The 62,723-nt window shown below is 31.9% G+C and overlaps 5 protein-coding genes and 1 long non-coding RNA gene across 10 annotated transcripts; 4 read left to right on the forward strand and 2 right to left on the reverse strand.

The window, feature by feature from the left end:
- Window positions 1–15,913: 15,913 nt before the first annotated feature.
- LOC133701698 (autophagy-related protein 8f-like) lies at window positions 15,914–18,740 on the forward strand. Of its 2 annotated transcripts, none has more exons than XM_062125736.1 (6): window positions 15,914–16,143; window positions 16,706–16,747; window positions 16,847–16,902; window positions 17,659–17,711; window positions 18,263–18,381; window positions 18,482–18,740. In XM_062125736.1, exons 2-6 carry the CDS (start codon window positions 16,711–16,713, stop codon window positions 18,583–18,585), a joined length of 369 nt encoding a protein of 122 aa, XP_061981720.1. In that variant the 5' UTR covers window positions 15,914–16,143; window positions 16,706–16,710; the 3' UTR covers window positions 18,586–18,740. The 2 variants fall into 2 exon arrangements, with proteins under 2 accessions (XP_061981720.1, XP_061981710.1); XM_062125726.1 differs by having other exon boundaries at window positions 15,916–16,091.
- A 2,979-nt stretch (window positions 18,741–21,719) lies between these two features.
- On the forward strand, window positions 21,720–23,304 carry LOC133684791 (uncharacterized). The gene is made up of 4 exons (XM_062106859.1): window positions 21,720–21,870; window positions 22,001–22,226; window positions 22,658–22,719; window positions 23,063–23,304. The coding sequence occupies exons 1-4, from the start codon at window positions 21,763–21,765 to the stop codon at window positions 23,216–23,218; spliced, it is 552 nt and encodes a 183-aa protein (XP_061962843.1). The 5' UTR covers window positions 21,720–21,762; the 3' UTR covers window positions 23,219–23,304.
- Window positions 23,305–24,417: 1,113 nt separating this feature from the next.
- LOC133676295 (uncharacterized) lies at window positions 24,418–30,631 on the reverse strand. 3 transcript variants are annotated; one of them, XR_009835574.1, is made up of 5 exons: window positions 30,212–30,630; window positions 28,841–28,918; window positions 25,742–28,751; window positions 25,326–25,665; window positions 24,418–24,733 (listed from the first exon to the last, which is right to left on the reverse strand). It is a non-coding gene; the product is annotated as an uncharacterized LOC133676295 (long non-coding RNA). The 3 variants fall into 3 exon arrangements; XR_009835573.1 differs by having other exon boundaries at window positions 24,418–25,665; window positions 25,742–25,887; window positions 28,667–28,751; window positions 30,212–30,626; XR_009835571.1 differs by having other exon boundaries at window positions 24,418–25,665; window positions 30,212–30,631.
- A 14,178-nt stretch (window positions 30,632–44,809) lies between these two features.
- Window positions 44,810–47,207, forward strand: LOC133679509 (L-lactate dehydrogenase B-like). Of its 2 annotated transcripts, none has more exons than XM_062102132.1 (3): window positions 44,810–45,553; window positions 46,255–46,699; window positions 47,030–47,207. In XM_062102132.1, the coding sequence occupies exons 1-2, from the start codon at window positions 44,945–44,947 to the stop codon at window positions 46,696–46,698; spliced, it is 1,053 nt and encodes a 350-aa protein (XP_061958116.1). In that variant the 5' UTR covers window positions 44,810–44,944; the 3' UTR covers window position 46,699; window positions 47,030–47,207. The 2 variants fall into 2 exon arrangements, with proteins under 2 accessions (XP_061958116.1, XP_061958107.1); XM_062102123.1 differs by having other exon boundaries at window positions 44,811–45,553; window positions 46,255–46,736.
- A 3,261-nt stretch (window positions 47,208–50,468) lies between these two features.
- LOC133680494 (NADH dehydrogenase [ubiquinone] 1 beta subcomplex subunit 8, mitochondrial) lies at window positions 50,469–54,181 on the forward strand. Its single transcript, XM_062103487.1, has 4 exons — window positions 50,469–50,748; window positions 50,835–50,921; window positions 51,013–51,108; window positions 53,789–54,181. Exons 1-4 carry the CDS (start codon window positions 50,611–50,613, stop codon window positions 53,843–53,845), a joined length of 378 nt encoding a protein of 125 aa, XP_061959471.1. The 5' UTR covers window positions 50,469–50,610; the 3' UTR covers window positions 53,846–54,181.
- Window positions 54,182–57,486: 3,305 nt separating this feature from the next.
- Window positions 57,487–58,483, reverse strand: LOC133696610 (glycine-rich protein 23-like). Its single transcript, XM_062118839.1, has one exon. It carries the CDS (start codon window positions 58,395–58,397, stop codon window positions 57,585–57,587), a length of 813 nt encoding a protein of 270 aa, XP_061974823.1. The 5' UTR covers window positions 58,398–58,483; the 3' UTR covers window positions 57,487–57,584.
- Between the last annotated feature and the right edge of the window lie 4,240 nt (window positions 58,484–62,723).

The following is a 62,723-nucleotide window of genomic DNA, read 5'->3' on the forward strand; positions in this document are numbered from 1 at the left end:
ATTCTGATTTGATGGTTAGATAAACATTCAACAATAAAAATAAATTAGTTAATACAATTAAATAATAACATATTATATATTTGGTAAAATTATGATGACACGAGGAGGAATATATTTACTAGTTATTCGAACCAATTAGAGACTTATTGAGATCAAGGTTGTCAATTCCATTCTGTTTTGCCCAGAATGGCCGAAACATTCCATACCAATTCAAAAAACAGAACAATTTTCATCTCATTTTAAATCTCGGTCCATTCTGGATTTTTCGGCTAAATTTCAGCCGGAACCTTCCAGATTCATTCCACATGTTCCGTTCCGCTCTTGAAAAGCCATTGAATCAAATTGAATCTTGTTCAATTTAATTAATTAAACCATCCAAGTATAAAAAGCTCTTTTTCATTACTATTTTCAATAACAATGATATTAATAATAATATTGAAAATTATTATTACTATTTTCATTAAAAATGATATTAATTTTTTAAAATTATATTTATCACTAATATATATGGTTTATATTCATGTTATTTTTTTCATGTTTATACTTTGTAGGAATTTGAGCAAAATAAGGGATGTTTTAGATTCCATTAGCCTTGATAACATTGACCTAACTTTATATTTAAAATATTTGTGTTAAAACATTTTACTTTCATAATATTTTGATATTTTGTTTAAGTTGAATTTCTTTAAGTTAAAGATTTATTTAATCTTGACTATTTAAAAATATTTTAAATTTTAAAATTATATTTGTTTGATATTGTGTTTGTATTGCATAATTTATAATTAATTTATCTTGAATTTGAATTATGTTTGTTGAATATATATATATATATATATATATATATATATATATATATATATATATATAGTATTTGGGTGTTTCTACTTGTTCTGTACAGGATAAAATTCTCTTGGAAGGGGAGTTTTCCTAATTTACCTATCTCAATCATGTTGTAATTCTATTTTGATAGATGTTTTATTTTTTTAATTGAAATAAAATATTTTAGTTTTGAAATGTTTTGACATGCCGTTTCGGAGTTATAATGTTCATATATATATATATATATATATATATATATATATATATATATATATATATATATATAGAGGTACCTTTTAAAATGATTTTTCGGTCTATGTGAATGTAATCAAGAGAGCTGCCAGTAAAATAAATAGACCAGTTCACGTAAAACTTAATGACAACAACACATTAGCAGGCAAAATTAAATGGCATTGCATGTCGAACATGTTCATTAGTCTTTTCACTGATTATGACCAAGATCAGACTAAATTCATGCTTAAGTATTTGGTGGGGTGTGCGAGTAGGTCGGGAGGGATTTTCATGGGGAAGTAAATTCGTCCTGGCATTTTTTCTTTTTCCGTCTTTCACTTTCTTTATGTTGGAAAATGTTACAATTAGCAGGATCCACACCACAATAATTGTTAACTAAGTCGTAATTTTGATGAGATTATTATCATCACCAAGTGCTTTGTTGTTTTAACCTTTAATTAATCCGTACCTCACGTCTACTAATGACACACGCTATAAATATTTAAAGGGGTAGATTGTATCGCTTTATCAGAAATTGAAAGACCAGCAGATCACACAGAACGTTAAATTCTTAATGTTATGACGTCGTAATTTTTTTATCAATCTACCTTGATCATTTATATGAAGAAGAAAAAAACAACACAGTCAGGACTCCCATGGAAAATTGAGGGATTATCGTGCCACCATGGAAGACGGGCCCTTTTGTTTGCCCCCGTCTTCTTGAGAGACGGCTATTTATCATCATCATATGCATCTGCGTTCCACTATTTATTACCCACGATGATGCCTATAAAACGACATTGTACATGTCATTGTCCAGGCCACTGCTCTGTAGAATGTTTTCTCTTTTGTTTTGTTTTGTTTTGTTTTTTGTTCAAACTGAGATGGATGATTATTAAAGACGATCGAGCCACATATATACCGAGTTTCAACATTCAACAAGATCACATGTACCAGGCTGAGGATTTTTTTCTTCGCTAGATTTCGTCAGCTTCTAAGTATGACAGATTACATGATTACATTAATCCCTCCCTCCAATGTTGCTGTCGCTCCCTTCTGTTTCTCACTGGGGGCCAACCGAGGGCTATAACGATAGGTTGAATGCATTAATGAGGACCCGTTGCAGGCTTTGTAGTTATCTGCGCCTGGTCTTTCAGTCGTTCTCAAGGTGGCTTCCTTCATCATGCGCAGAGAAAGCGAGCTCCAATTGCATGGTAGCAGGTTTTTAGTTGGTGGTAGGAATTCCGGTCAAACTATATCTCTTAAAAATTAATTAATTTTCTTTTAATTTTTAATTTTTTATTATTCTGAGTTGCGTTGTTAAAAATAAATTAAAAAAATACAAATGTTATTTTAAGACAATTCAAACAAAAAATATTTTGAAAAAAATACCTCTAACACAATAAAAAAAAAACCTTGCTGCTTGTACTGTTATTGTGTTTTTGTCATTATTGTTATTAATTCCATGGAAGCAAATTAGAATTACTAGAACTTAAGAAGACCGTAGAAGTTTCCTTGTGATAATAAATAGTTGAAAGGACCATACAACCTCCGCCAAATGCAAAATCTACAAATGTAAGAGATGCATAAATGCCCAGATATGTGTACTGCAGGCATGCATATAATCGATGTTTTCAAGTGTTTCCCACTGAAAAATCGGACATCAACTTCGAAGGTACAATCCTAGTTTGATTGCACTTGTCTTTAACGTACATCCACACTGTCTCTTTTCCTTTTATCACTGTAGAAGTGAAGAAACAATAACAGGAGGCATAGTTTTGATACTAACCGGGCCGAGCCAGAAACTCGATTAATTTAAAATTGAAATTGTACCGGGTTAAAAAAAATAAAAAACTTGGTGTGACCCGACTAATATGACAGGTTAACCCGATAAAACTCGGTTACAACTCGTTAACTTTTATTTTTTACTAAAACAATATCGTTTTTTTTAATAATTGACCCAATCAAAACCCGGAACTCGGGCCTTGAACCGGGCTGTGTCTAAAAACTATGCTAGAAGAAACCCCAAGGGCTCACCTTTTTTATTTTATTTTTATTTTTCTGGGCTCAATTTTGTATGAAATGTTTAGAAAATTCATGATTAGAACATGTCAGGGATGAAAGATTAGATTGTTTTTTAAAGAAAAATATGATTATTTTTTTATTATTTATTAAGAATAGAATAATTTTTTTTTTAATTTTCTTTGTTTAATTTATATATAGTCTCTTTGTATTTAGGTTAAACTTATTACTTTTAATTATTTTAATTATGTTATGCAATATCAATGGAACCCTAACTTTTTTCTTTTTAATTTTTGTGTTTCACCTTTTTTTTTATTATTTAATATGATATCAAAGCCAGATTTTATAGAACAAGACTTAATGTCAAACACAACTTTCATGATTCTAACTCCTTTATAAGTTGGTTGGGGGTTTGCAAGGGCAGTGCGCTAGTGGGCTGGGGGTTTCGCTTTTAGTTTTCTTTTTTTTGAGTGACCGTATAATTTTAAGAGAGTATAAGTTCAATTTCTGCAATCTAGTATTTTTTTTTTTTTTGCATTTTGGTTTTCTTTATTTGTTGATTATGACTACTGAAAGAGAAGATTCACTTTAGTCTATGAGTGTGAGGTTGGATGTAAAGAATTATTCGTATTGGAGTTATATAATGAGAAATTTTCTTAAAGGTAAAAGGATGTGGGCATATGTTAGTGGAACTTCTATGAGACCTATGAATATTGATAAGGGTTATACTGCTTTGATAGATATTTGGAAAGCAAACAATGCAAAAATTATTAGTTGGATTAACAATTTTATTAAGCATTCTATAGGTACACGGTTGGTGAAATATGAGACAACAAACGATATTTGAAATCATCTGCAAATGTTATTTACTCAATCAAATCTTGCAAAGTAATGTCAATTAGAGAATGACATGCAAGCTTTTCACTAAAAGAATATGAGTATTCAAGAGTTTTATTCTGCTGTGACAATTTTTTTAGATCAATTGGCTCTTACAGAATCAGCAGAATTAAAGGTATGTGATGCCTATATTATTTGTAGAGAGCATTAATGATTGATACAATTTTTAATGGCACTTCTTAGTGATTTTGAAGGACTAGGAGGTTTAATTTTGCATTGTTCTCTAGTTCCTTTTATTGACTCAGTTGTTAGTGAGTTGTTGGCTAAAGAAATACGTCTTCAATCTTATTCTAAAAAGAAAATTATTTTTACTTCTAATTATTCTGTGCTAGCAATACTTCCTAAACCACTATCTAATAATCATAATAAGCATTACACAAGGGTTGCCTTCAATTAGTGCAGTTTCTGTAAGCAAAAAGGTCATTGGAATAGTAGAACCAATCACAACAGCAATCTTAAGCTTTGAAGCATGACAACCAGTCACAATCTAATGCTCATAATCCATTTCAGGGTTACAAACCACTACAGTTTAATAATGCAGTAGTAGTTTCATCAGGTCCTTTCACCAATCCTAGTACTTTGACTGGGAAATTTCAGAAGTTTCTCTCCTCACAACTATAAGCTATGTCTGCTTCTTCTTTCGTATGTTAGTTGCCTCATAGTTCTTCAGGTATGTCATATTTTGAATAAGTCTTGGATTTTGGTGCTTCATATCATGTCTCTGGATTCTTCATCTTTTGCTTATATGTCTTATTTTTCTTCTATTCCTATCATGATTGTTGACGACACTCTTATACATTTAACAAGTGTTGATTCTGTTATCACATCTCACATGTCTCTTCCTAATATTTATCTTATTCTAAAACTCACATTGAATCTTGCTTTTATTTGCTAGTTATGTGATTCTAATAATTATTTAGTCATTTTTTCCTTTTTTTAATTATATGCAGGATATACAGTCTCAGAAGCTGATTAGGACAGGCCATAGGAAGGGGGGGACTATATGTTTTAGATCAGTTAAAAGTGCTAGCTTTTTCTACTACTAGTGTGTCAGTTGTTGCTACTACTTGCATTAAATTGTCTTCTTTTTGTTTAAGTCCTTCTTCTTTTAGTTTTTATTTATCGCATTCTCATATAGGTCATGTTTCATCTTCTCGTTTGGGATTTTTAGCATCCACGTGAGCTTTAGAAAATTTACAAACTTGTGATATTTTTTATTATAGTGGATATAAACTAGCAAAATTTTTCATTTTACCTTTTAATCAAAGTATTTTTGTTTCTTCTTCTCCATTTAATTTGATTCATTCTAATGTATAAGGACTTTCTCTTGTTGCCACACAAAAAAGTGTTTTGATATTATATTTCTTTTATCAATGATCATACGCATTATTATTAGATTTATTTAATGAAACATCATTTTGAATTTTTTAAGATGTACACAGTTTTTCGTACTCTTATTAAAACTCAACATTCTACTGTTATTAAATGTTTGAGGTGTGATTTGAGTGGGAAATACACCTCTAATAAATTTTATGGGTTGTTTGTCCTAGATAGAATTATTCATCAAACTTTGTGTACAAATACTCCTAAGTAAAATGGCATTGCTAAAAGAAAATATGGGCACATTGTTGAAACTGTTTGTTCTCTCTTGTTATCTATTTCTGTTCCTAATGTGTTTTAGGGTGAAGTTGTTCTTACTGCAATGAGTTTGATTAATACAATTTTAGGTTTTTCTCCTTTCAAAAAGTTATATGGGTATACCCCTGATTATTTTTTCTTTAGAGTTTTTTGTTATACTTGTTTCATTCTTCTTCCTCATATAGAATGTAGTAAGTTATCCTCTCGATCTAATATTTATATATTTCTTGGTTATGGTGAAGGTAAAAAGAAGTATCGTTATTTTGATCCAATAACTTGAAAACTTTATGAGTCTCAGTATTATAAGAAAACATAGTTTGACTAGATCTGATTTTATTCGTATAGCTCTATTTTTTTAGAATTCTGATAGTTTATCATCTCAAATTCCTAGCACTTTAAATCTTCATTCTCATGTCCTTACCCCGTTACTTTTACATTCTACTCGACCAATTCATACTGATCATTATGCAGGTATTGACACTTTAGTCTCCGTTACACCTGAAACTCCGTTTTTTTTTATGGCCCCTCAAGCTCCGTCTAAGATTGTGAATCACCTCTATGTCAATCCATATGCATTCATAAGTTCACAAAGTTGCCAGATTTTGCTTATTCTTGTTATTCTTCATTTTTTATTTTTTTTTTAACTTTTATTCATTATCTCTCTAGGCCCTCTTTCTATAAAGAGACTATTCTTATTTTTCTTTGTCAGCAAGCTATAAATAAGGAACTTTTAGCTTTGCATAAAACAGATACTTGAGATTTGGTTCCTCTACCTCCTGGTAAGAGTGTTGTTGGTTGTCGTTGGGTGTGTAAAATCAAGACTAATTCTGATGGATCTATTAAGTGATACAAAGCTAAAATGGTTGCAAAATGATACTCTCATCAGTATGGTATGAATTATGATGAGATATTTGCTCATGTTGCAAAAATAACTATTATTTATACTCTCATTGCAGTAGCTTCGATTCATCAATGACATATCTTTCAACTTGATGTTAAAAATATCTTATTGAATGAAGATCTTCAAGAAGAAATTTATATGGCACCTCCTTCTTAGTGTTTCGCATGATTTTGGGTATGTTTGCAAGCTCAAAAAAGTATTATACAATCTTAAACAATCACTCCATGCTTGGTTTGAGAATTTTTTTTTGTTGTGATCTCCTCTTGAATTTATTTTTAATAATTATAATTCTGTTATTTTTAATAAGTACATTAATGCAAGTCTAAATTCCACCAAGGTTGTATATTGATATCCCTTGATAAATAGATCGACGGGGAGCTCTTTGCTTTCATGACCTGTCCTGCTCACAGATGTTTACATCTTCGTAAAAGAAAATAAAAAAAGAAGGGGCGGAAAGGAAATAAAAAACAAGTCAAAGTTTGAACGGTCCAAATTATGTGACTCACGTTTTCCTTTATATTTATGATAATCATCTGGTTGGCTCATAGCCTTGCGTCCGGGAAGGATACTCCATGTTCTTTCCTCCACCTCCAAGAAACTATAGCTCAAAAACAACTGTGAGGTATATTAATTGCTTCTTGCAATAGGAATCACATTCCTTAATTATTTTTCGATCTCAAGCATAAACGGGGATTAGTCCCACATTGTGAGCTTGAAATGATACCAAACTAAGCTAACTATCCACAAACGAAAATAATGTATAAATAAACTCTTAATTCTAAATTCTTTGATGTGGTAATCTATGAGTAGCTAGTAAAGTGAGTTTTATGAATTTTAATTAATTGATTGGTTTGCTATGAAAAAAGCAACCGCAGCCTATATTTATATAAAAAGTTTGTTTGTATAGTATTGTATGAAATAATATTGCATATTATATAATTAAATGAAAACAACTATCGCAATAATTGAACGGAGAAAGTGAGAACGGAGGGAAATGAATGAGCAGCACAATCACGACACAAACAGTCAAAACTCTCAATTTTCAAGCTTTTAGAGAAAAGAAAAGGCAAAAGGTTGGTTTCATTCATCCGCATCATTTGTATCAAGCGAATGGAACATTCCTACAGCATACAAACGACGAGAAAAATGTGGAGATTATGATAAACATGAATACAAAAACCACTTAGGAAGAACATACATGCACGGAGGATGGAAAATTTCAGACCGGATCTATCTTGTAGGACACGATCAGATTTCTAGACTGAATCGAACGTATTGGTCAGAATAATTTATTATATATATATATATATATATATCCTTCCCATCCCCAGTCCAATCCTATGAAAATGAGGTTTGTTCAAACATACAGTGGTAATGACTCCTCTAATTCTGATTGGAGGGAAGACGTGAGAATTAAGACAAGGCCGAGAAGAACAGGAAATAAAAGGTGGCTGGTGGTTTCCATATCATGTGGGCATGGCTATATATGGATACTAGCGTGTTTGTTGAAATGATGGCCTACAGACATGTCGTCTGACAACTGGGGAAGCTGTTCACTTTAGTTGATTGGGCAGGGTTGTTCTGTATCTCATCGCTGTTGCCTGTTGGGGGCGTTATCAGTCTTCGGTGATTTTAGAAATTCACTCTGGTACGCGTCTCATCCTTTTTGGAGATTTTGTAGCATGGTTCTTAAACCGCGTTAGGTTGAACCGGTAAAAAATTAGAGAAAAAAATATGATTATTTGATAAAAAATTTAGGTTCATCTGATGACTTATTTGAACTAATAATATTTGGTTAAAAACTTAATTATAATTTATTGATTATTTATTATTTATTTTAAAAAAGAATATCATTTTGATATATAAGAAAACAATGTTGTTGATCTGGGTGATCCAGTTAAAAATTTATAACCTAAATTTTGGATTAAATTCATCGAGTCGGGTTTAAAAACTATGTTTTGTATGTCCTGTTTTTGTGCTGTCATATTTGTTTCTTTACCCTTTGTTATCACCATTAAAAAAAAAAAACTCATATTGCATTCGTCCTTCATTACAACAAATAAATAAATGATCTTTTCATGGGATAAATTGATTCATTTGATATTATGAAATAAAAAAAGAAAAGAAAAAAAGACTAAACCCCTCCATTCTTTAACTGCAGGGCAAGGCATGCTGTAGTGTGGATGGTTGTAGTGCAATAATATCTTTACCCTTCATTACAGCAAATAAATGATCTTTATATGTGGGTAAGATGATCTTTTCTAGGGGATTCATTTTATATTATGAAATTAATTGAGGATATAATGATCTATTTACCTTTTTCACAAAATTAAATTAAATAAATACCCTTAACATGTTAACAAAAAAATTAAAAAATGAGAGGGCTTTTTGCATCATTTTCTTTTTTTTTTTAAAGACAAATACTTTATTGTCCCTCCAGTAAAAAAAAATAAATAAATAAGGGGTGAGAGGATGTTTTAGTATTTTTATCATGGTTTTCCTGTTATAATTTATTCGAATTAGGAGCATATCAATCTTTTAAAATATATTTAAAAAAAAAAAAAAGAGTGTTTAGGGTGTGTGTAATATGCCCTATCGAGTGGCCACTGCCCACACCTTTTAGACGATACATATAACGTCTTTTTGTGGCCAAAAAGATCCAATAACTGTGTCATTCGAAGGGTCCAGTGGTAGCAAGACTGATGGAATGATGCATGTAGTTCAATTCATGGTGGTTTGGGGCTAGGTCCCCTCTTTTTTCTCTTTTCTACTTGAAATTTATGTTGAGTCTGTCAAATTGTAGAGTTGTCCTCCCATCTGGTTTTTCTTTCAATTATGATCCTTTTTTTTATTGTTCTTTATTTGTTTTGGAATTTTTTTTTGATTTTTTTTTTGATTTTTTTCAATTTTTTTTTTAATTTTTATATCAAACATGACACTCATCTTTTTTATTATTGTTTTTTTAATCCTTTTCTTGATTTGTTTATTTTTTCAGTTCTGATCCTCATTCTTTTAGTTTTTTCTTGGTTTTTTTTTTAATTTTATCCCTCAACATTTTATTTCACTTAGTTTTTTTTATCTAATTTTGGTCCTCATTCATTTAGTTGCTTTTTTTTATCATTTTCTTAATTTATTTAATTTTTTAATTTTATCATTGAACATTTTATTTCATTCATTTTTTTATCCAAATGTGGTCCTTTTTTTTCATTTTCTTATTTTATGAGGTTATCCCTAGTTGCAGGTTAGCCAAGTTAGCCTAAGTTGTTTTAGATTTTTTTTTTATTTTTTTTTAAATATTCATTTTCATCCCTTGATATTAGGTCTTGAGCTTTTGTATTTTTTATGTTTTTCCTTTATATGATGTTATCTCGGATCGCATGTTAGTCAGGCTAACCCAAGAAGACTTAAATTTTTTTTTAATTTTTTTTAAATTTAATCCTTTTTCTAGGTCATTTTTTAAAAAATAAATATTTTAATCCTGACCTAATGTCGCATATGGCAGGTTAATAAAGTTAACCCGGTTGACTTTGGTTTTTTCTTCGATGTTTTTTTAAAATTGATTTTTTATTTTAATTTTAGCATTTGAGATTAGGTTATTGAGCCTTGAGTTTTGTAATTTTTTCTGTTTTCTATTCTACATAGTGTCCCAATCTCATATCCCTCATGCTCATCGAATTAATACGAGTTAACTTAGGTTATTATTGTCTGAATATATTTTTTTATGTTAATTTTTTTTAATTCAATCCATTACATAGTACGGGTAAAATAATCTAGTGTTTGCTAAATGAGATGATTGTTATGTGAGTATAAAGAGACTTTTATGGTTTTTGCAATCGAGTATATTGATTTTTTTTTTTCAGTGTAGTGTATTTATTCAATTGATTTTACCAATTGAGTATCAGTATGTGTGTTAAGTGGTTATTAATTTTTTCCACTATCTGATGCCTGACCTTTTGATTTTATATTAACTAATATTATGAAACGATTTTCTTTAAAAAAAAAAACTCCCCCCCTAAATAATACAACAACTAATAGTAAGAGCATTCTTGATAAAAATTAAATGAGCAAATTGTTTTATTATGCATTAAGAAATATTTCTATTAAAGAGTTTTTTTTTTAAAAAAAATATCAAACTAGGTTTAAACAAAGTATGAGTTGACTCACTAAAATGATCACATGAATCTATTTTAAAACTTGGCTCAAGCTTAACGTCGAGTCCTGTATCTCGATCCACTAATTTAAATTGGATTTTATAATTGTATTGCAAAGATACCATGCTATGTTAAATAAAATAAGACCAACATATAAAATTTTATCGGGTAACGTGATTTAATTTATTTCTAAAATGTTTTTCATTATTTAAAAAAATGTTTTTTTAAGACTTTAAAGAACTAAAATTAAAAATATAAAAAAATTATTTTAATACTGAAAAGCATTTATACATTGCATCACAAAATCATTATTACCATAATGCTTTGATTAAATCATATTACCACGAAACACGCACTGTGCTGTATTTATTTGGTAATTGCTTTGATTAAAGGCATTAAACCAAAGCACTGATACTCATATTGGAAAGATTTATCAACTCTAGTCTCTAGCACGAGGAGCTTCCATGTTTAACATATAAGAAGATCTTCTACATGATTGTTAAAATCATAAATCCAAACACAATTTTTCTACAGGGGTAGCTGGCAAGGCCCCCCCGCCCATGCAAGAATTCTTTTTTTTTTTTTCCTGCTTTCCCTAAAATAATTATAAATTTTACCCCTCTCTCTAAATTTTTATTTATAATTTTTACCCCAAACCTCATATCCTGCCAGTGACCATCCTCCAAAATTTGTTCACCTTTTCACTTTTGGGCTATTTAAAGTCTAAGGGACCAGCGTAAGCCTTGGGGCTTGGGGAAAATCACTCTGGATTAAGCCCGGCTCATCAAAATGCAGCAATGGCTTGGACCTTACCTTGCTAGACACGAGCCATTTAGCAGGGATTTATTTCACTTTTCTTAAAGAAAAGCATTCGCTGTACGTAATAAAAGGGTTATTTTGAATTACTAGATAATTTATTGAGATCAAAATTTTTTTTATGTGGTTTTAAGTTTGAATTTTATAGTTGTTAATATGATAGCTACCAGAGATTTATATAATTATTAACTACAGGGTTCATAAAATTAGTCGAGATACGTGCAAATTAGTCCGAATACCCATATTAATAAAATAAAATAAAAAGATTAATTTCATTTTACAAGTATGTGGGTTCTCTATCGATTTCTACACAAATATTTTCTCTCTCTCAGTATTTCAACCATAAGGCCTTTTCGTCCATCTCCGTTAACAAAACTAATAGGAAATAAACTTTTATGAGGTAAATTTCAACCCGCTAAGAATATAAATAGCATTCTTTAAGAAACTTCTCACATGATTGATTTTAAAATACATACACGAAATTTTATTTTATATCAAATCCACTTTGAAATAAAAAAAATCATGGAAATATAATTAATATGAATTGTAATCAATAAGAAAAACAAAATTCATATAAGTTTTTTAAAAAATTTGACCATTGAAATCATTAAAAAATATTCTTCTCTCTGCATGGAACAAATGGCAGAGAAAATGAATTTTACATAAAATAACAAAAAATCCTGAAAACAGTAAAAACAACAAATGCTACACATTAAAAATTTAAAGACCTTTCACCAAATTTGGATTTAAATCATCTCTTAGTTACCAAAATTAGTCTCAAACCTTGTCCGAGCAAATACAACTTCGGTTGTAACATTGGCATGATTAAGAGAAATTAGCAGATGTGTTTTTTAGAGACGTGAAAGAAGCAGAAGGTTGAATAATTTTGCTACATGGGAAAGAGAGAAGGGAAGAGGTTGACGAAGATGCATCACAAATGATTTTAATTTATTTTTATTTTTAAAAAATTATTTTTGATATTAGTATATTAAAATAATTAAAAAAATATTAATTTAAAATAAAAAAATAAAATATTTTTAAAACATAAAGAAAGATGAGTTAAAATGATGTTGCAGAAGAAGAGAGGAGGGTAGGGTCGGCTGATGTGAGAAAGAAGGAAGATTTTGGGTGAAAAGGGGCCCAGGACAATAAATGAGACAAAAAAAAAAGAGGCTGTCACATCATCAGCAAGAGCTAAGCTAAATTAAGTCGTAGAAGCCTGGTGATCTGTGACAGGGAGGGCCAATCACTTGCCAAACTAAATTAATGGTGTCTGGTTGCCCTCGTCCTCGAAGAGGAAGAGGAAGAAGAAGCTTGGCCTGTAGATGAGCTTGCTTGTTGACACTTGTATAGGCTAATTTCTTTTTTAACTTCAGCAAGATGTAAAATTAAAAAAAAAGAAAAAAAAAAAGGAGACCATGCACAGCATAGCCTGAATGGCAAGAACATCCATATATATATATATCCGAAAACCTCATTTAATACCTCGCATTAAAAAGTAATTAATTACCTCACAATTGGACTAATCTAATTTGATGAAACTTTCTAGCAAACTTTAACAGACTCAAGCACTTTAAATGAAAGGAAATCTCAAACAAAAATAAAAAATAATAATATCTTCTTAGTTTTCATGTGTTTATATGAAAAAAATCAAAGAATAATTAATTCATAAAATCCATATAAAAAATAAAAAATTATTTAGTTTCCATTGAACATTTATGTGAATTTTTTACAATTTATAACACACTAAGCTCGGGTATAATTGTTAAAAAAGTTATTGAAAATATAATTAAAAAAAGGGTTTAGTCTCATTAAAAAAGTATGATAAAGTTTTTAAATAGCATAATAATTATTAATTTAAATAATAATTTATTTTAAATTAAAAAGAAAGTTTGAAGGATATTTGAGGCCAAGCTTATATGGTTGGTGTCACGGGGTTAATTTTTCGCTCTCAAAATAGACCTCGCGCGGCAGTCTAGTCTCGCCAGACTCAGCCTTTTCCTCACCGATTCACTCGTGTTTTGCCTATGACTAGTTTGTCCCACAAACCCAAGAAATCCCCACACTCTTTCAACGTCACAAGCAAGCGGAATAACACAAAGGAATCTGAACAAAATATAAAACACAGCATATTACAGGAACAAGTCTCAACCTTTTCATTAACTCAATTAAAGGATTACACAAAGTTCTTCTTGAGTGCTATGCCCATTTTTGTTCTGCATGTTACACATTTACAACCTATCTATTTACAAGATAATGGAAGTTACAAGTATAAACTACCCCTAACTCCCTACACAGTTGGAGCACCCATTATCCCATGTTCTGCCAACTTCTTCCCCACATAAGAAACTGCCGATAACTGCTCCCAAAACTACCGCAACTGCATTGGCATGTTCTCCCACAAGCCAACTGCCCCCTGCCAGCACATATGCTGTCAGCGTAACTACCTCGCATGCCTTGGACCGTCTGCTGTCCAAGTTATCGTCAACCTCTACTGCCGATTTTGTCGATGCTGCCGAATTCCTCGATGTTGCTGAATTCGCCAGTGCTGCCGAATTCCCCACTGTCTCATTGTGTCATCCCAACACTGTTTCGTCAAGCCTTGGACAATCCTCGCCCAAGTCCCAATTCTCGTTAGCTCACTGTTGTCCTAGCTGTTGCGTGCTGCTGCACACGCATGCTGTCGATTTTCGCTACTGCCACGCGGGCTGCCACTTCGTAGCTACTATCCAGCAATGCTTTTCATCAACCTACACCCTGACGGATTTTAACCCTGTGATAGTTGGTCTTCAGAGAGGAAAGGCGTGTTTGCTTGCAACCTATTTACCATTTGTCTACTCAATGTAAAAAAATCTTACAACCACCAGCATCATCTGCTGCAGTAGTTTTCTGACCATCTCCACCAGCTAAAAATCAAGTTCAAGATTTTTGACTCTCAAAGTTCAATTTTTTTTGGAATATAACATATCTTTAAAATATTTAATGTTATTTGATTTCTCTGATAAGATAAGTATTATTGAAGTGTTTTTAAACTTTCATCTAACAAAAAATAAAAGTAGATTGGGGCTTACAAGATGTTTATTTATTTATTTTGTTTTAGTTTTTTAAAGTTGTAAATTGATTTATTAAGATGCTTAGATTGTTTTTTATGTATTTTCTAAAAAGAGTAAAAGGTTAATGTGAGTGTTCTAAGAGTTTATTTTGTGTGTGTGTGTAATGTATAAAACAATTAAGTGTAAGGGATCAAAATTAAAATTATAAAAATAGGACCGAATAAATAGATAGGTTAAATAAGCTTGCGTGTGCAATACACGTGTCAATATGTGAAAGATATTTGCAAGATTCAAGTAGTGCATGAGATATCGTTAGATGATCAAATGTTAGCTTTTGTATCATTGTTGGAAGTGTCACGCTGAGCTTGTGACAATTGGGCTCTAGTGGGTTTTTTTCCTTTCTCCTCACTCTTCTCATCAAGATTCTTGTTGGCTATCAAAATTAAAAGGTGTCACGTTATTTGTTTTTTGTATTAAATTTAGTTTTTAATTTTTTATTGTTATTTCTTATGTTTTGAATCTTTTTTTCTTTGATTTGTTTTTTGAATTTCTTCCCTTAGCATTTAATGTTATTTGTTTCTTTAATAATTTTTTTTTCAAATTTTATCAATCAAAATTTAATTTAATTTTATTTTTATTTTAGACTTGGTCTTTATTCTTGTGATTATTATTTATCTTGTTTTTTATCCTTTTTATTGATTTTTTCTTTTTTCAATTCTATCCATCAATTTTTTGTTAGTTAGAGATTTAGCTTTGTGACTTTTTTGGATCCGCTTTTTACAGAGTTAGTCTTGACCTCGTAACACATGTCATTGATTTTAGGTTGATTTCAGTATTTTAAAAAAATATTTTAAAATTAATTTTTATTTTCAATTAATTCCTTCAATATTCTTTAGTTGAGAATTGAGTTTCATAATTTTCTGAACTTTTTTTTTACAGAGTCATCCCATTTTTATATCCAGGTCACGAGCTTAATGAGTTATCTAGGTTGATTATGATTTTTTTGCAGTTGTTTTTTTGATTGAATTTTTTTACTTTCACTATTAAATATTGTGTTGTTTGGGATTTATGCTTTATTGTTTTATTTAATTGTTTATCATGGTCTCATAATTATGTTACGTATTTAACAGGTTTACTTAAATGAACTCGGGTTAATTTTTTTTATCAATATTTAATTTATTGAGAATTAAATTTATTTTGGATTCATTATCAAATAATATCATTGAAATATTTTAATAATATTAAAAGAATATCTTTCTATAATATTTTAAAAAATTATTTTTTAAATTGATAATTGTATATTTTTTTTAGTTCGAATTGTTTATTATTATTACCTTTTTTATTATTATTATATTAATAAATTAATCAAGTCATGCACCTCCGAGTCTCAAATTTTTCTCCTCAAGAATCTTTTTTTACGTTGGGACGCGCGGGAAGCAATGTGGTAAAAAACCAAACTAAAGCAGCTTTTGCTTTATCTGCAACCAAATCAAACACCCACGAGTTTTTCATCTTCGTTAACAGTAGCAGCTCTTTTTTCTCTTTTGGCTTCGTATTCACAAGGTTAGGTTCGCACCTATGGATTCACTGCACTTGATTTTCCTAACTTAGCATTGTAATTTCTTCGTCTCCTTCTTGAATTATGCAGTTGGGTTTGATTTTTCTTTTATTCTTTTCAAGTGGCGGGTTATTGATGTTGACAAGATGGCTCAGTTAAAAGTTTGTTCTTTTTGTTTCAGTGAAGTCTTAGATTATTGTTGTTTAGGTTTAAACATGGGCTTTTGATGTTTTTGAATAGATGGTTGTTATTGTTGTCTGAAACTATTAGTTTAGGGTTCGTGTTGTTTAATTTTGGGTCTTTTTTTTTAATTTACTTCTGGGGTTTATTTTTGGATAATTCATTTTTGTTAATAGTATGTCATGTACCGTGATCATAGCCCCCCCCCCCCCCCCCCTGTTTTTTTTACTTGGGAAATGAAAGGGGTAAAGTTAAATATTGTGTAAGTTTAGTTATTGATTGAAGCTGATATTCTCATGGATCTTACATTTTGAAGAATTGAAAAAAGGGCTTTAGTTGCTATGTTGTTGATCGGATTAATGGATGCAATTTCTCATTTTCTTAGAGGGGTGATGAGCAAAGATTAAGATTGTTTACTTAATCCTTGTGCTGTTTTCAGGAGGAATGGCGAAGAGTTACTTCAAGCAAGAGCATGGTCTTGGTATATACTTTGAATTTTGTACGATTTTTTTGTTTTGATCATGGCAAATTGACGAAAAGTGTTGACTTTTTTGTTCTTTTATTTTTTTCTTTTCTTCAGAGAAGAGGAGGGCAGAGGCTGCTAGGATCAGGGAGAAGTACCCAGATAGGATTCCCGTGAGTGACCGATGATAATTTCCTCTCTCAATTGTTGGTTATTGATTCTCATGCGTGAAATCTTTTGCATTAGAACTAATAATGAGATTATTATTCTTCTGTTTGTAAATTGGTGTCTTGTATCTCCATTTGTTACCAAGCTTGAATATATGGTGGAAAGTTGACTGCAGAATGGTGCATTACTTTCCATGTGGACAATATATTTGCTGAATTTATTTTAAAAAATCTTTCGGGGTTTATGAATATGATGAAAGCCTTGAACTATCTTTTGTCCAAATGATCTAGCAACAAGCTGCTTCTGCTTTTCTATGGAATCAGGCTGTGCAATGGGTTAATTCTGTTTGCAATTATCATTCATAGGGATGCCTCATGGGTGTTATTTACAATAATTGGTGGGAAAGGTTTAAAAATGAGGAAATGCAGTCGATGATGAATGCATGGTGCATTGCAGAGAAAGTAAAAAAATGGATCTGCTGCATGCTCTGGATACTTCTCTTTTCTCTGGGTTGTATTAAAAAGTGCCTTATATTTATTATCTGGCTTTGTTCTACTATGTAAATAATATTACTAGTCAGTTGGATTGGGTTTCTTTTTTTTGCAGGATACAAAACTTGATTAAAATGTCTCTCACACTTCAGAAAATATTTCATGTTTTTATCTCTGACATTACTTTGTAGTTGCTGTCTACAATTGCATGGGTTGTGTTTGTTTGTTTTTAAGGTGACCTGTCTCTAATTGTGCTTGTTTGTTTTTAAGGTAATCGTGGAGAAGGCAGAAAGAAGTGATATACCAAACATAGACAAGAAAAAGTGAGTAGAGTGGATAGCTTTCTGATTTTCTTCGTATCTCAACTTTGCCACCTTGAGTACGCATGTGGGAACACACACCCATTCCTGCAGTTTGCACAAAGGTAAAATATAACCTAATGCTCGGAAGAACTTAAAGATGATTAGAAAACTGACGATTGTAAAATTGTTTTTGCATGAAAGGGAAACACTATATGTCTATATAACCTACAGTTTCGTTATTTCCATTTCATGATTGTCAGAATATACCAGTGGCATCTCAATAAATTTTGTTCTTGCACTTGATCAACCCCCCCCCCCCCCCCCCCCCGCCCCCCCCCCGCACACCCTTTTTTCCTGAGCACCTTTATATCTTTGTGTCACTGGAATAGTTTATCTTATATCTTGTTTTTATCACTGTGGAATGGTCTACCTTTCCATCTTTTAATTATGGCCTTTTCTTAAGTGGTTTAGCCCTAGAAAATATGTATTTTTTTTATTACTGGGATTTTGATAAGCTGCTATGATTAATGGTATTGAGCTTTCTCCCTATAAGCTGAACCTGAAAAATGCAGGTACCTTGTTCCAGCTGACCTGACTGTAGGACAGTTTGTCTATGTTATCCGCAAAAGAATCAAGTTGAGTGCAGAAAAGGCAATCTTTATATTTGTGGATAATGTCCTCCCACCCACAGGTAAGCTCTTGCATATATATAAATAGTCCTCATGAGATCTTGTCATCAGCCTCTGGATCGGTAAAGGTGCATGACATGGTCATCTGTTTGCTGTTTGCAGGTGCTCTCATGTCTGCAATATATGAGGATAAAAAGGATGAAGACGGGTTTCTCTATGTGACCTACAGCGGAGAGAACACTTTTGGGTCTCAGATTCCACTGTAGACATCTGTGGTTGCCTCGTTTATTTCCTGGTTCCACCAAATTATATATCATAACTATTGTCTTCACCCCCTCGTGTCAATAGTTCTTTATTCTGCCTAATTGTAAAGATATTTACAGTCATGTATATAAGCTTGACGAACCCTTTCATTCCCAAATCATCTTTTAATACTTCACAAAGGGCTTTTTAATCGAGTGGTTTCGATTTCAGCCTTTATCTTGAAAATAAAGCAAATATTAATCAAATTGAAATGTCAAAACGAGGTCAAGTTGGTTGACTCCAGAAGACGGTGAAAATATCGAGGCCTTATAGACAGTCCGATGCCAGGTAATTCAGGAGGGACGGCCTTTCGAAGATGGCTTATGTGCTCACTTGAAAAATCTCTGGTGTGTTGCCGTTCACACTACTGTTTGTGTTGTGGGTCTTGCTAATGGCTCGCACGGTTGTAACAATGGAGTACTGGGCTTCCATTGTCGTGGGATTTTGTCCTCTTGTAAAATCAGTATAGACTATGCAGTGTAGAACAAAAAAAAATTATCCATTGTTATATAAAATAAATCTGTGCAAGGTGATAAAACAAAAAATTATCAACAAATTAAAACCTGAAATTGTTTAAAAAATCATAGAAAATCCTATTTTCCTTGCATTATTTCCCTTCTTTTGACAAAGCCCTTATCATTCTTTATTCAGTGTAGCTTTAATTGTCCTTCCCTCAACTTGCAACCGAATACAGTGTCATTCATCTGTAAGCTGGGAAGAAAAAGAACTAGCCACCATGTAAATTCTATCTTTACTCAATTTAAGAATCGTGGAAAGCAACAGAATGATGAATGTTATACATTAAGAGTGAATTCTTCAACAGTTTTGTTATGAATATTGTCATAAAACGAACTCAGAAATTAGGTTTAGCCGTTTACATGTGGTATTGATCAAGCATAAAGGATTTAACTGTGACCTTCAATATTTTTATTTGTTTTTCAAAACGAAATGGAAAGTGTACGAGCGAGCAACTTGCAACGTTAGGATCATATTCTTCAGAATGCATTGCAGATGTTAAACAGCTCCATTTGCAAAATTGTTTGGCAGGTTTCTCCATGTCAATTGGATGTCCACATCCTTCCCAGTTGTTTAGGTCAGAGCTCCCTCTCCCTGCTCCTAGTTAAATTGACCCTTAAGAAAACCAGGAAACCAAGAGATCACCACAACATGATTAAAACACATTGCCTTGCTTGGGCTACAAATGGGAGGTCCAAGATTCTGACATGGTGATGCCATGTTTATGTGAATAGCACATGGTTTACCTGCCTAGTTGATGCTCGTTGTAGACGGTGAGAGGGGGCTTCCGACCCTTTCATGTCCCAAAGAGGAGGTGCAAGTTATGGTTTAGTCATGCACCTTTGTCTCTCCAATTTTCTGTCCCTACATCCCCACTCTTTTCCATGTCCCCATGTCCCTAGTGTTTCAACTTGCTCTTGAAAAGATTTAAGACACCGCTCTCTGATCAGGCCAGGTTTCACTTGGTTTTATATGTACGTATACCATATCCATATATACTGCATAATTAACTCTTTTTACCATTGCAGTATAGATTAATCTCCAGGAAAAAAAAAGAGAGAAAAAACAATCACTAACACTTAAGCATGGATAATTAATGATATTAAGAATCAGAGCTATATATCAATATTACTGAAAATTAAAGAAATGGATGTGAGCAAAAAAATAAAATAAATAAACCTTAGTCTGATCAAGTCGATCGGTGACAGGACATTGCCAACTTAAATGGTGATATATATGAAACAACATCTGTTACATATATGATGTTTCTGTTTGCTTCTGTGAGTTCCAAACAATGCCATGAGCTGAGTTTTCTTTTATCTAGAAATGTCATGAGAAGTCAGCAGCAATTGTTAAACAAGAACAGAAAGCATATATTTTAAGGACGATCATGTTCCATCGATGCCTCCCCGTCACCGCCCTTCTTCTCCTTCCATTCCTTTCTTTATGTTTTTGTTTTTGGTATTCTAGCAATTGATATGAGGTCTTTGCACATATATCCTTCATGAAATCGTGTTCTGTTTCGTGCATCGGCGCAGAAAATCGTTATATTATGCTTGTTTATCAATTAATTAATTATTATCAGCTAAATTAATTCAGAAATGTTCATGAATAAAATCGAAATGAAAATGAAACTAATGAAAGACCGCTGCATTGTTAATATCATGCAATGTTTGGCCTAATAAAAAGGAGTAATAATTATGCACAGTAAATCGAAATATTGAACATTGACTGGTCACGCCTTTCACAGGTTAGATTAAATTCTCCATGGAAATAATGTCAACAAAGATCAAAAACGTTTGTCTCAACTGACAAGCCCATATGCAGCTAGTAAATCCCATGCACAAACAAAGACAAGGAATGGAAGTCCTCTGTAGAAACACATGGGTCGGACCTATAGATTTTTTTTTATATTGCTGTATAGAGCCTCACGTGTATCATGTACTAGCAGTTCTTAATTTACCATGGTGGATCCTATACATGCTGATAGAAAATAGAATCGCCCAACTTGTTTTCTGGTAAGAAAAAAACAAGAAGAAGAAGACATCTTATAGCTTCAGATGGATGCAAGAAGGCATGCAAAATTAATAACTTGATTGTCTGCAATGTCAACCTGTTTAAATTATTTTCCCTGGAATATTGTTCCTACAGATCAGCAGAAATTAACATTACTCATGTGCTAAGAAACCATTAGACTAGCTAACTGGTTGTCTTTGAGTTACAACATAAAGAGACTGAGAAATACTGTTGGTATATACATTAAACATACATTTTAAAATTCAAATTTCCGATAAACCACCACCACCACCACCATGCACATTTTCATTATGTGGCTCTATAATGATGTTATCTATTTTCTTGGTTCTCCACGGTGGATTTTAAATGAGAGAGAGAGAGAGAGAGTCAAAGGAGGCCCCCGAATATCTTCGATTTCGTTTTCAAGGTTCATCACCCAAACATTTGCATGTTCTCTTGTAGAACGTCTCTCAGACCATACAAAACCTGCATTAAATGCTCTTGCTACTCCAAGCATTACAAATACTTATGAGCCCTGACGGTGAACTCACCAAACAAACCTTAACACATTCATTCTGTGACATCGATTTCCAAGATCATCTCTCGCCATGTCTACTCTCTTTCTTTTGCTTCTCATCTGTCTTTCTTTGCATGCATGCAATGCTCGCTTTCTTCGCCTTACTGATAAGGAAACCAAAAAACAAGTCCTGAACAAGGTTATAGATATAAAAAAATAAAAGTGAATGTATACATTTAAGTAATTCATTTTGCTTTTATAAAACATTTCAGTTTTGGTCTATACTTAATTTTTTACGTCCACGATAATTGATGCACTCTGATTTTCAGGTTTTGGTGCAAGATGTCGATAAACTGAATATCAATAGAACTACTTTAGCTCCATCGGAGATGATGCCTCCAGTTTCAGAGGAGCAAGGAGCACAAGGACAACAAGTAGTTGGAAGAGATGAAACAATTACTCGTAAGATCAGTTTACTTAGTGCAACCACTATGAAAAAGAAAGATGAAGAAGCTTTTATGAAGCAAGAAGAAGGCACAAAAGGAGCAACTTCAGGTAATTTTCCAACTCAGAATGCAACCTACCATAAATAAAACATATACAAACAAACCCTTACTATAACAAACGCGATAACTCGCCCTAGAGGATCCTAAGTTACTCTTCAATATTGAACTAGTACCGCTTGCATTTTCGAAAATCAATCATGCAATTCAACTTCTATAATCTAATTATTCAGCTTATCTAGGGTTCCATATATTTAATACGGTATTGAGTCTCTTCAAGTACCCCTAACTAGATCTTAAGATACCCATGTCTTTGCAAAAAGAAAAACTAAATCTCCTACTCCATAGTCTATGGAAATGGAGAAATCATGATGTCTAGCCTTTGTCTTATAAATATTTGTTCAATGCTTCCATGTTAAAAGAAAGTAATATGCTCTATAAAACTGCTTTCCTATGTGATAGTAATTAATGTTTTACCTGCAGGAAATAAAGTTATCGTATCTTCACAGGCTGATTTGCAACAGTCGTCTAAAATAATAATAGAGGTGAGTTAAATACTCCATGATCATTAATTTATTAAAGGATATTGGTTTTTATGGTTGCTAGGCTGTTATGTTCTTGGTGTGGTACTGACCAAGACTCATGGCCCATCTTCCTCGCCATGTCCTCCATCAGGATGGCAAAGCAGATTGGTTTGCTCATGCATGCACCATACAAGCAATGAGATCATGAGTAGCATATAGTACGAATTTGCTTAATTACATGCCGTAGCTGATCATCAATAAATTTTGTATGAACATGCATTTATATTTACATATAATAAATGTCAAGGATATTCAATTAAATGGATGTTTATAGAGATGTTAATTTGGTTGATTGTTTGCCCAGGGATTGAAGGGGCGAGGACGATCTATGCTAGGATCAACAGCAAATGATACCGAGGAAGCTGTGCGATCTGAGGAAAATGACATTGCCGAGGATGTAGCTGTCATGGATTATGCACAACCCCATCGGAAACCACCCATCCACAATAAAAAACCCTAGACCAGTATATATTGTGATAATACATGTACTTATAAACCCAGCTCCTCCAAATTTCTGTTTAATGGAAGATGATCATATTTCCAAGATTTGCATGCAATAATGTAAAAATGATCAGAAAAGGGTAAAAAAACAATTTTCAAGAACACTTTTTCATATTTTCTGTCAGTAATAAGAGTGATACTTGTGATCGATATTGTTAAGCATTTTCGTTAACAGAATATTCGTCTTCTCTACTGGTTTAAAAGGATCACTAAAGCCTTCATTATACAACGAGCTAGGGGCAGCAAACACTCTCAATTTTAAAACCCTTTCAATATTCATTCCAACCGAGTTCTAAAGCCTTTCAAAACATCGAGATAGGTCTTAGAGACATACCATAATTTCAATTTTTAGACGGTGGCTTCTTCGATCTGTGACTGGACAACAAGGATGCCCTAAAAAGTCTTAATTTCTGACATGCACAATATCAGCTCGCTCCAACAACTTGTGTAATGTTTCAGTGGCTAGCTACTTTAAATGAGGTGGTTAAGTGATAAAAGATGGATGGAGGCCCCATTCACTGTATTTTACGCTTTTGTATTAATGACATTTGTGAATAAAGGGGACAAACTTGACATGAATTTCTCGCCATTGTTGACATTGTGTTGGTTGGTTGGTTGGTGTTTCTAAAATGAAAGCAATCGTATCTGTTGCAGTTTGATTTTTCAGTTATCTCTCTCCGTAGACAGCTGCAATAAGGTGAAAACGATAATACGCAAACATCAAGTGATATCAATTGCACCGAGGCATGGGAACAAAAGGAAATTCAGCTAACCTCTAGGAGATACCATGAAGAATCATGACTGAGAACCCTCACCTCCAGGCTCCATGGATACTGCAAGGACCCGTGCAGTATTGCTCCTCTCATCATTCTTGTAAAACCTATTAGGATTGGTGTTCTACAAATTGTGAAAGATGATGATAATACCTAGAGGGCGAAGTTGCCAGTATTGCTCCATAAAAGATGCCCCTCTATAAAAATAATGCGCTCCATTTACCAAGATTTTAAAGGGATTTAAGCATTCGCATTCAAAACAACATGGGATCATGTTATAGTTCTAGCTTTCCCCTGGATTTAACGGAAGGAGGGGAGAAAAAAAAAACAGAACACTGAACAGGCTCACATACATGGTACCGAGGATTACGCAGCTGCTGTCATATTGGCAAAAGTAGACTTTTCCCTGCCATAACATTAGCTAGAAACAAAAATCAATATATTCGCTACAGATCTAAAGATCTTCCAACAGAATTTCAATCCCAAGAACCAATGAAGTGCACAGCAAAAGTTTCTACTTCAAATGTCATTACTGTCCTAAAAAGAAAAGAATAAATCTCTGTAAAAACTTGATGTAAATGTCTGTTCTTCATGTCCTGAATAAATTCCAAGGTCCTTATCGCCAGCTTCAGAGAAACCTCTCCACCATCCAACAAGAAGAAATCAGGAATGAGTCTTACAATTGCTTCATCCAAAATCACCTGAGATCAAAACTCTTCAATCCAATTAGTAAGACTACAATGATAGGCATAATTCTCTCGCCTCATGTATATATATCCATACGCTTGTGTGTCAATCTTTCAGGATCATCCCCTGCTAATCTCAAATATTTTTGAAAGACTTCATCTTTCCCTGTCACATTTTACGATGTTCCCTATACAAATGTATGTGCAAAATCAGAGACAGATATGCATCTCTACAGCTGTTTGCAGTAAATATTCCCAGCTAGCTCAGGCCTATATCTATGCGAGCAACTCAACGTTAAGTGTCAACCCAAAGTTTATTTTAGTGTCAGTCGACTGGCAGAGAATCATTGATCTTGACCACCATTACAGTGGACCACTACGTTACATCCCAATTTGACAGTATGATGTTTAGAACCATGGACCACTTGAATACTCAATAGCTGGCATAGCAGTTGACGATTTGATTAATGAAAAAATAGTTCCATGTTAGCATTCATGATACGAATAACAAATCAAGAGTACAGTTTACTTTTCTTTTGCCAAAATTTCCATACGTGTATACAAAACAGCCACACCACCAATACGCAAAACAGGGATAAGTATCTACCTCAGCCATTAATCCTTGGGACAAACTGTCTAAGTGTTCATGCTGCATCAAGCAAGACAGAACACTGAAGCGTGTACTGTCTGGGAAACATGTACATGTGCACATCAAGAAGACCTTGGTAAGCTTTACACCACAGGAAGTGAAAAGGCATTCAAGTGAAGAATTTGGATCAAAACCAACAAATCTTGATAGAGATTGATCCTAAATTCTCTAACTCTGGGAATTGCATTAAGCTGACAGCTTAGCAATTAATCTTCCTTCCAAAGATTACCAACATATTTGCAAGCCAGGACGGAGCTTGAAGAGGCATTGAATGCTAAAAGTTGCAATTTGAGATTGGCTATAACCAAAGAAACATCCAAGTCAGAATGAGGTGAAATAAAATACTTAACAGAAGAGAATGTCAAGATACTTACTAAATAGTGAAAGAACAGTTTCCATCTCTTGATTTCATAGAAAAAAGATGAGTATTTATCGGAATGTCTGTTTTCTAGCTAACACGTCACTGCATTATGCTCACATCCCATCAGCTTAGCTGGTGTCTCCTTAGGGGCAAGCCTCACTGCATGTTAAAAATAAGAAAGAAAGAAGACGACATTGCATTGCCTTCTCACTTAAAAATCACATAAAGGTTGATGAAACTGCACTTGTGTTGCAAGCCTACCAGGGGAAAAGAGAAAACAACCAACAAAAATGAAAAAGAAAAGGGGAGTAAAATTTACAGCAAAACTTGCATCTTCTATGGTGCAGAGTCTTACATAAATAAGTATTCATCAAACTTACTAGTTCCCAGATACTTTTAACTATGTCCAAGTCCTACAGATTTATTAGTCAAAGAAACAAAAGGGCATTCAAACATAACACAACATCCATCACTGAAATATTTCTATCGTGAAGACATTATTCAACACTTCTTGGGTAGAGCTCTCAATGACAATTCTTTTAGCATTTCCTGTGGTATCTTATGTTTGTTTTATGTTCCCTGTCCAACAAAGTCTTCATGCAAATGACAATTCTTGTGACAAACATCATTTTCTCAACTTTTCACGATGCTGTATAACTCTTCAAGTATTTTCTTTATAACCATACTTGGTAGTTTTTAATAGTGCAAGCATATAACCACTTAAGCTAGAACTTTTGTATGAATACAAGAGCAGATAAGAAAACGTGTCAATGAAACCCGACATGTCATGTCCATTTTTCAAACAAGCCATGTCCTCCACAAATCTTGTCTATGCGTTCTAATTTTTACTGACAATAGGCAAATCATGACTACTTATGCGTCTATGAAAGGGGACAACATTCTTATCAGTCAAATCAATTGACTTATGATTGTTGTTCACAAGCCATTACTTGGACACACATGCGCACAGAGTCAAATGGGAATCGAGATTCTTCAAACAATGTTTCCACAATCTTGATAATAAAAGAATATTGGAAGGTATATGTAAATTTTAAACAAGAAGAGATATCGGCAACTTAAGTTAATGATGCTGATAAAAGATATTGAAATATTTATGCAATTATGATATCTTTGATAAATTGGGTAATTAATATAAAAAGAAAAGAAATGTCGAATAAATAAAAAAGCAAAACTTTTGGTGAAATAACACAAGCAAAAAATTTCGGTTAACACACTTTTAAATATTACGGTTTTGAACCGCGACATTAATTAAATATCATAGTTAGGAATCACGATAAAATTTTAATTGATATTGTAGTTCATAACTATGACATCAATTAAATTTAGAACAAACTGGTCAATTGGTTCATAAAAAAAATAATAAAATTGCCAAAATCAAGGTGTCGAGACTAAATTTTTAAAATCTAAAAATCTGAAGGTCGAAGTAGCGATTCCATCAGAAAAATAGCCTCTAGAAACTCCCGTTAAAATTTAAACGCAATCAAATGATCAAATAAAAAATTATAGCCCTTTTGAGCCATTATTATGGTATGACACGACCAGACCTTCTCTTGGAATTAGACATGTCCCACTAATCATAAATGCATTTGCTAGGTCATTCACGTAATCTATTTGGGGCAAATATTTATCTAGTTATGATAGACCCACAACTGACTGCTCAAAATTACTCGTTATCACAAGCCCGACTATATTATTGACATTGAAAAACGAAAAACAAAGGACAACTATTGTGTGAACATTTTATCTATTGGTCATAAATGCATTTACTAGGCCATTCACGTAATTTGTTTGGGGCAAATATTTATCTAGTTATGATAGACCCATAACTGACTGCTCAAAATTACCCGTTATCACAAGCCCGACTATATCATTGACATTGAAAAATGAAAAACAAAGGACAACTATTGTGTGAACAATAAATTTTTGAGATTTTAATTGTAATCTGTTTTTGAGTCTCTAGGTTGGAAAGAAAAAAAAATGTATATTTTAATTTATAAAACATATTTAGAATAAAAAATTCATAAAATTATAGTTTTATGTGAAACGATTGACCAGTTCATACAATTGACTGAATTAACCAGCCAATTGGGCCAAAGAATTGATAATAAGACTCTATGTTAAGTTGTCACCACAACGTAAAAATATACTATTTTACTAAATTTTTTTCAAATGGTGTTACACTGTTAAATTTTTTAATTTACTGTGTTAATTTTAAAAATAATCCTGATATCTTCATGTGAGGAAGCATGAGGTGAGTCAGTGACTCAGTGTCCCATCTTGGTACTCCATTCCACGGATATACAAAGGCATGGAAACTCTTTATTTATTTATTGTCAATTAACCATTGGGAGTGATCTTTACCTTTTTCTTCATATTGTTAGGAAACTATAAGAGTATATTCAAGTTATTTATGCATAAGAAGGAAATGGTAATGAAAATAGTAAAACATTAAGAAAGATGTATCACTAGCACAATGGATGTGCCATGGCACAGCTCTGTTGGAAACTATGATATACTAGATCAACAACCCAAAAGCTTTGGGTAGATGGTGATTCCCAAAGATACAAGAGCCATCAATATTATTACTTTGCATCAATTAAATTGAATTAACTATCCAGTCTCCAGTACCAAATGCAACACCCACCCACTTCTAATACATAACCAAATAGTTAATGGAGTGTTTTTAATTGTTACCCACCTCTTATGCGCAATAATAACTATTGAATTGTATTGCAATTGTTACTGACTGCTGAGATTATTTGTTCACAAAGGCATAAGAGAATTCACAGAAAATGTATTCATAATGACTTGAAAAACACTTGCAACCTATATTAATAAACCACTCTTTTCCATCTGAAGAATGATTATTTAAGTTGTTATATGAGCCTTTATGATCATCAAGAGGATAACAACTTACAATTGATTTTCTTTTTAGATATCTTCCCATCGTTGAGTGCAAACAAATAGTTTTTAACCGCTTCAGCATTGAATCAAACAGTGTGCTGAAATAAAGGAGGTGTCCATATGTAAGATGTCCAGGCATCACATAAATGGAAAATTGTAAATATGGATTATGGAAACAGCAATGTACCAGAACAACAACACTGTAATACTTTGAATTATTGTGATCACTGCAGTCAATGATTTTGGATGGGGCCCGTGTATTAACCTGAGGAAATAAATGAACTTAACCCATCATTCAGTAAGTCAAAGGATAAATCTCTTGGTTAGGAACTCATACATTAAGAAAAAGAAGATAGTTCAATAAAGAATTTAGTTACTCCATAGTATGATTCCATTCAAAGTTATACAGTAGGCAAATGATGAATTGTGGCTTATAAGATGAGTTTTACATACAAGAAAATGATAATACTTTGATGCTAATTGCCAAAACATACAGTTCTATTCAGTAACCATCCTAATATCGATGACTGATGAAAAATATTGAATTGACACTATTAGAAGAAGCAGGTTAGTGCTGTTATTGCTAATGGATATTTCCAGATGAGTGCTCGCTTTACAACAACTTTCCAGCAGTCTCAAGCAGAGATTATTGTAAGGATTACACTTTAGCATGAGAGACCAGGTTACATCTAAATTGAGTGATGTCAAACTTTTAAGTTTTTGCAAACTAAAACATAGCTAGTTTTCAGATCCAGAAAATGCCACTTAATTATTGTTAATTGATAAATGCATGCTCCAAATAGATATAGACTATGGAATGCGGGACTTGATATTTGTAATGGAATACCAAGCAAAACCGAATTGTCTGTAATTGTTTTGTACCCAAAACTCAGAACTTTGAACTCCTAACTAGTTACCACCAAGGAATCTAATATCTAACAAAGAATATCCCCATTGAATCTTCAGTTACGATCCCCGCATTCTCCTCTCGCCTGCCCTCTCCTTTCCCATGTTTCCCTAAACCTAAGCCATGTGAACAGTACTAAAAGCACAAAAATAACTACCCATTCCATCATTATCTATAATGAAACAAAAAAACAATCAATAACTTCCAAAGATTGCATTCATTTCTAATTCCAAGCTCCATAAAATCTCATTCCCTCGGTAAAACACACGGGGCATCCTAATTTCATTTGCATAGGAAACAACTTCAACAATGTGTAGATTACTGCAAACAAATTTTTGACATGTCCAATGGAACGAATGCATTTATGCACCATCTTCTTAATCTCTCTTTGATGAATAATCAATCAAATGCATAAAATTTACTCATCAATTCACCCTCAATCCTCACTTAATTCCACGAGGTAACCATATTATAAGCATTTTCGCTGAGTCAAAACTTCCTTTAACTATAAAGGTCAGCGTCCAATTTAATTTACGCCTCAGAAACTTTTTAACATCCAAAAACCTCATTACAGCTTAATAAAGCTATAAATTTGACCAAATTAAGATGGTAAATAAAAAAAAACAGCGAATGTGTTAAATAACAATATACCAAGACGATGCTTTTACAGCGGTGATGAATAGAGGCGGCACCGAGATTGTCGAGTCGGGACTCGATAGACCGGTCGTAGTAATCGGGGGGAGCTTTTACGAAGACGAAGTCAGTGACACCGTTTGATCAGAGAATGGCGGAGAGACGAGCTTAGGTAGCCCCATGTCGTCGTTGGCGGCGGCGGAGAGGTCGTTGTTTGGAGAGGAGAGTGAGATCGAGGTTTGATATTCCATTGAGGATTCCGGTTTGGACTCGCTCGAGCTCTGCTAGCTGCGGTAGTCGCATTTGCGGCTCTCGTCAGACTGTGGCTCTCTCGGTCGAACGGTGACGCTCCGTTTTATGTTGTGATTTTCTTTGAGCTTGACGAGGATGAGAATGCAAGGTATGACAGTTTGTGCAGATCGTGGCCGTTCGTATCTCTCAAGATAATGTAGATATAAAATATGATAATGTATAAAAAAAAATTAAAAAATAGATATAACGAGTTAGAATTTCTAAAACTTAATTAAACTGATGGTATATTATATATATTTTTATTTTTTTATTTGATTGTTTATAGATTAAATATTTATTTTTATTTTATTTAAAAATATTTTGACTTCAAAGTTTTTGTTGGTGACTTCTTATTAAATTTATTTAAGGTAACAAAAAAATATCTTGTTTTTTTTTTTTTTTGTTAGAGGAAAAATTAGGTAACTAAAATTTAATGATGATATAAAATATGAAAATTAGATTTAATATTACAGGTGTTATAGCACCTACAGTCCATGCTATAGGTGTTTGGTTTAGAGGTGTGGTGGTTTTTTGTCAAAAATACAATATTTTTTAAACACACACCACACCTCTAAAAGCTATAAAAACATGCTTTTTACTCAAAAAAGCACAAGCTATCTCCAAGCCAAACACTCTCTTACTTCTAAATACAGACCCATTAAAATAAGGAATATAAATCCAACTCATTGATATATGTTAAATTCATGAAAAAATTAGTTCAGCCCTATATCCAACTCGCTTAGATAAAAATAAATTAAATGTGTTAGGTTTACGATTTGTATACTATTAGAAGTTAGGTTGGATATAATTATGTGTCCAAACCCAACTCAATTATATCCAAGAATAACCCTACCCAAGATGATCGGGCTAAATAATTTCTGATCTAAATCGTAGTTGTAGTTGTTGTTGTTGTAATTCCGTCGATAATTCCTTCGATATAATTTAGCATATTACTGACAGTTAAACCATATATAATTTCATCAATAAAATTACATATCATCGATAGAATACCATCAGTAATTCTGTTGGTGAGTTAACAATAGTAGTGACATTTATAGTAATTCTTTTCCAACTCTCTAAAATGTATTGATAAACTTATTTTGTCAGTAAATTAACATTAGCAATGATATTTGTTGTAATTCTTTTCTAACTTTGTGGAATATACCGACGGACTTGTTCCGCCAGTAATACCATCTTTAATTATTTTAAAAGATATTTTTAAAAAATATATATTGAACAAAAGTAGAAAAATAATTAAAATAATATAAAAAATAAATATATAAAAATAAATTATCTTCATATAAAAATACATATTTTTATTACAAATTTAAATATTTGTGCGTTCAAATACAATGAAACTAAAATAAAGACAGCGTTAGAGGAGGAGAAAGCTAGTCTTCGTTAGGACCATTGGGCCAAATAAAGGGTGCACATGTACCATTCATTTATTATCTCATCTCCATTATCACTTGACAAATTTCTTTATAATCTGCAATTAGTTGTTCATATTTTTCATGAGATGGGTTATCCGATATTGTACTCGCTGGTCCAACATCGCCTTAAATTCTAAAGTTTGAGTGTTCAGGATCGATTGCAAATATCCAATTGTCGAAACATTACAAGACCAATATAGGAGTATTATAATCATATGGTTATTTTTTAAAACCTGGTTTATTTAAGATAAAAGGTGTAATATTTAGAAATATAGTTGCAAAATAAAAAAAATAGAAAACCAAATCTTAGATTACTCAATGTAATTTTTCCTTATTATTATTATTATTATTATTATTATTATTATTATTTAAGTTTTAACGGTCAATAATCTACAACCAACTTTTAGGCACCTAGACTTTCCCTTGATCGGTTTTTAGATAAAATCTTCCACATTACAATAAATAAATAAATAACGATTAGGGATTCATTATGGATTAAGAGTGTTTTTACCTTGGATTCAAGCAATGTTTCTTCTCATAAAATTTGTTTGATCTCACTATAATTTGGTTCAATTTATTCCCCTACTTTGTATATCCTTTCTTTTGTTGAGAGCATGACTATATTAGTTTAACACCTTTCCTCTTTTTTTTCTCCCTTTTATTGAGAGACATGGCTACCTAGAGATCATAGTTTTCCCTTTACTTTTGGACTTTTTGGCAGCTGAAATCTCATCTTTTACTCCATTTCTTCTTCTTTTTTAAATAAACAAATGAAGAAAAACACGTGAAAAAGGTTCCGGTGGAGAAGAAAAGGATGCAGTGGGAAGGCTTTTCTATCGTGCTAATGACAATAAAGATGGTGGTATTGACGATGACGCTTCCAGGATAGGCTGGAGGCTATGAAAAAAGAAAAAAGAAAAAATAGGTATATCCTTTGAAATCTTTATTTTTTTTCTTTTATGGGATTTTATTTCTTCAGATTTGGTGTTATTTCTGAGTTATTGTCATGCATAAATATAGGGTAAGACAAGATTTGATGAAGATTATGAAATGATTTATTGAGAGGAATTAATTATTAAGATTATTGAGCTTTCATTTCTTTCCTTTGCTATTTCAAGGTTATATATGGGGGCATGTTTTGTGCTTTTCTTGGATTTTTTTTTCCATCTATGGTAGGACTGTGCATGTGAGTCTTTCCCTTTTATTTTATTTATACGTGTGTGCTTGATCATAACTCCTTGGTTGGTCATTATTGTCCTGCCAACAGTTCAATGTCTAGTTTTGATTATTGCTCTCCTTTAAACTATTTTGTGTGATTTTCAGGCTAATTAGCAGGTTTTAGGGTTGTTTTATATTCATTGTTGCTTTTATTTATTTATTTATTATGAGCTTTTTTTTTTAACTTTTTAGTGTGTGTGTGTGTGTGTATTGTTGTTGTCATAGTACTTTGCTTGGTCTTATATTTTCTTACTTGTTGTGGCTTTCAAACTTACATGTTGTCGTTACGTTTTGCACCTGTTTTATCTGTCATGTATCGATGTTTCTTTATGTTATATTTTTGTTTCAAACATGGTGGTTTGCATGTTGTTTTCTCTACTGTTATGGTTTGCTTTTTGGTATTTTATTTATTTGTTTTTGCATTTGTATGACTACATTAATCGATCTTTCTTTGTTTTTTATTCCCACCCCTTTTCCGTATAGTTTATGCTTGTAACTTGATGTCATCTGTTATTTTATTTGGTGTGTTTGTGCTCACGATTGCCTTCTTTTTCCTTTTGTATTCATGATGACAATCTATTTTTCTCATCTTAGGAAAAACAACTTATTTATTCTTGATATATATCTCCTCTGTAGCTCTAAAGATTATGGCCCCATATGGCCATTTAATATTTGGTGTTATTACAATGTTTTATTATACGACAGTTTACTATTTTTAGGTTATTATTAAAGAAAATTCTAAGATACTCAATCAATGTTGTTGTTGTTGTTGTGTGAGTGTGTTTATACTTAGGGTTAGTATTCAAACTAGATTTGAAGGAGAGAGTGAAGCTATAGAAATAATGAGCTGATTTTGTCCATTTTTACTGTTGAAACAATCATCATCAAACAACATTCATAACCTGAACTTGACTATGGATATGGCTTGTACATTTACATGGACATTTCTCCCATGGAAAATAATATGCTTAGATTTTTTATTTTTTTATTTTTTTTGTTGACCATTGTTGGAACCCAAAACAGTTTACAATTTGGATCCAATCCAAGACATAGCGCAAGCAACAAATCTAGTAATACACATGTGTTTCAAAAATCTCTCATATATGAATTATTAGGATAGATTTTATATTTAAGTATATAATTTGTATTATAAATAATAATCTCTTATTGTATGTATGCATAGTCCTATACTCCTCTTCAATGAAATACTTATCCTATATATTTCATATTCAAAACTTTTAAAACATAACAAGGTTTAATAAAATATTATATTAGTTTATAGATACTTGAAGAGAAGTTAGGTTACTTTAAAATACTTTAATAAACATTTTGAAACCCACTAACTTCACTATTATAATTTAATTTTTTATTATTATTAAGGAAACTGATCATTCTTTATTAGTTTGTGTATATGTTAATCTTAAACTCCATATAGACAATAACAAATTGGTATTATGGAAAAGAGAGAGAAAATAGTCTTCGTACTTACTATGGGTGTTATTTAAACTAACACACAGTTTTGTTATATTTGTTTAGGCTTTTAAATGCTTGTATATATTCTTAACTCTTAATAAGTGATTGACCTGGTATAATAATTGGGTCACGAGTTTAACAAGTTGACCCAAAAAAAATCCAACGCAACAGTTGGGAGCCAACAACATCAATTCTGCAAATCAAGGAATATCTTACATAAAGAAAGGAAGAAAGATGCAAGGACAGAGGATGTTTACTGTATCGAATAAATTGATATTTAAAAGTATGTACAATTATGTTTTGAATTCAAGAAGCTTTGATTCTCCTATTCTACTGGAAGTTTGAAACGTAATAATTTCTAGTGAAATTATAAAATAAATTAACAAAATCACTTACTTTATAAAACTTGATATTTAAAAGTATGTATAGTAGACTTCTCCGGTGATTGAATTGGTAGAGGGAGAGATTCTAAGAGGGTGGTGCCTTTTAATAGCAACTCGAACGTGGTCGAGTTTCACAGTCTTTTGCTTCAACTGTTCTCGATTGTAGTTTCAGCTGATTCTCAGATAAACAACTCGGTGGAGCTGGAGACGACGAAAAGACCATCTGGATTGACTTTGTTGATGTCTTTGTCAAGATTCTCTTGATCCGACCTACTAGGAATTTGGGTCTGGTTGTTGTTGCTTCTGTGTTGTTCTGAGAAGGTGAATTCAATAGGGAGATGGGAATTGGAAGTGTGTGGATTGTAGATTTAAGAGATTATGTTTTTTCATTTTTGTCTTCTTTGTTTTGGCCTTTTACTGATAAATTGTTTGACTGTAAAAGGATAAAACAATGTCGTTTTATTTATATATATAAAAAAACCAACTGAGTCTTAGCTGGGTTTACCCAGGTCGTCCAGGTTTCGAATCGACCCTTCGGGTCGACCTGGTTTTGCCTAGCCAAATCCCCGACAAGTTTTTTCTTAGACCCGACATGGTTCCTGGCCTGGGATGGCCGAGTCCTGGGTCAACTCGCCGGGCTAGGCCGGGTTTTAAAACTATGCTTAATATTTACTTTTTTTTCTTTCTTTTTTTCCGATAAAGTTGATGTTTAACATCTTTGAAAAGGTAATATAGCACATATAAATTAACAAACACTAGGTGTGTATTATGCTATATGCATTTATGCCTCTTATTAGTTTACTTTTGAACATTCAATAAGTTTTTGTATTGCATGATAGAAAATGATTTACAAATTAATTTCTCATCCTAATTTTATATATAAAATGATATGCCAATCTATAAGTAATAAATTATAGATTCTATGAGTTTTAAATGACTAGTCTCTCATAAAAAATAATTGTTAACATGTGTTTGTGTGTGTGTGTGATTACTCTTACAAAATACACCAATATAATCATTCTTCTTTATGTTACAATTTAGGAAATTATCATTATTACTAAAATTGTATTTTGTGATTTATTATTCGAGCCAACAATATTTTCGAGACATGCTTATTTTCAATTTTTTACATAGTAAATGACTCTTTTTTGTTATATTATTTTTGAAGTAATATGAGAAATATTTTTTAGAGTTTTTGAAATTTTGGAGAAACATATATTTTTAATATCGGGTTAGTTCTTACAGTATAAATTTACAACCTCGATATTAAATGAAAAGGTTGGAAAAATATGCGAGGAACCAACAAATAATTTTAAAATAGTCTCTGAATTTTTTCATAATTTTTTAAAATTATCTGAGAGTTTGTTTGACAAAAAAACAAAAAATGATAATATAAATATTGTTGGAAAATCAGTATGGCGTGTTTTTGACTAAAAGTCAGAGGTTTAAAAAATGTCTTAAGCTTGTGTTTGGCAAACACTCCTTAAAAATAAAATATTGTGTTTTTTCTTTGATAAAAATTGGTCACGCCAAACACTATTTTATTGAAAAATAAGCTCAGCCCAGCCATCTGGGCTGGGCTTCCTAAACCAAAGACCTAAGCCCATAAATACAACTCGAAACCAAAAAGATGAAAATGAAGATCAAAGGGGGAAAAATATTTGAATTTGCTCAAGAACATTAAGAACTCTTGAAGAAACCCAGAAATGAATATTCAAAAATAGACTAGGTCAAATTGAAATGAAGGCACAAAGACATGTAAACAAACTATTCAAACAAGAATTTGAGGCTGAATAATCACGATAATCAAGAAAATATCATGATTATGTGATTTTATGCAAAAAATAAAACAAAAAAAAACAAAGATAAAAAAAACCTCTTAAATCGGTGTTTTTAAGCCATAAAAATCTTAGATTAAAGATCAACATATATGCATGCACATATAAGAACCATCAATTAATTGAAATGACTCAAAAAACAATAATATAAGGCCAAGTACAATGGATGAATGTCAACCTAGAAAAGTTAGCAAACCCAAAATCCCAACAAAAGGTCTAAACCTATAAAAATACAATAAAACTCAGAAAAACAACCTAAACCTAGTATCATAAGCTTACTATGGTTTGTTGGAATAATCAAAATAATAAGAAACAAAAGATTAAAGGTAATAATAGCAAACACGAACCATAATGACAACAAGCAGAAGAAAACCTCTCCCTATCTATAAACATTGTTTCATTGATCATAAACATTGTCTTCATGCTTAAACAACATGCATATAACTTCAACAAAACTAGCAGACCAAACTTAAACAAGATAAACCACAATAAAAATTAAAACCTAAAATATATTGTCAGAACTTCCAACAAGATTAGCCTAACATCAAAGCATGCAAGAACAACATTATATACTAACATTTTCCATTCCATAATCATATTCTAACGAATCAAAACAAAGCAATAAACAAAACTTGAGCATATATAAGTTATATTCAAAGCATATTTAAACATCCTAAAACAATAATCATGGCTTTCAAAGTAATGTATGACTTCAAATGATACATAACAAATAAAATAAACAATAATATAAAAGATATAAATAAAAAGGAAAGAGGTGTGTTTATTAAGCTCCACCTCATCATCAAAGATATGAATGTTTACCTAGCAGTAAAAAAGTTGATTCCATCTCTGGATTTCTTGCTTTTTTCCTTTTGATTTCCAGCTTCTTTTCAATCTCAGATTGATACCCTAAAAATCCTCTTTGTTATCTTTCCTTTTATTCTCAATATTATTCTCTTGACTCTTTTGTATTTTCTTTCTCATTTTTTTTTAGAGATTTTCTCTCCACTTTCTTTTCAGATCCTCCTTCTTTGGTGTCCTCAAGAACAACCTTGTTATAAGCTAAACCAAACTAGAAATGACAAAACCATGGTTGTTTTGCTAAGAGTTTGTTAAAGAAGATTCTTGCTCATTCTCTCATCTAACCTTCCTAGAAAGGTGTATTCTGGTTCTTTTTGTCTTTTTATAAGTCCAAACCTTTCAAGAGAAGGTATCCACAAACTTTAAGCAATCATGATGATTTTCTTCTTCAATCATGAATGATCGAGTGAACTACTTTGGAGAGATCATTGTGACAAACTGGATGTAAATATAGGATAAGAGTAGCTGATCCTTATAGAGAAAATGTATACCTATAATGGGAATCAAATCTCATATGATTCGAAGGTTTAGAACTCGACATTCCTTAATTAAGATGCGGGCTCCTGATCAGCTTAAAACTATCAAATGCAAGAAAAGTTGATCAGGGACAAGCTGTTGTTGAGTTCATTGAGCCAAAGTAGTTATAAACATGTGATGATGATAATTGATCCTTATAGAGGATGTGTTTCTAAGTCCATTAGTGGTGGTTTGAGCCCTTGAGGTGGTCGGCGATATCACGTTCATTTGTCTGAAGTTGGTAACCCAATCAGCCTTCTCGGTTGAAAAAAATGACAAACAAAGACTAAACGACATGTCACTTATTCTCTTTATTAAAGATGAGTGACATGTTGTTCAAATTAAAACCTAGAAATTAAAATTTTATAATTAGGATTTTGCAAACTTCAATTTGGTCCATGTTGTTTCAATTCTAGTATATGCACCCTCAATTGACTATGAAACTTCTAATTTTATGCAATTGCACCCTTGAAAACTTTGATTTGACTCCTCTGATTTGAGTGTCCTTTTTCACATTAGTCATTGGTTTTTAATTTGTTCAATTTGATCCCTATCAACCATCAAACTTTTAATTTTTTTTCAAATTGACCCCTGATTTTGACTAATTTTAGTCCCCATACTTACACATCTTTTGCAACTTCACACCTTATTTCATCCAAATAAGCTTGTAAAAATTAAATCTGACCCTTTAAAATTCTAATCCTATCAATTAAACTCAAATTAACTTTCCAAATTTAATTTTTAAACAATTAAATTCTTGTTAAAATTAATTTGATTCGTTAAAAGTCTAATTAAATCCTTAATTAAGCCCATGATAAAATCAAATTAACACATTAAAAATCCAAATGAGTCCTTAGACTTAATTTTTATGTAAGTTCATCCAAAATTCATTTTGAGCTTGCATTGTCTTTAACATTTGGGTTTTTCAAATATGTATTTGAATTTCCGAAGTTGTCATAAACTCAGTTTGGTCACTCCATCTCTCATTTATGCATGCACATCCTTCTTCAGCTTGTTTTTGCCAATCAAGTTGCTTGTTCATTTATATTTTAGGGGAATTCAAAATTAGATTATGACATTATCATAATCATCGCAAAAATAAAATCTGATGAAGAAACATTATTTTTTGGATTTAACATCAATTTTACTATGAGTATTAGAATCAACATGAACATGAAAATATAATTAAAAAAATAAATTAAAAAAAAACAAAAAGATATAAAAGATATGTTTAGTTAAGATAATGATATCAAAAAATTGAGAACACCTCGGAAAAAAGAAGGATATTCTAAATTGAGGGGTTTCATCCTAGACCGAGGGGTTTTTTTTTTAATTTTTTTAAGTTCTTATTAAAAAAGCTATTTTGTTAATATAAAGGATATGTTTGGTTAAAAAATATATATGTGAATAAAAAAACTAGCTAAAAAATATTTTTTCAGAATTTAAATCGTTGTACTTTTATAAATATTTATTATAATTGTATCGGAATCAAATAAAAAAATTTAAAACACCCCTGGACCAGCAACAGTTTCCAGGTAAACGCCGGTGGTTTTGAAATACTAGAAAATCTTCTGAGCAAGAATATTAATACGGCCCACAGATTTGGCTATTTTTTACACGATTCTGGAAACTCCACCCACAAAAGTATGCACACTGCACAGAATCAATAAGAAACCGCTGCCAACAGATTTGTTTCTCTTTAGACCATTCCATTCCTTCGTTAAATGAAAAGGTACGGACACGTTAACTTGGAGCTGACATCAAGTCTTCAAAATCTCTCGTCTCACGACATGCTTGTATTTTTTAAGGAAAAAGCAGCCACCCCCACGTGATTTGACGATTCTTCGATGTACCTAATTAAAGTAGGGTTTGTTATTGTACATTATTGTTGTGACATAGTTCAAAATATTATTTTTTTAAGATATATTAAAATAATATTTTTTATTTTTAATATCACTTAAAAAGATTTAAAATTATAAAAAAAATTAATTTAAAACATTTTTTTTAAAAAAAAACATATCATGGCTGCATAAACAAACAAGATAATGACATGGTTTAATTTGCCACATCACCGTTTATATGGGCTCAACTTTGTGGGGCCATGAGCATAGTAGTATATAATTTCTTTCGAAAGTGATGACACCTGGCAAGAATTGAACGAAACCTTGAAGTTCCAAGCGCAGTTGAAGCGCGTGATATATGTCCTCTCGAGTAACCCAAGGTGGAGCAAAGGTATTGGTTTTTGCTCATGGCTCGTTTGCCCAAATTCGTGCACTTGCAGCATGTTTGAGACCAATTTCCTATTAAAATTAATTTCATTTATAGTATTTAAATTGCATTCAATACGTTAAAATCATGTATTTAAAAGATATATATTATCATTGAATTTATTTTATTTTTTACAATACCATATCTTTTATTTTATTCATTCAAAAATCTCTTAATTTTTAATCTTTTTTCATATACCATAACCCTCTTTTTTTCTGCATCTAATTCCTCTCTACTATTATCATCTTAAATAATCCATTAAATCAAAATTAAATACCTCATGAAAATAATGTTTTATTGTGATGCATATTTACTCTTGATAATAAAGAGAAGAGTGATACAAAAAAAGATGGGTATTTTGAAAACAAAAAACTAATTTTAAACATACATCTCTCCTATTTATTTCTAATTTATTTTTATATAATTTTCAAATCAAGGATAGTGATGTTATCCATGATGGTTGACATCAAGTGTGATAATTGACTCTCTTTTTTAAAAGTATAAGGTATTATTTTAATTATATCTATTAATTTAATTGTTTCATTATCAAGAATCTTTTTTAAGTCGTGTTTGGTTTTAAATTAAAAAGGTTGTCTTGGGAGTACCTTTTCTTTTATGTGTCATGCTATTTTGTTTGAGCTTTCCTCTACTTATTTTCGTTAGTTTCAAACGACATTTTGTTATGTATCATGCTATTTTGTTTTATTATTTTTTTTTTTTAACTTAGACTATAATATTTTTGTGTTGTCCATAACTTATTGCTTCATTTATCTTTTATGTTATTTTATGTCAACCTTTCCACTTTCTATTTTGTTTTTTTTTTTCTCTTACCTAAGCAACACTTTTTTAATCCATTGTTGTATAATATTAAATTATTTTTTATTCATACTTTCTAAATTTTTTATTCATTCATACTTTCTATATATATATATATATATATATATATAAAAGATCAGTGTTTTACTGTGGACTGCACTGTGCAGTCCACAGTAAAACACTGATCTATTGTCCCTGCTGCTTTACGGTTTTTTTTTTGGCTGTTTTTTTATGCCTTTTGGAAAATTATTTTTTGCTTTTTTTTTGTTTTTTTTAGCAAATTTTTTTTCTTTAATTTAGTTTATTAATTTTTTATAAACCCAGTTAATTCTGGGTTGACCTGTCAATTTTTTTATTTATTTTTATTTTTATAAATTTTTTTGTTTAATTTAGTTTGTTAATGTCAAATTTTTTTATTTAGTTATCAGACTTTCATGACACAAATCCTGCGTTTAACAGGTTAACATGGTTTGACAAGTTAACCCGGATTTGTTTTTTGTTTTTTTCTTTTTAATTAATTTTTTTCGTTTAGTTCAATTTGTTAATGTTCGCTTTTTTTTTTTTATTTAGTTGCCAGACATTCATTACACGGATCCGAGGTTTAACGGATTAACTTGGTTTGACGAGTTAACCTGAATTTTTTTTTTTTGCTTTTTTTTATTTTAAATTAATTTTTTTCATTTAATTTAAATTGTTGATGTTAAATTTTTTTCTATTTAGTTATCAAACTTTTATGACACGGATTCCGGGTTTAACAGGTTAACCTGGTTTAACGAGTTAGCTCAGTTAATTCTGGGTTAACCCATTAATTTGTTTTTTCATTTTTAATTATCAAACTTTCACGATGCGAATTCAAGGTATGACAGGTTAACCCAATTAATTCATATTTTTTTTCTTTTTCTTCATTAGTTTTTTTCTTCCTGTTGGTTTTTTTTCTTTGTTTTTTTTTAACTAATCTATTTAATTATCACACTTTTATGACACGACCTTACAGTCAGACCCACGTCCAATGCTATTGGGTCTGGTATTGCAGTCCAGACACTTTTATGCTAAGGGTTAACCCAAGTTTAATGTTATTATTAATATTATAAATATTACTCTTGGATCAGACGTTGCAACCGAACCTAAGATTCTTAAGTATAACTTTGCAAAAAAACCTAATATTTTTAGATCTTAGCTTTTTTTGAAATACAAAAAATAATTGACCCGCGGCATCGCGCGGGGCATATAACTAGTATATATATATTTGGCATGGGTATTGATTATGATTTAAATGCAATTTAATTCTGAATGGTAGTTTAATTATTCATGTTTTAAGTTTGTTCCTTAATAATCATGAATTTAAATCTTTTCAAGATATTAGAAACTTACATGGTTGTTACCTTTAGAACTAAAATAACTCGAATACTCATATTAATAATAATAAAAAATATTTGAATGCAGTTTATTTTTTATATTATCATTTTGTATTAAAATCAAATAGTTACAATATAAAAAGTTTTAAAAATATACGAATTTTTAGATATTAATGACTCCACAGATATTGTTTCAAGATTTCAACGTTAATAATAAAAAGCTTAGCTTGTCTTTAATGATTAATTACTTTTTTTAATTATATTATTCGAATAATACTTTTTTCTCTCTCTCTTGTTTTGTCCTAGATGTACTTTAATTTTTTTTTGTGTGAGGATATTCTCAAATTAACTTTTAAATATTAAAATTGTATAATTTTCTATTGAATCTAAAACACATATTTAAATGTAATTCCATACATTAATATAAATTATGTTTTGCAACCTGTTATAGCATAGGAACTATTGTCAATAGTTATATGTACTTCACGATTTCTAAATTACACAATACAAGCGGGCATTTTTACGCTTCTAGTTAATAATTTTATTGTACCTGTGACATTAACTATATAATTTTATGGTTAGAAATAAGTTATCATATAAGGAAATAGAAAATTCTTAAAGACAAGATAAAACACACCACGCAAAATTGTAATGAGCCCTAGATACATGCCTCTCATATATATATATATATATATATATATATATAATCTGGGGTATCCGTGCTAGCTTACATACAGCACGATTAATCTTCAGACCTAGTGAACACCTTGCAAGCTCAGTAGACAGATAATACACCGCGAGGATAACAGATGTTTATACAATGGTTCGAATCTAGGGTGCAGAGGCAAGAAATTGCTTGCCAGAACTGCTAGGCCACAAACCTGTATGCCTTATTTATAGTTTTTAAGCATTGGTAATGCCGATTAATTAATAGTTGGTATAGCTCTAGCCTTGTTAATTTGAAAATTATGTTAAATGCCTCATTTATAGTTTTTGAGCATTGGTAATGTCGATTAATTAATAGTTGGTCTAGAGCATAGCTCTGGGCTTGTTAATTTGAAAATTATGTTTGGTGTTTCTTGTTTTTATATAGAATTGTATTGGAGTTATTGATATATCATATATACGTGCGTGCTTGTATATTTGTATAAAATTAAATATTATTTATCAAAAAAAAAAAGATGTGCCGACACAAAATGTAATAGCGACATGTAATTTTAACATGCAATTTATATTTTTTTTGTTTTTTTTTAACGTGGGTGTCCAGGCCAGCTTGTGTGCACCTCGACTAATCTCACGGGCCCTGAAGTTAACGACCATGTAATCCTCTATTAGCCATCATATGAGTAACCATAGGGCTCGAACCTAAGACCACAGAGGGAGCAAACCTCTTGGTTCCAAGCTCTTACAACTGGCCCACCACCTAAATGGTTACAATTTATATTTGTTTGGACTGGATGAGAAGGTAGTGCATATAATACAAAATTTTATCACCATCCCAATCTTCTCCCCAAGGATATTTTTAAATGATATAGTTTTATATTCACAAACTCATAGAAACTAAAAGCCTTCAAGTATAAATTATATTCGTGATGAGATTGCTGCATGTTTAATGGAACTATAAAAGTAAATACAAGCACATTAATGTAAATGCAAAATAATAAATTAACGTGTGTCCTTTTTGGTTAGTTTACTAGTAATGTTAATTTTAGCTACAGTTACAACTAATCACCTTTTATATGTTTTTTTTAGATTTTAATTCTAATCATAATTTTAACCAAACACATATTTTTAATTAAATTGACATCAACTCAAATTTTTTTTTAAATCATTTTTTTTTCAAATTATATCTATGAAAGTTACCAAAATATCTAAAAAAAAAATATTCTAACATGCTCGAGAACTGCTCATAATGCAAAAAGCATATATACCACAAATCAAGATCTCATGGATCTTATGAAAGACTAAGAGGATGTTTGAAAGTGCGGTAAAAGTTGTTTTTCAAAGTATTTTTTATTAAAAAATATATTAAAATAATATGTATATATATATTGAAAAATTATTCTTATAATTAACACATTAAAACAATTTTTTAAAAATAAAATTTAATAAAATGCCGTTTGGAAGCGTTCCAAACGGCCTCTGACTGTTCCCATAAACATCCCCTCCATGACCCCCGCTGCACGCCTCCTCGTCCCTTGCCTCCCAACTTTCCCACCTTAAATACTCTCATCTCACCTCCCTAAAAACAAACCATCTCCAAAAAAAAGAAAGGAACTCTCATCTCTCACTTTCCACTATGCAAAAGAGCGCTTCAGCTTCTTCATTAGGCCCAGGAGGCCTAGACCTGTCTCAGATCTTCTTCAAACCAATTCAAAACACATCTCCGCCATCACCCACCAAACGCCACACCAAAATTTCTGTTATTGGTACCGGCAATGTTGGCATGGCAATAGCCCAAACAATTTTGACGCAAGACTTAGCTGACGAGCTTGCCCTTGTTGATGCCATACCTGACAAGCTCCGCGGAGAAATGCTTGATCTCCAACATGCTGCAGCTTTTTTACCCCGCACCAAAATTCTTGCATCCACTGATTACTCTGTCACTGTTGGATCTGATCTTTGTATTGTTACTGCTGGGGCTCGACAGATTGCCGGGGAGTCGAGGTTGAATTTGTTGCAGAGGAATGTTGCAATGTTTCAGGGGATTATACCTCCACTTGCTCAGTATTCTCCTGACACGATCTTGATGATTGTGTCGAATCCTGTTGATGTGTTGACTTATGTGGCCTGGAAGTTGTCGGGGTTTCCTTCGAATCGGGTTATTGGATCTGGTACCAATTTGGATAGCTCCAGGTTTCGGTTCTTGATTGCTGATCATCTTGATGTCAACGCCCAGGATGTACAGGTGAGGACATCGATTGATCTTGTTTGTTATTTTTTTTTTGAGTAGTTATGCAAAATCACAATTTATCCCACTGCATTTTTTTCGAGCATATGTTCAATTTGATTTCATGTCACTTTGTTTGAAGCTTTGGTGCGTGAAAGGTGGCAGATGATACATTGAAATTGAATTCTACAGAAAAGAAAAAAAAAATTGCTGAATTTCAGTTATGCTCCGTAGAATTTAGAGAAGAGGTAGAAGAACAGTAGATATTTTCTTCATTAGTTTGTGTTGTTGCAGAGTGTTTCTAAGGTAGAAGAATTGCACAACAGATGCCAAGAATCGTGCAGGGAAGTTACAATACAGATTCTGAGAGATTTGATGTAGCTAAACTTTAGGAATCAATCTTCCCCTAAACAATCTCGTAAACAATTATCTCTAGCTGAACATTAGGAATCAGTGATTGTAATTTTCTGATGATATTCTGCAATCTTGTTGTCCTGCTGATATGCTTGATGATTCACGTTTCCATTTCCATCATTTACATGCTTGTGCAAAGTATTTCTGTACATTTTGATTAAAAGAAGAAGAAGAAGGAAGTCTCATGAGCAAATCATGTGGTCAAAATTGAAAATTGACTTTCGCTATCTGCGTTTGAATTTTTTAATTGTTAACATTTCTTTATAGGAAAAAATATTTCTGAATCCTTACTTTTTCTTTGGTAGGCCTACATTGTTGGTGAGCACGGGGATAGTTCTGTGGCATTATGGTCTAGCATAAGTGTAGGAGGAGTGCCCGTATTGAGCTTCTTAGAGAAGCAGCAAATACCCTATGAGAAGGATGCACTGGAGAAAATCCACAAAGCAGTTGTAGAGAGTGCATATGAAGTGATTAGTCTCAAGGGCTACACATCTTGGGCAATTGGGTACTCAGCTGCTAACTTGGCTCGGTCCATTCTCAGAGACCAGAGGAAAATCCACCCTGTTTCCATTCTTGCAAATGGGTTTTATGGCATTGGCGATGGGGACGTGTTCTTGAGCTTGCCTGCACAGCTAGGTAGAGGAGGGGTTTTGGGGGTGACCAATGTGCATTTGACGGATGAGGAGGCACAAAGGCTCAGGAACTCTGCTAAGACCATCTCGGAGGTGCAAAGCCAGTTGGGACTTTGAGGTCAGTGGACATTTGTTCTATTCGTTGCGCTTTGTAGGTAGTATCTTGGCTTGTTTTCACTCGTAACTTTTATGTTTCCAGTTTTCATTCAGTGTTGTCATTTGTCAGTATAGATACATTTTTGTGAAAGGTTTCCCATCCATAACGAACTAAAAATGGCTTTGTTTTGCTGTTGCAACAATTATGTGGAGTGACTGCGATGGTGATATTCGTCCTGTCACTCTTGCAAGAAGAACTTGGACTGTGGGAATTTATGTTGCAAAAGCACGCTGGCTTTAAGACATACTTAGCCAACTGTACTGATTGGAACTCTTTTTGGAAAATCTGCAGCATTCATTTCAAACAAGCCTGGTTAGAGCATCTAGAAGGAGAGATGTTATTTAGAAGATTCAAATATGTAATATAGCTTTATGAATGGGATGTGTGTGTGTTTTGTGTTTTGTGTTGTGTGTTTGTTTAGAAGAGACAGTTATATTTTAATATATTTGATAAGTAACTATTTTAACAACTTGATATGATTTAGTTGGCTCGACAAGTTTAAAAACAACTCGAAATATAATATTTAAGAATGAAATTGAAAAAAATTCAATTAAAAAAATAACAAAAAAAAAATTGAGAAAACCTGAATGAATTAACTAAATTTATAATATGAGTCATAAGATCAAAATAATTTTATAAAAAATAAATTAAAAAAATATAAATTTTTATAAACTTAAAGAAAAAAACTAGTGAAAAAAATTATTCCAATAAATATTGCTTTGCAAGGTTTTAGCAGTTTTATAAGATATGTAGAAATAATATATTTATAAAAGAAATAATATTTTAACATTTTATTTAGTATATTTTTTCCAGACGGAAAGCTGAATTAATTTTTTTTAGTTTTTATTTAGCACATTGGAGATGCCTTTACAATGGCAATTCCCCTCAAAGAGCCATAGCCAATTCATGGTAACTTAATTTTTATTTGTTTATAATTTTTTATGCCCAAATTAATAATAATTTTTTTATAAATTTGTTAAAGAAAGAAATTCAAGAAAAAAGAATTGAATTGTAAAGGAAAAATCTTATAACCAATCTCAAATTAACTAGAAAAAATTCAGTCCATTTACTTTTTTTTTTTTTTTACTTTGCAGTCTTTTTAATTTTTAATATTTTAATTTTAATTTAAAAGTTTGCTTTCGTAACATTTCAATCCTGAGTTTAAGAAGAGAAAGAGAAAGTCGCTTAAAAATAATAAAAAAAGAAAAGTTGGTAAATAAATACTTTTCAACCACAAAATACATATTTCTTTATGCCAACAAGTTTTTTTTTTGACAAGAAACGTTAAATGATTATGACTTTTTTTTTCTAAAAACATGCATGGAAAAATAGATCAAGTTTCATTTAAATGTTTTTATTTGATTGATTTTTATTTTTTTAGTGATTTTAAAGTATTTTTGGGTTGATAAATTATTTATGGAATTTCTTATGATGTATTGGGTCAAAACGACTTAAAAACTAGGTTTTAGGGTCCAAAAACTTGGACCTTGATTTTCTATTAACTGGAGGTGACCAAAAAACATAACAATATACGACTTGTTGCTTGCTTAAAAAAATAAAAACGAATAATGTTTCAGTTGCTCTCAAGAAAAAAAAACATGTGCGGGCTTACGCTTCAAAGCCTAATGCTTTTTTTATTAAGGCCTAGGCCATTCGTGCATGGTTTTTTTTATTTTGTTTTTTAATCTATTTTCATTAATTGTTTCTATCCATTTAACTTTGTATTTTTTTTGTTTTATAAAAAAAAATGATTAATTCTTTTATATTTTTAACTGCATAATATTTTGAAGAGGTTAATTTGATTTGTCTTGAATTTTTTTCCTTGTATACTTTGTATAGATTAGGTGTATATGTATATATTTTTTTTATATATAAAATATTTGTTATTAGTAATAATAATTAGCCGCTACGATAAAATAAATAAAAACACTTAAAATAAAAAAATTATAATGGATATAAAACATTTGCAAATGCATCTATATTTTATTTCTATTATAAAAATTAATTTTGTTATTTTAATATTTAATTAGTTTTAACAAATTTATCTGCTCATAAATTCCTTAATTTATTTTATAAATCATAAATAAAGTATCTTCGCTCTTTGATTAAAAAAATTATATTAATAATAGAATTTTATAATTTTTTTTTACTCTATAGAGTTATCATGGTTTAAAACAAACATTCCAATATTAGATTATTATTCATTTTTTTGAGTATTTTTTTATTATATAATTAAATAATAAATAATTTCACCATAAAAAATGCATGAAAATCTTGATCCCACCCTTATTGCAGCAGAGACCAGTTATCTGATAACGCACGACAACCGCAGTTAAGCGAAGGGTTGTCAAGACTCGAGACCAAGTCCAAAATCCAAAACAGGACAACCTGACCTTTGGTATCTCATGATTGGTGGTCAAAAATTGAAACACCGCGGCTTCTTGGAATTTGGAATTATAAATCAACTCAGGGATAGTTTGGTTTTTTTTCCCTTTCAAATTGCAGTGTAGATAGCTAGTGATTTGGAGCTTCTCAAGCTCCTAAGAGAGTATGGTGGATCATGTTCCAAATCTTATTCTTGGTTTTGAATGATTTGGATTAAGTGAAAAAATAATAATTAACAGTATATTTTTATGATGCATTAAATTCAATTATTTAATTTGAATTTAATGATTTATATTTAATGAATATAACAATCCACTGTATTTCAGTGCAAAAGGTCCAATAAAAATCTAGCTCCAACAGTAACAATCAATATTATAATATTTGAGAGCGTGGTTACAAAACTCTACTCGGTTTGTGAATCAATCTGTTGATCCATGGAACTAAAGCCTAGTCAATGTCATTTTAGAGTGTTTTATATATATATATATATATATATATATATATATATATATATATTATTACTTGGATTAATCAGTTAATATTAAATCTATAACTTCAATTTTAAATCGGTCAATCTTGAGTTTTGTAACTAAATAGCTCAATAGCACAACGGTAGTTGTTTGGCTACGTGGTAGCTTCCACGTTTAGATGCCACTGCAGGTATCAATTGTTTGGTAAATGATAAACTATCGTTTATTGTTAATAAAATTACTAAAATTTACAGACGCGTTTGCGTTCTGTTAAAAGCAACTTCAAACTGCTTTGCCTGCGTCTGCATGGTAACCAGTGAAGTTTTTGTTAGGGAGTGAAAGAGAGGTGAGAGCTCTCTTATATTCTTCAAACTAATCTGATATGAGGTCCACTATAGATGATGATATTTTCAATATCAATGCCAGGGTTTGAGCCAATGAAAGGGTTCAAAGTGCAGTAAATAGTATTCTTAACAAAATAAGTATTTTTAACAATGATCATATTGAAAACAACTAGAAATTATGATTTAAAAATAAAAAATAACAAAAGATCAAATAATTTGTAGTTTTAAGTGTTCAGATTTCTATATAGTTTAATGAATTAATAAAAAATATTTTATATTAAGTATTATTTATTTTATAATGTAATATCAGTTATTAAATTCACAATATTTAAATTAAAAATCATCAAATTATTTTAATATATTTATATAAAAACTTTAAAAATAAAAAAATATTATTTTAATATATTAACAATTTAAAATACCAAATAATCCAGAAAATAGTGAAGCTTACCAAGCTACTGGGCTCCGAGCCCAAAACATTACACCGCACATGTCTGAAACGCTATCGTTTAATAGACTGTCGTAAGCAGAAACAACTTCTTTCGAATTTCTGAAATTCGTCGATTCACAAACACTCGGGAAAATCACCAGATAGGTACTGAAGATTGGCTGACAACAACAATAGTACTTCAGGAAGTTGAAGAAGGAAGATCGAGCTAAATCTAAAGCCGAAATGGCAGGTAGATTGAGCAACGTGGCTTCACGGATCATGGGAGGAAACGGCGTCGTTAGCCGCTCTGTCGCCTCCTCTCTTCGCCTCCGTTCCGGCTTGGGCCTCCCCGTCGGCAAACACATCGTCCCCGATAAACCCGTTAGTATATATTAACTATTTTCAATTTTTTACAAAAAAAATCAAATCCATAAAAGAAAATTCACTTGGGGTTTTTATTCTTTCAGATTCCCGTGAATGATGAGCTGACGTGGGACAATGGGACTGCGTTTCCAGAACCTTGCATAGATCGAATCGCCGATACTGTTGGAAAGGTAACCAGTGACTATTGATTTTATTATTATAACTTGTAAATATCAATTTATTGATTTTCCTTTTCCTTTTGGGATTCTTTGATGGTAATAGTATGAGGCCTTGGCTTGGTTATGTGGAGGTTTGGGATTTTTCGCGAGTCTCGGGTTGTTAGTTGTGTGGAATGATAAAGCTTCTACGATTCCATTTGTAAGTTAAATAACTCATATTTTGGTTATTAGACCCCCCTCCCCCCTCTATCCTTTCATTCGGTTTTAAATATTTGATTTGCTTACTTGAATGGAATCGATATTTGTTGGTATTTTGGTATCAATTGGTGAATATGTTTTTGTTGGTGTGTTTAATTAAGTGGAGAAATAAATTTCCTTTCGAGTCATAACCGATATTCACACTTAATATTATCAAGTTAAGCTGTCGACCTTGTATAATCAATTTAATTTCATGGTACTTAGCTGTAGTGCAAACATTAGTTAAAGAGACAAAACCTTGATCTCTTTGGAAGTGAATTTCGACCTGACTAAATTACAAGTTAGGACATGATATAGTTCTGAACTTATGCTTTCAGTAATGATGCAATATAAATGGCTGATTCCTCTGATAAACGCGAGACTATCTTGCAAAGTAAATGAACATCAAATGAGGGGGGTTGAATTTAAGACCTGCTTGGTTATAGAGCTCTGATTTCTGCCCTAATTCTGTGATTGAAATGTTACTCTAGTGTTCTACAAAGAAAATTGCACATGTCAGGATAGTCATGAATGTTTAAAATGTTAATAAGATTTAGCTTTGGTATTTGAAAGGAATTGGTATCTGTTGCACTTTTGATATCAGTCTAGGAAACTAGTTCTTGTTATTGAGTTTTGTGATGTGAAAATACGTTGTCTTTTGAGTTGAAAAATGCTGTATGATGACATCTACTCCAATTCAACTCTGTTTTGATGCCATGGTAGAGGACATGTTGGTGGTTCTTAGAAGCTCCTGGATGAAGATTTATCAACTTCATGAGGTCATTTTGTTTTAATCAACCCTTTCCTAGTGTATTGCTTTTGGTGAAAGTGGGGAAAGCAGATGTGCTTTCATTTATGACGGCATTTCCATTGTTACATTGGATAAGAGCTATTAGATATGTGCTTAAGAAGTTGGTATTCATGTCAAAACTATTATTAAGTTAAGCTCTTGAACTTGTAATAACCATCGAGTTTCTATAATACTCAGCTTCAGTGCAAAAAATATTGAAAAAGATATAACCTTTGTCTTTCTGGAAGCAAAATTTGAGCTGACTAGATTACAAGTTAGGAAAAAACATGATACTGAACTTAGGATTCAGATGATGACGCATTAGCAAACAACTGATTCCTCTGATTACTCATATGACCTTGCAAAAATTAGTGATGGGAATTGATTTCTTATAACTTTAGGAAGAAAACTCTTGAGTGAGAATGTGATGTCCATGCTCCAAATCTAAAGCCTCACACTTGACAGAGAACCATAGTTTTCCTTCGATGCATCTGTCTTGGGTTTGTCCTTTATCCAATTATAGCCACAGCAGATTACTGCTCGGCTCAGCTTAACTCAACTAAGTCACAGGGGATGGAGTTGAATTTTGAAGTGTGCTACATTTGAACACAGTGAATCTATTTCCTGTTCAGTGCTCAATCACTCCTCCACTTTAGGACAAGTTTTCAATTATCTTTCAAAATTCTGCAGTTTTATACTGATCTGAATTTCCTATGTCTTTAAGTATGGGATACATTAGAACTCGTAAACTTGCAGGAACTGCTTATTCTAACATCTGCTAGTCTTTATATACCCTTTCATATTCATAGTGCTTGATGATACTTGAGTCTGTCTTGTGCTTTTCCTTAGGGAAGCCTTATGTTTGTTTGTTGTCACTGATTCCAAAAGCAAAGGTTTTCCTTTCGAGCCAGTTGATATGCCTCTGGATATATGAAAATTATCCAGTCATTAATATCACATGCTATGTTTGTTGGAGAACAAAGTGGAGCTTTCAGGCAAAAAATGTCTATCCTTCTAGGAATTGTGAATCTAAACTGCCACCGCATCACATGATATAGGTTCTCTGGTGAGATTCATCTCAAAACTTGATTAGAGCATTTGAATATCACTGGTACCGATATACTTAGACTGGGTAATTCAAGGCCATGTATTAGAGTGGAAATTCAACCTGATCATCTCCTTAGAAGGCTAAACCAATTTCCTGATATGTTTTCCCAAATGTACAGTCCTTGAGAATTATAGGGAAAGGCTGGAAAAATTTTTGTGGGAAGCATCCTGTTCCCTTGAATTTTCTTTTGCATTGGCATTATGCAAAATCTAATTATTCTTGAGAGATAACAATTGCAAGTTTAAAGATATTGATCAAGCATAAAAGTGTTTGCAGCAGAATTTTGAAGGTCCTATCCATTTTAAGAGTATTTCATTTTGGCAGTCTGATGTCTTTTATCTTGTCTATCATTAGTGGAGCTATGTAATTTATGGTACTTTTTGGGCACTTCAATAATGATTCTGCATTCATAGTGTATGATGATGTTATGCTTCTGCCTTGTGAATAACCCTGTTATGTTTTGTCAAATATCACTTTATCTCATCAGCTGCATACGTTCCTTTTATAACTTCTTGTTTCAACTTCATATTTTGTTCTATATAGAGTATTTTATGCTTAACATTTTAGACATCCTCTTTTAATGCAATTGCGCTGCTTCTGTGCACTTTAAACATTTTTCTTATTCAGCACTTTACGTTTCTGATGCTTGCGCGTGCACACACTCAACATTTTTCCTGTTCCACATTTAACATTTCTTATGCTGACAACAGCATTTTTCTTTTCTTTTTTTATTCTTTTGATAAGGCACCGAAGGTGTATCCATATGACAACCTGAAGGTGGAGCTTGGTGGAGAACCGTAGGGTTGATCTAGGAGTGGTTGTATCCTTCTTGCTCTTTCTCATGGCTGTCCTCTTTTGTTCATCATTTTGCCTTTGTGAATTGTGATGGTTAGAAATAATGGATGTGGCTGAAATTAACATCAAACAAACAGACTTTTAAGTTTCTCAAAGCTGGTTCTCAAACAAGATGGTGTTCCTTTTTTCAGATTCCTTTTTTATGTTTCTGCCAGTAAATTGGATTATTTAAAATAAGGGTGACCATCTCAGCACTAAGCATGTGGTTTGCGGTTTTTGTAATCTCTAACCTCTTGTTTTATTCCTTATCCCTTGATTATATCGTGGATAATTTTTTGTCGAGCTTCGATTTATTTTTTCGAGAATAAACTATCTCCACTGAGTTCCCCATAGACACGAAAATTGTGTTATTGATGTAGTTACTGATGGCAGGACTTTGGCCACCAATGAGCCTTCTCTCTGCTCTTCTTTTTACCTGACTCTCTCTCTTCTTTCGTAAAAGTCAAGGATTGAAATATAAAACAGAGGGTTGGATAGAGAAAAACATTTCCGTGTTTTTGAAACATTTTGGAGGGTTTTTGGGTTGACAAATGAGTTTTTGGAGGTTCTAAAAATGTTAATTATGTGTTTTTAAATAAAAATGAGTTGAAATTTTTTTTTTTTATTTTAAAAAATCAAACCTGAAATTCTAGCCACAATGGTGTGTGGTCTAGGCATGTGGGTTTAGGCTAGAAGGCCTTTGCACGCCTGAGCCTGGAATTTTTTTCCCTTGAATTGCTTTCTCTTGAATTGTTTCGCTTGAATTTTTTTTAGGGTTTTTAAATTTCTTGTTTTTTATTTCATTTTTAAATTAAGTTCTCTTTTGGTGATATATAAGAGAAAATGTAAATACATAAAGAAGAAGTTTAAAACAATTTCTTAAAAACAATATTTCATTAGATATTTGAATTGCGAAACAAGATTTATTTTTATTTCTTAAAGAAAAACCAGCTATAATAAACTACACATACGGATATCAAGTTTCCCTTGGTAATTTCACATGATTATATTTTTTTTTGATGATTGTAGGCGGTAGATTTGCGGATTAGATGATTGAATTCATAGTTTTTAGGATACAAGGGTCTGTTTGGTTTTTGGTTGTCTTGGAGGTGTTTTTGATTGGAGTTTTAGCTTATTTTAAATATGTGATTCAAAGTCATGTTCCACCACCAATGTTCAAGTCACCGCCGCCACCATCAATGATCAAGTCACTGCGGCCACCACCTCCCTCTATCACTACCAAAAGGCACTTGCCCTAGAGATACCAGCTTGAACTTTCAATCGTCCTGTCTGGTAATAAATAAGATATCTGCAGTAATGCATGCATTTATGGTTCTTTCAGACATTAACTTCCTTCCCAAAGACCATTGACTTGCTATCCACTTCACATGCTTCAGCAACTGCAAGCATATGCCAGCTCCTCTGTTTGGTCACAACCTAGCTTAATGCATTGATCAGTACTGTTGATTTAACAAAACAAATTGACTGTACTAATTTGCTTCTTCAGAGATTAATCCTTCTCCCTGTTTTAATTTTGTCTATGTCGGGGAAGATTAAAGGATAGTTTTTAAGGTTTGAAGTGTTTATTTATTTATTTTTTAATTTTAAATTAAGTTTTCTTCTGGTGACTATATTTATCTATCATATTTTGATAAAACAAAATTTATATTTTTCTTTTGGTGACATATGAGAGAAAATATAAATATATAAAGAAGAAGTTTAAAACAATTTTTTTTTAAAAATTATTTCATTATATATATATATATATATATATATATATATATTATAAGAGATGAGGTGATTTTATATTTATATCAATGTTCGCTAAAAGTCCCTACTTCTCCCTTTTACTCTCCGATGCCTGTTTGCCTTGGTAATTTCACATGATTATATTATTTTTGATGATTGAATTCATAGTTTTTAGGATACAAGGGTCTGTTCGGTTTTTGGTTGTCCTAGAGGTGTTTTTGATTGAAGTTTTAGCTTATTTTAAATATATATGTGATTCAAAGTCATGTTGTAGTTTTTATAATTTTTATATATATATATTTTGTTTATTTTTCTTTGTTTTTATGCTCTATATGTGAATTCTTCTTTCCAAATAACTATGATTTATGGTTTTAATCTCTAAATTTGATTATAATACTTGATTTGACATAGTTACAAAATGTGGGCATGTTTGTATATCACTTTTATTAATTATATTCCCTTTGTTTTATATTATAGCTTCCATAATATATATATATATATAGCAACAAAACAACAATATTTCCAACCAATCCTTTTCTATTAATTTATAAAGTTATTTCTCTACAATTTATTCTCTAAAGATCCCCTAAGAGATTTTGAGGGCCAATATTGATGAAGTCCAATTGGATCCCATTTCTTTTAGAATTACTTTTCATATTTGCAAAATGCGTATTTCAGTTGAGGTAATCGAAACATCGATAAAAGAGCTCTCAGTTTTTTTTTTTTTTAATAGTTTAGTGTTAATGCATTTCTGTCTACACTTCTGATAACTCATTAACTTGACTAACCATGGGTTCCAGAGATCCATGCATTACATAGAAAAAGAAGGTCAAAAACAGATTGCAAAGCTTGCATGCATGGAAGATCTGGGCAGCTTCGATCCATGCATGGAATCTTTCCTGACCAGCCATATTACTCTCGCGGTCTTAGGAATTTAGATCTGGGCAGCGACAGTACTGTGGATGCTATTATGGCGAGGACAAATAAAATATGTTCCTTTTCTTTTCTCATGTCTCCCTAGCTAGGTTGTATACCATTCTCGTGACCAGATTTGAGTTCATTTTTTAAATTTCTCATTTTATATTTCCGTGATTGCAACTTGAATTTCATTATTTATTCAATTATTTATTTGGCTATTTTAATTTTATTTCATGAGAAACAAGCTAGTCAAATTAATTTAGGTTATCTTGAGTTAAATTAAGTTGTTTTGCTTTTTTTTATGCGGTTATTTCTGGTATGATTTTTTTAAAAATTTTTTTATCTGAATCTGTAAGTTAACTGAATTAATCTGAGTTAATTTTTTTTTTTGATATGTTTTTTTGAAAATTATCTTCTATTTATTTTCGTGACTTTGCATTAGATTATGGGGCATAGAACTTTACATTTCGAACTCTGAGCTGATTGGTCTGATACTAAAATTAACTATCAACTACCACAAAGAGACGGAAAAAAAAGCATGGAAAGTCAACTAGAAAATATTCGATCCAGATTTATTACCTCCAATTTTCCCGGCTGCATGCATGCATATGGTTCACGTCTAAGGATTTTTAAAAGCCAACTGGTGCTTATTCTCCACCTATAGAGCGTGTTTGGCAGTGTGGTTACTGGTGCTTTTCAAATAACTTTTCGTGCCAAAATACATGTCAACGATGTTTTTTCATTTTTTAAAAATTATTTTTGACATCAGCACATCAAAACGATCCAAAACGTACAAACCATATTAAATTTTAGTAAAAAAAAAAAACAAAAAATTTTCAAATTTTTTGGGAACGCGGCCGCAGCCGCGTTCCCAAACGGTCCCTAAACGCCTGACCAGCCACTTCTGTATTTCGTACCACCGCCTCTCACATTCTTTCTTAAACCTCGATCACGGTCCTTATAGTATCTCTAAAACATTCTACAGTTTTAGATATATGGCTTCAGGAGCACTAGCCTCCAATGCCCTTCTCCTCTCCCTCTACATCTTATTTTTGGCTTTGCTGAGCTCCGCTGAGTATTGCCCACCATCACCACCCAAGGTCAAGTCACCTCCACCACCCAAGGTCAAGCCACCACCACCACCACCCAAGGTCAAGCCACCTCCACCACCACCCAAGGTCAAGCCTCCACCACCCAAGGTCAAGTCACCTCCACCACCCAAGGTCAAGCCACCACCACCACCACCCAAGGTCAAGCCACCTCCACCACCACCAAAGGTCAAGCCTCCACCACCCAAGGTCAAGCCACCTCCACCACCCAAGGTCAAGCCACCTCCTCCACCACCACCCAAGGTCAAGCCACCACCACCACCACCCAAGGTCAAGCCACCTCCACCACCACCCAAGGTCAAGCCACCACCTCCACGACCCAAGGTCAAGCCACCTCCACCACCCAAGGTCAAGCCACCACCACCACCACCCAAGGTCAAGCCACCTCCACCACCACCCAAGGTCAAGCCTCCACCACCCAAGGTCAAGCCACCACCACCACCGCCACCAATGGTCATGTCACCACCACCACCAATTGTCAAGTCACCACCGCCACCAATGGTCATGTCACCACCACCACCAATTGTCAAGTCACCGCCACCACCAATGGCCAAGTCGCCACCACCAATGGCCAAGTCCCCACCACCACCACCAATTGACAATTCACCACCACCACCACCTCCATCACTACCAAAAGGCACTTGCCCTAGAGATACCTCGAAGTTGCAAGCATGCGCAAATGTGCTGAATTTGTTGAAAATCTTTGTTGGTGAAAAAGAAAAGGCCAAATGCTGCAGCCTCATTGATGGTCTTGTTGATCTTGATGCTGCTGTTTGCCTTTGCACTCGAATCAAAGTTGATCTGTTGGGCCTTATTAAGTTAGATGTTCCTGTTGCCGTGGAGTTGTTGCTCAACGAATGCGACAGGAAGGTCGCGGAAGATTTCAAGTGTCCGCCCTCCTAAGTCCTTCAGTTTAATAAATTGCCGCGTATAATTTAGCTTTCCTTGCTATCCATCCCCACCTCATTTTATTGTTCTTTGGACTTTAGCAAGGCTTTTGCTGGCTCGTGCCTTAAACATTGTTATATCAATAAACGTACGCTGTAATCTGCGATTAGTGTAGTGACTAGCTTGAAAGGCTCCTTTTCCCTTTCTTCCTATATAGCTAGCAGCTCGTAATCTATTTCTATTATGCTGCAATAATACCAAGTTTGATTTATGTATGTTCTCGCGCTTTTTTTTCTTACTTCGATTTTCAAACTTGTAGAATTAACAATATATATAATATTATGTATTCCTGTTATGTTGTTAATTTCCAAGGATCTTAATTGGTTGAGAATAATTGGTGGCACAGTAAATATATAAATTCTAGAATGAAAACAATTAGCTCTTGTTTGATGATGAAATTAAGGAAGATAAATTGATAAATTTATTAGTTTGCTTTTACACTTTCTTGACAAGGCAAAGAGAGGAATTCTGCTCTTATAGACGGAGGCATATATATATATATATATATATATATATATATATATATATATATCCCCACTTTTCCCGCGTTATATTAGAATACAATAAGCACAGTAGTAGCATCTTCGAATTCCAAAAACACAAGCTGACATATATATGCCCTTCGTGCGTTTTAGTTCTGCAATTCACTAGGGGGTGGCATCGGGAGGTAAATTATCATTGACTTACCACTGTTGCATTTAACGTGGAATATCGGATTACTAACTGGGATAAGATCAGAGAGGTTCTGATTTTATGAATTATGCCACAATGGAGCATGGGCCGCATGCAGTCAAAATTATGCACAAGCAAACCATATCTCATACGTGTATGCAGTTGTTTGGGGTGGTGGTTATTCTAGCTAATCTCACTCTGCAATATTGTGATTGAAAGTCGTGAAATACTTCAGAAAAGAATTGAGTTTTTTCAAGCCTGCGGATCGGTGCTGCAAAATACTTGTAAACACATGAAACATTCTGATATTTAAATTAGTAAGACGTAAAAACAGAAAAATAATATACGTTAAATAAAAAATAGCAGGAAAATATAAAAGAAATTGTATGTTTTAGAAAATCTTGAGTGATCGTTTGTAGTTTTAGAAATTATTTTGTGGTTGTTTGTAGTTTTATTAGAATTTAAATGGTTGTTGATGGTTCATGAAATTGTTGAGTGCTTAATAGTGATTCTTAGAATTGTTGGGAGATTAATGATCATGTATAAGATTGCATGACCAAGCTTTTAATGGTTATGTATGGCACCCAAGACTTATATGACCTTCTTATCCTTACATGTGACTAGGGTATTTATGCACTCGATTCTTGAATTTACTATATGAAGAAGGAAATAATTTTCCTAGAAAGTTGAGAGTTGTTGTGCTATGCATATCATTGGTAAAGGTATTGGCAATTACAATATTAGGACATAACCGTTGGTTAGAAAAGCGGTGCCTGCATTGGTTGACATTAGGTAAGCTCATACGACCTAAACAATCAGCATGGTTGGCATGTACGTGCAATCTTTTTTTATATATAATTTTTCTGAATCATCACAAACCTTATCTTCAACTGTAATGATATTAAGTGTAATTGGTCTTAATGAAACTATCATTTAATAATTAGCTTTAAATTTACTAAAATTTATGACATAGTATACATACTTGTGTTTTTATTTAGAAGCAGGATAAATACTTGTTTAAACTATAAAATAATTTATTTTGGTTTGCTTTCTATAAGATTATCTTGGTCTCATAACCCAAGTTATGAGTTTTGCGGGTTAACTTGGGTAGACTCAGGTCATTTTATTGTATCTTTTTTTTAGATTGAGTTTTTTTTTTAATTTCATCATTCAACAATGAGTTTATTGAGAATTGATTTTTATAATTTATTTTAATTTTATTTCTATAAAGTTATCTTAGTCTCATGATTTAGATTGAAAGTTTGACAAGCTAACCCATATTGAATTAGGTCTTTTTCTTAGTTTATTTTGTATGAGGATAACATGATCTCATAACCCAATTAATAGGTGGGGTGTGCTAACCTGACTTGACTAGGGTTATTTTTTGTGTCTTTTTTAATTGTTTTTTTTTTCATTTTCATCATTCAATATTGGATTGGTAATGAATTAGGCTTCATAATTTATTTTGATTTACTTTCTCTAAGGTTATCTTATGACCCGAGTTTTAGGTTTGATAAATTAACTCGGATTGAATCAAAATTTTTTTTGGGTCTTTTTCTAAATTAATTTTTGTTCTACAATTTCATCATTCAACACTAGATTGATTAAAGATTGAGCTTCATAATTTATTTCAATTTGCTTTATTTAGGGTTATCATGGTCTCATCACTCTGGCTATAGATTTGACAAGTCAACTCGGGTTGACTCAAGTTGATCAAATATGTTTATGTATCAATCTTTTAAAAAAGAATGTCATCTTGAATTCGTTTTAGTTAAATTACGATTTTATTGGCCATCTAGGTTATCTTTAGACCTACCAAGTCAATCAGGTCACATTAAGTTAATCCCCGTATGATTTATATTTTTTCCTACTAGAAAAACATTAGTAATGCTTGAATATTTTTTACATTAAAAAAAAACTTGATCCAACTTGCAGCATAACGTAAGCCAACAATCTAGAATTAGATGAAAGAGCATGTATTGTATAGTTTATCATAACAAAACCATTCTATTTAAATTATATATCCAATATTAAACCGGAGAACATACAAGTTTAGATAAAAGCATGTCTTGACAAACTTGAAATCAAAACTAAAAACATATAAAGATTCTAGCATGCATACAAAACATATATTCAAAGAAGCATAAGATATAAAAATACAATTCTAGTATGCATATTAATATGTTTTAATCAAAACAAAGAGAGATACTTACTTGTTGAAACATTTTAAAATAACAAAGCTTTTGTTGTTATCAATGATGAATCCTTTATTCTTAAGATTTTATTGCTCCTCTCTTAGTGCAACTAAAATGTTTGTAATAAATCTTATAAGATTTCAACATTACCAATTTATTTAGATACACTTTTAAATAAGGTCTACGAACAAAAAATAATGAAATAAAGTATATCTCAACAAAGACTGAATCTAAGCTCCAAATTTGGAGGAAAATAAAACTCAAAGTAAATGAGAAAACACTCAAGATTAAGGTGATGAAAAGTATATAAAATTCAGAAAAACAGTGTAGAAAACTCCAAATAATTGATAAAAAATAATAATAAATATCATAAAAATATTTCTAAACCATTTAATAATCCCTAAACACCAAAAAAATAGAAAAAAAAATCAACCAAATAAAAAATATCTAAACAAAGTCTGATTTATATTTTCAAGTAAAATAACATTTGAAAACTACTACCATTAAGCCCCTGTTATAAAATTAAATCTATTGATATCAAGAATAATGAGTTTCTTTGCTCAAAAGTAGCTAACCAACAAGTTTTTGCCAGACTTATTTCTTTCTCATTTCTCCAACACAAAAATTAAAAAATAAATAAAATAATTTTTAGAATCAAAATAAAAATTGGAGTGGCTATGTATTTTCTTCAAGTTTTACATTTCAATCCTTTTTATTTTTATTTTGTATTTTATGATAATTTTTAATCTAATTTGATCTAATTAGATTATAAAAAGATTAAATTGAAAAAAAAAAGAAAAAAAAAAGAGGTTAGTAGCTTTAATCATAGCATCATCACGTTTCCAGTTCATCCGTGATTACCCGATTTTTCTTCTTCTACAACAGAGAAATATATATTCTAAGGAGGGTTTTTTCAAGGAAAAGAAAAAACAAAGGAAACTCAATCCATGGCGGTGATTTGCATATTCATGGGCGGAGATAGGGGGCTGGCGACCCCTGCTGAGATTTATATATATTTTTTATACTGTTTTCTCCGTGAATAATATATAGTTTTGGTCTTGAAACTAGTAAAATATAAATTTTGCCCCCTCTAATTTGTTTTTTTTTTTTTTTCCAATCCGTCTTTCTTAACTAAAATTCTTGGCTTCGGTGATTTGCGGTAACTTTATTTCTTCCAATACATTAACACTTAAGTCTCACTCATTAACGTTGAAAATAGATTATCCACGCCACAGCTAAAAACCTCACCATAAT

This window comes from Populus nigra, chromosome 1 (genome assembly GCF_951802175.1).
Source record: "Populus nigra chromosome 1, ddPopNigr1.1, whole genome shotgun sequence".
In the NCBI taxonomy this organism is placed as follows: Eukaryota; Viridiplantae; Streptophyta; class Magnoliopsida; order Malpighiales; family Salicaceae; genus Populus; species Populus nigra.

What these genes read in the sequence shown, in the direction of transcription:
- LOC133701698 (XM_062125736.1), top strand. Translation starts at nt 16,711, where the DNA reads ATGGCGAAGAGTTACTTCAAGCAAGAGCATGGTCTTG. An exon ending in AGTACCCAGATAGGATTCCC is followed by an intron (nt 16,903 to 17,658) that starts GTGAGTGACCGA and finishes TTTGTTTTTAAG; the next exon opens with GTAATCGTGGAGAAGGCAGA. An exon ending in TAATGTCCTCCCACCCACAG is followed by an intron (nt 18,382 to 18,481) that starts GTAAGCTCTTGC and finishes TGCTGTTTGCAG; the next exon opens with GTGCTCTCATGTCTGCAATA.
- LOC133684791 (XM_062106859.1), top strand. Translation starts at nt 21,763, where the DNA reads ATGTCTACTCTCTTTCTTTTGCTTCTCATCTGTCTTTCTTTGCATGCA. An exon ending in AAAAACAAGTCCTGAACAAG is followed by an intron (nt 21,871 to 22,000) that starts GTTATAGATATA and finishes TCTGATTTTCAG; the next exon opens with GTTTTGGTGCAAGATGTCGA. An exon ending in CACAAAAGGAGCAACTTCAG is followed by an intron (nt 22,227 to 22,657) that starts GTAATTTTCCAA and finishes TTTTACCTGCAG; the next exon opens with GAAATAAAGTTATCGTATCT.
- LOC133679509 (XM_062102132.1), top strand. Translation starts at nt 44,945, where the DNA reads ATGCAAAAGAGCGCTTCAGCTTCTTCATTAGGCCCAGGAGGCCTAGAC. An exon ending in TCAACGCCCAGGATGTACAG is followed by an intron (nt 45,554 to 46,254) that starts GTGAGGACATCG and finishes TTTCTTTGGTAG; the next exon opens with GCCTACATTGTTGGTGAGCA.
- LOC133680494 (XM_062103487.1), top strand. Translation starts at nt 50,611, where the DNA reads ATGGCAGGTAGATTGAGCAACGTGGCTTCACGGATCATGGGAGGAAAC. An exon ending in TCGCCGATACTGTTGGAAAG is followed by an intron (nt 50,922 to 51,012) that starts GTAACCAGTGAC and finishes TGATGGTAATAG; the next exon opens with TATGAGGCCTTGGCTTGGTT. An exon ending in AAGCTTCTACGATTCCATTT is followed by an intron (nt 51,109 to 53,788) that starts GTAAGTTAAATA and finishes TCTTTTGATAAG; the next exon opens with GCACCGAAGGTGTATCCATA.
- LOC133696610 (XM_062118839.1), bottom strand. Translation starts at nt 58,397, where the DNA reads ATGAGGCTGCAGCATTTGGCCTTTTCTTTTTCACCAACAAAGATTTTC.